The sequence below is a fragment of the Chiroxiphia lanceolata genome, chromosome 2 (genome assembly GCF_009829145.1).
Source record: "Chiroxiphia lanceolata isolate bChiLan1 chromosome 2, bChiLan1.pri, whole genome shotgun sequence".
NCBI lineage: Eukaryota > Metazoa > Chordata > Aves > Passeriformes > Pipridae > Chiroxiphia > Chiroxiphia lanceolata.
In genome coordinates this window covers 13,629,626-13,701,714 of record NC_045638.1, presented here as the reverse complement: position 1 = coordinate 13,701,714, position 72,089 = coordinate 13,629,626, and the positions used below count along the sequence as shown (strand labels likewise).

At 39.2% G+C, this 72,089-nt stretch overlaps 1 protein-coding gene across 4 annotated transcripts; it reads left to right on the top strand.

Moving 5' to 3' along the window:
- The first annotated feature begins 18,955 nt into the window (after positions 1–18,955).
- On the top strand, positions 18,956–70,962 carry PDK3 (pyruvate dehydrogenase kinase 3). Of its 4 annotated transcripts, none has more exons than XM_032681048.1 (12): positions 19,102–19,182; positions 36,146–36,182; positions 37,713–37,854; positions 45,069–45,140; positions 52,606–52,790; positions 54,913–55,002; positions 57,128–57,205; positions 57,960–58,036; positions 59,134–59,235; positions 59,837–59,947; positions 65,165–65,278; positions 66,337–70,962. In XM_032681048.1, exons 3-12 carry the CDS (start codon positions 37,745–37,747, stop codon positions 66,478–66,480), a joined length of 1,083 nt encoding a protein of 360 aa, XP_032536939.1. In that variant the 5' UTR covers positions 19,102–19,182; positions 36,146–36,182; positions 37,713–37,744; the 3' UTR covers positions 66,481–70,962. The 4 variants fall into 4 exon arrangements, with proteins under 4 accessions (XP_032536938.1, XP_032536939.1, XP_032536940.1 ...); XM_032681049.1 differs by lacking the exon at positions 19,102–19,182 and adding an exon at positions 35,268–35,316; XM_032681047.1 differs by lacking the exon at positions 36,146–36,182 and having other exon boundaries at positions 18,956–19,182.
- Positions 70,963–72,089: the final 1,127 nt, after the last annotated feature.

Sequence of the window (72,089 nt, the reverse complement as noted above, 5' to 3'; positions counted from 1 at the left end):
ACCATCAGGGTTATCGAGCCATTTTCTGCTTTTCATACAAACTGCCCTATTTTTAAGTGTTGGCCCAGCAGACAAAATCCCTCAGAAGGGAAATGGTCAGGTGCATGTTTTGTTCAAATCCTCCAACTCCTGAACAACCAATAGTCACATTACAAGGCAGCAAGCAACAGCAGCCAGGTGGCATAAGAAACCATCTCTCAGACAAGCCTTGCTTCTGCCCTATGGTGCCCTCAGCTACAGCTTCTTCAATAAAACTCCATTCACAAATCCCTTGCAAATTAAAATTTTCCTTGTAATGATTACAGTTGGATTTTTAAGTGCTTTTGTAATGTTCAAGAAGACACAATGCTACTTTTGTGCCACCACCCCATCATCATTTTTAGCCTGTCTCTCTCTGTAGGAAAATAACGCTGATAAATGGAGAGAGATTAAAAGGATTTCATTTGGATTTATCATTCTTAATTTTGTAGACTTAAACCCACCCTTTGAAAGGCTTTCTTTGAGGAAGTTATCTGAATCCTTTCATAGTTTAATAGGATTTGTCTAATATTACTGACCTTATCCCATCCTCAAGCTGGATTTTCACCAACAGTCTAAAGAGATTTCCCTGACACTATTGCAAATCCTCTCTGTAAACTCTTGTAGCTGAGAGGAGACTTGCTACCACTGCTTTCCCTCCACATGAGCAAGCAATCTCTGCTGAAACCCTCTCCTAAGGAGAAGTGAGACAAGAGTGACTAAGTGTTTGGTTTTTCATTAAAATCATGTCATTTATTACTTTCAAATTTTCATATCTTCTGACTGCATTCCTCAGCCACCTGAAGCTGGTGAAGAACCCCTGCAATTATGTAACATTAAAAAAAATTGCCATGAGAGATGATTAGTAAAATTTGGCCAACTATCTTCCCCCTGTCTGCCCTGTAGTCCTGGGAAGCTACAAGCTGACTTTTTAGCAATGTGCAACAGCTGTCCCCATCCCTGAGGCACTTGCAGGGTTTTTTCTCTTTTCCAGCTATTGGTAATGGTTGAAAATGGCAAGTATATGCAATGTGGTGTTTCTCCTGGCTCTTGTATCTCCTCCTGTATTTCCTGTATTGCAGGTAGAAGAACACACGGGTCTGTATTCTACGCTGTCCTGTCTTTCAAACAATATGTTTTTTTCAGAGAATCAATACCCATCTTTCTTTTCTAGAGCGCAACAAAGGTCATATTATGACAAATGTGAATTTTTTAGTTGTGAAAATAATTATCAGAAAAACAAAGTATTTCTCATGGAAAATATGTTAAGCATTCCCTGTGGTGCTCTCAATGAGCAAAATGCCTTTTTTTTTTCCCTCATGTGTAAAATCTGCATTGTGTACGTCCCAAAGAAAAGTTTGTTTGGTCCACTATTTGGTGGTTCTACACATCAGTAGGAGCTAAATCAACTTGATTATTTTTTTGCAGCTAACATATTTAGCTTTTTAACTTGCCTGTGCAGAAGGTACCAACAGAGCAAGGGAAGGGGAGCTACCAGAGAAGTGTCAGTGAAGGAGTGCCAGACACCAAGGATTACAGCTGGAATTCCCCAGCAGCCTCAGTGGTTTCAGCACAACATCACTGGGATGGCACAAACACAAACTTCAGCCTCTTTTGCTATGATGGGAAATACAGTTCATATCCATTTAATTTCTTTTTATTCTATGGTTTCTCCAGGGTCTTTAGTATTATACCTTGAGAAGGAACTTCATCCTGCTCATGAAGTCAAAATCACTGTATTTGAGATAATTCTCCACTCTGGTTAAAAAGGAACCAAAAAAAAGGAATATGATAAAATAATTGTGTGTCACACCTCCATACCCCTTCCCTCCCATTTCCACATTTCTTCACAAATGAGGAATTGACTGTGGCACCCACAGGGTAAGGCAGTTACTTCACAGATTACAGATTATCACTGTTGAATGCTCAGCGACTCCCCCTGAGAATAAGTCGACTCTAGAGGCTGAACCCTCTTACCTTCTCCAGTAACCCGATTACCAGCAACTGCAGTAACATACAGATGTTCTGAAGCAGAGAAACGCGAGGAATTCTTACATGAAGGCGCTGTTCGTGCGCGCCCATGAGCAGTCCTCAGTCACTAGATGGCACACTTAAACAACTCACCGCGCTCCTGTCCCTGCTCCGCAGGTGCTGCGGTGTAGCGGAGAGCTTTTCCCACGGGCGACGGGGAATCCTTTGGCGCACAGTCTCGTTCTGTGTGTACTGTATTTTTATTGCAGTTTCCTGCCTTCACTGGTATGTTTACAATTTATTATTAGCACGCAATGCTCGATTTCTTTGCCTTTGGTTATAGTTAATAAATTAATCTTGCCGTCTTTAACTTTGGAGAATGTCTCGTTTCAGTTGCTTTGAGGAATGTCTGCAAACAGTGATACGATCCTGGCGGCCACTCCATCAGCGGTCGCACAGCTGGAACGTTAGGGGATCTGTGATTTATTTGGGGAGAAATAATGCATGGTGCATCCCCTCCCGGGTATTGATCTGAAAGAACAATTTTTACAGAATATTTGTATCCCTTCCATCATTTTACCTACGGTCCCAAAAATATTTAGTAGGGTTTAATTTTCTATCACCAATACTAGTAGCATAAGCATTAAGAATCAACAGTTGTTTACCTTCTAACCATCCCTGTAGAGGCAAAATGTAAATCAAAACAGGTGATGGGCAGAAATTTCAGTTCTTGTTCAGATCCTATTGTATTAGTCCTGCCAGATGGGACTCCATGTCCTTTACTGTACAGTACACCCGTGTGTTGCAATAATCACAAATTCAGTGAGATTACTTTATCACCTTTTGCTCTGACCTTCAGCCCTGACAGTTAATGGCATGTGGAGATGTCTATATATACATGCAGTTCTTGCACCCTGCCCTCCACGTGAAGACATAGTGCTGGGACCTGGGGCTGGTTCTCCAGCTTGTGTTGAAGTCCATTGCCTGCCAGGCACAAAGCAGTCAACTCTTCAGGGATGCATTTTTACAGCTTATCAGTCTGTGTGTGTATACAGTAACACTTTAAATTGGATTAGTGTGTGTGAAGCAAATCTTCTAATCGTGTTTCTAATGATGCCTTGGGTTGCCCAGGGGGTTGATCTCTGAGCACTCCAGTGGGATGTCTACTGTGGGAAGCCTAGGGCTAGTCCAAAATGTGAACAATGGAGATATCAAGTCCTCAAAGCAAACACCTGCACTGTACAGACATAGCCGTATGGTGCAACTATACTGGTCAAATGTAGGTGGAAATACTGTTCCTGATGTTTAATGTGAAATTTCCCCCAGACTTCATGTAGGAGCAGTCCTTGAATTTGTCCATCAGGGATCTCTATATACTGTATGTTGTTTCCTTTAAATTAAGCTTTTCAAGAATTTTGCCACTCATTAGTGAGAATTAATAGTGCCTACTATGGGATATTTTTCTCTCCTCCTTTCTCCTTGCCCTCGTATGAAGTACCAGTCATGACTGTCCCAGGGATTTGTTGTTCTGCAGTGTTGATGTATGTGGTACCAGACACAGGAAAAATTCTATTTCATACAGAGAAGTAACGTATCTCCCTGCCCTACCCCACAGTCTGTGATGCCTATGGGTTGAAGCATTTCAAAGGCACACTGCAATTTCCCATCTAGGAGAATTCAGTCACACAGGGTAGCTGTTCTCAATCTTGCTGTTTTTCACTTTATCATTCTGATTTGAAAGAGGATGTATAAAATCCAAGCTCAATGTCCCTTCTAGTAAGAGTCTATTCCTTCCTTCTTCTGGTAAAAGAAGCACTGTCTGAATTTGATGTCCTGGCTTAGTGTCTCTTTAAATATGGTTAGGGAGAGCCTGCTGATACCACTTACTCCTGGGAAAAAATTCTTCATATTACAGCAACACCTTCTGTTAGACAGCAATATCATCTAGTGATGAATATTATCCTTCTCCATTTTAGTTGGTGGTATCTGGTAACTTCATGCCTTGAAGTCTGACTCTGTAGGAAGAAGAAATGACTGGGACAGAGGGAGAGAGCCAGGACTAGAGCTCACACCTGCAATCTCTTCTCAATGGGTCATTGTTTGTTGGGCACCTGGTACTATGCCAAAAGACCACAAGGGATAAAACCACACAGCAACAACCACAGTTGTTTGTATCAACTAACACATACATGAGACAGGTACAACTAACAGGCTACTCAGCTAAGTATTACTCAAGCGTTAACTATGACATAAGTACTTAAATACAGGCTACTTCAGCTATTGCTGGGCGGGCAGGCAGGCAGCTGTTGGTCAAGAGGGGAGTTTTCACTTCCATGCCTCTTTGGAGAGGGCCATGATCGCTCATCTGGCTCTGGTGCTGTCTGCTGAGTCTCTGCCTTCTTTCTGAGGGTGTTGCAACTTCTGCCCTTCCTCAGTATTTTCCAACTAACCATTACTGCCTCTACAATTCCACTTCTGTCTCTGAACTTACTTTAACATGGTTTACATTCTTTCTTGCATCATCTGGACAACAACTTTCTAAGTAAAACTCAGCCATGGCATTACAGCTGTGCCACCACAAAAACAAGCCTTAGGTCACTGGCAGCTGGTGTTTAGCATTTGAAAATTAGCTACACATTCCCACCAGAACAAAGGTAAAGGTATAGTATTGCTCTTAGTTGTGACACCTAGACTGGTGTCATAGTGATAATTAACACTAGGGGGTTTAAATTATGATTAGGGCAGGTTAGACTACTGGCTCTGGATATTTTGGTACCATCATGAACTTCAGGCTAGACAGCTTGTCATAACACCAGCAACAGAGTCCTTGAACTAACCATTGATTATATCACAGATAATCTATCAGATAAACACACTAGTTTTGATTTCTGAAAAAAATCTTATAGTGATAGAAAATGTCCCACAGGCCCGGACAGATTGTCCTGGGGGTTGCATTAACACATTAAGAGGGACCAAGTCCACCAGAATGCTTTCAGCAAGATTGTTGATTTTGAAATAGGCTGTAAAAGATCCTAGCAACAAATTTTGTGGTGGAGTCTTTTGAGAAGAACAAAGAGAATATTAGAATCCAGCTTTTGAAAGTTCAGATAGACAGAAAGACCAGGCATTTTGAACAGCAGAGCAGAAAAGCCTCCAGGTATCAGATAAATTAAAGAAGCATTTACCTATGAGAAGCCGCACATGCAGAGAATGAAGAATGTGATCTTGGTGGAGCAGGTGGAAAAAAAGTCTTTGATTTGCTGGTTAATCAGAATGTAATGCAGAGAAATCAATATAAGGATAATCTCATTTGCTATTTATTTCTGGCTTGGATATATGCATTTCATCAGTCATCTACTCTGGAGAGGAATGGTATGAATTTCAACACTTCTGCTATTTTTGCCTGCAAAATATTCAAAATTGTTTCTACAGAAGCTATGGGCAGCAGTGGGGGACATTTATTTAAAGAAACTTGGAACAATGGATCACTAGCCATTAAAATAAAAATGGAAATTACATTCTGGATGCAGGAGGCAAATGAGTATTGCGTTTACAATACTCTGGCATTTAGAATGTATGAACCATCGCCGAGCAGTTCCATTTTGGAAATTTTGAAATCTGGTCGTCTTTTGAAAAATGCAGATTCAAGCTTCCCATTTTATGCTAATGTGAAGAGGTGAAGGAGAATAGCAGTTTGTTGAAACAAGTGAATTAACATGTGAATGGGGAGTATTGGACTTCTCCCTCTTGAAACAGCGGCTTTCAAAGTTGAAACTAGGATTTAAATCTCACACTGTGATTTTTCTCTTTTCATATCCCCAGATCATGTTACTTGTAGTGCATTAACAGGCTTTGAGCCTGTACCCCATCGACTAGAGGTGCTGTCATTTTTACTAATAGCCATAATCTACAAATCTAACAATCGATGAAACAAGCTGTTTTCCCTCCCCCTCGCTAATTCTTTTTTTAGATCTCACTTTCAGTTTTCAGGACTGACTGTTATAAAACCTGGGAGACCAGCCTGGACTCCCTCCTTCCTCATCAAGTCCTTTAGTTTTTAGAGGAGCACACTGTCAGCTTCGCCAGTGAGGTTTGCCTTCAGTGCTGACGTACTCCTTGCAAATAAAACAAACTTGCAGCAGTGTACTGCTGAGTAAGCTAGACTGCAGTGACACAGGAAAATTAGTGCCTATAGAAAAAAAGAGACTTGGGGAGGTAGTCTCAGGAATTTTTCCAGCACAAATGTGTCTAAAACCTCACAGCTCAAACAACCTCACCCCATACTGTAACGTGTCAAGCCACCTTCTGCAGAGACAATGATATTTTTTGCTCATGTGAAGTAAAAATGTGGGAATCTCTGCTGTGAATGCAATCCCCCAATAAAAACAAATTTTTGCTTTCCAAGCTCCTTTCCTCCCTCTCTCCACTTCCATTCCCCCGAATTGGCCATGGTAACCTGGCCTGCGTTTCAAATACCTGCTTGTATTTGTGCGATGGTGCGCGCGTTTGCTTTCCTTCATTGCATTTTATTTGCCTTTGATTAATGATTAAAGCAAAACAAAACCATTGTAGCTGTTTTTAAATGCCTCCTTTAACAAAGAATGGAGCTTGCAGTAAGTCTGCTCTGATGGCATGACACCAGAGCTGGACCACTCTGGGCTGTTCTCAAGCCAAGTCCTGCAAATATGACTTGATAGGATTTTCTCTGCCCTACCCAGTCTGCCTTTATCTGCAATTACAATCATATGATTTTTAAAACAACATTGTATTTGACAATGGCATAGAGATTTTTCAGTTTTCTCATATTTGTTTGGGGTAATCACTGTAGTCTTCTTATGAAGTAACACTAGTCTGAGCCCTGTAGCAACTGGATGTTCCCACTGCAATATCAGAGAGCAGTGGCTAAAATCTGCTTCTGTTACACTACCAGCTGGAAAAGTAGCAGGAGGTGCAGTTATATTATGCTGCTTTAAAGGCTATAAAGCTCTTCTTTCTCCTGGCAATGCCAATGTTTGCCTTTCTGACTAAATGACTGACTCTTGGATGCAATAGCTGCTTTGCTCCATAGTGGAAATGTAAGTTGCTCAGTAAGTGTTTACAGTCATAAGATTAGGAAGGTTGTTTGGTTTTGTTTGTTTTTAAAATGGATGTATACTTGTCTTGATTGCCCTACTGGGCATTAAAAGTTTTCAAATCGGTTCAGTGAAAACCCTGATTGGCACAGGACCGGTATTGGTGCTGCCTTATAATGAGATGTAGTGTCTTCTAAAAGGATTTATCATAAGACACCTGCAATCTTCTCAAGGAAAAGCAATTTAGGCAGTGGCTGGTGGAAGAGACCACACCATTTTTCAGTTGAAGTCACCCGACTGTCCTTTGAAAGCAGTAACTGGTGTCACTTTCCTAAATCTGCTTTACAGTTTGCTGATTTCAATAAACTCCCACCTGATGTCTGCATTGGAGAGTCAGAGAGTTACTGCTATAGTTACAGTAGATGAGATCCTATAACATGGCTGAACAAATCTCACGCTGAATGCAGTGGCTCTACTATCCCTCTGGTTCCTTTGCAGCTCTGGAGAGGATCTGTAACTTTTCTTCATTGTTTTGATGAGGAGTGGGGAAGTAGGAGCACTTCTCTACTTCTGCAGATTAACTCCCTAAGCTGGTACAGCCTGAGGTTGGATTTGTGCTCTCAGCAGGGCAAGGAGACACCTGGGAAATGGAGGAGTGGAGGTTGGATATCCTCTCACTGCAGTTGAAGTGCTGGTGGCAAGGTGTGAGCCTGATACAGCCACCAGCTGTACTTTTTGCTTGTTGGACCCGAGGTTCAAAATTAGGTGGCATTGCAAAGTCCAGCCATTGCAGACAGCACACCATGACAACTCAGAACTGGCTTATCTAGAGACAATAACTGCCGGCTGCTCTTTGATTCTTAATCCTGAGCGTTAGCAAGACAGCCGAGCGACTTTTGGCTGGGGCTAGGTTGCATATTCTTCCTCAGAGCTGTCTCAGCTTCCTACCTTCCTTCAAATTGTTTACTAAGAAATGTCTTCAGCTGTTTTTATATATCATGAATACTATTTTTTGGAGCAACTTTTGATTAGTTCAGTGTGGCAAGGTAAATACTGTGCTGTATTGAGCCAAACATTTTAAGTGTACTATGCTCCCCCATACCCCAAGCACACAGGCTTATACAGGTGTGCCTCACATTTGTCTTTGTCTCTATGTGAACCATACATCAAGTTGTAAAGATTGAGTGGAATGTCTATATTTTAACAAAAGAAAAGAGCCTCTGTGATATCAGTATATATGGCTGGTGTACTGGGGTTGTGTGGTAAGGTTTTGGTTTTGGTAGTGGCAGAGGGGGTAGCAGGGTTGGCTTCTGTGAGAAGCTGCTGGAAGCTTCCCCCATGTCCAACAGAGCCAACGGCAGCTGGCTCCAGGATGGACCTGCCGCTGGCCAAGGTGAGCCCATCAGTGACGGTGGTGGTGTTGCTGTGGTAACATATTAAAGAACAAGGGCAAAAAATGGAGTGGAAACAGCAGCAATTTGCAGCCAGAGGAAGGATTGAGAATATGTGAGACAAATAGCCCTGTAGAGACCAAGGTCAGTGAAGGAAGGAGGTGCTCCAGTCACTGGTACAGAGGTTCCTCTGCAAGACCACAGTGAAGACCGTGGTGAGGTAACTGTGCCCCTGCAGCCCATGGAGCTCCATGATGGAGCAGATATCCACCTGCAGCCCCTGGAGGACCCCATGCCAGAGCAGGTGGATGCTCAAAGGGGACTGTGACCCCGTTGGAAGTCAGTGCTGGAGCAAGCTCATGGCAGGACCTGTGGACCTGTGGAGAGAGGAGCCCACGCTGGAGCAGATTTGTTGGCAGGACTTGTGACCCCATGGGGAATTCAGGCTGGAGCAGCCCATTCCTGAAGAACTGCATCCCATGGGACCCATGAAAGGGACCCAAGCTAGAGCATTTTGTGAGGAACTGCAGCCTGTGGGAAAGAGTCATGTTGGAGAAATTCATGGAGGACCATCTCCTGTGGGATAGACCCCAGGCTGGAGCATGGGAAGAGTGTGAGGAGGGAGTGGCGGAAACAACATGGGATGAACTGACCACAGTCCCCATTCCCCATCCTCCTGCACACCGGGGAGGAGGAAGTAGAGAATTCGGGAGTAAAGATGATATTGGGAAGAAGAGAGAGGTGGGAGGAAGACGTTTTTAAGATTTGGTTTTATTTCTCATTACCCTACTCTGTTTTGATTGGTAATAAATTCAGTTAATTTCCCCAAATCTGTTTTGATCATGACAGTAACTGGTGAGTGACCTCTTCCTGTCCTGATCCCGACCCATGAGCCCTTTGTTATATCTTCTCCTGCCCTATCCAGCTGAGGATAGAAGTGATAGAGTGGCTTTGCTGAACACTTGGTGTCCAGCCAAGCTCAACCCACCTCTGGTCTCACCAGTGCTGAGCAGAGGAGAAGGATCACCCCCCTTGACCTGCTGGTGTGCTGGCAGTAACCAAAACAACTGCAATATTTAATTTATTTTTGCAAATAAAATTATTTAGAAGGATGATACGAAAATATTTTGCAGAAGAAAAAACATTTTACATTTAGGTTTTCTGATAACTTTGTGAACTCAAATCTGTAAGATCGGAATTGCAACTATGATACTCATGAATTTGTGAGATCTGATTTGGAAGGGAGATGTAGTCTGAATTAAAAAGGAGAGGAAAATATCTTACAAATGCTGTGCATTGCCAAAAGTTTTGACAGACTCTAGTATCCTGCTGACCATCCCTGCAGCAGATCTAAAACATTTCACACACCCAGTAGTCACATAATGAGTTTGTGTCATTTACAACATGTCTAAGAGAAGGAAAGGGGCTCAGTTGCACAGAAAGGCATTTATTTGGGAGGAAAATATTTAAGATTCTTATGGCATTAATTTCTCAGCTTTTACTGAATAGCAATAAAAATATTTTTCATGTTAAAATTCAAAGTGCAATAAAATACAGTCTGATTTTAACAGGTGAAAAATCATACAATAGGTCTAAGTGTGATAAACGAGATGGTAAATACCATTCTCTTGTAACCAGTGAGTCAGAAGACAAACACAAGACACCTGAAAATGCAGCCTTACACCTACCTAGTATTGTTATCCTTCCCTCCACCATGCCTGGCTCAGAAAGATTATTTTCATGTTAACAAAATTGGATTCCAGTTTCACTTAGATACACTAAAAAACAATAGTGTGGAGTGATGCCCCCATCCATCCTCCTTGCAGTCCTGTAAAAGTATCAAGCCATGAAAAAGTTCAGAGAGCAACTCCCTTGAGCATTGCTTTATCTCAGCACTGCTCATCTCCTGGCTGCCTGGACATTCTGTGTAGAGAAATCCGGATCATATTTGACACTTTAGCTTATCTGGAAACATGAGATTCAACAGTTGTGCTCCTCCAAGGGTAACAGCTGTAGTCTTTTGAGGTATGGGGTACAGATATGTAGGCCTGATTATGATGTAGCTTCAGCCATAAGTACACCTAGTGGACCCTTTTTTCCTTTCCTCTCCCTTAGAAAAGTCATCTTGTATTTGATTCCTATTCATTATGTGTGTAACATCAAACTTCCAGAAGTCAATACTGGTCAGGTGGTTAAGAGCTGGTGCGTGTCTGCTGAAGACAACTGAAAATGGCTTCTAAAGGCAAGCATTCAGCAACCTTAATAATAAAAATTATCTGTGCTCTTCATTCTGCTTTTCAGCGTGTCCATCACACACCACTCCCAGCTTCAGCTGAGAAGAAAGGCCTTAAATTACATTAATGTGGAAATGTTACTCCTTTGAGTGTGACAACCTCATGTTTAATGTTCAGCTGCTTAATGAAGAGTAAAGATGACTTTGGATCATCAGTAACTCCCTTCTTATCCGTGTCCACATCCACATCCATATCTAATCTTTCAAAGCTAATCCATCCTCCAACAAATGTGTAGCCTGAGTGAGGTTGCAATGTGGAGAAAGTCCACAAGCAAACACCAGAGCAAAAGTTTTCTTCCCACCCATGGAGCTTTCGTGCTATGTTTCCCACAGATCATCAGAATAATTTGCAAAACAAACTGCATATTATGTTTTGTAGGTAGAACAGTTGAAAAAGTATTTGTTTGTTTATCTTGCTAAATTACAGTATTTTCTAGTCATCATCATTGAGGAGGCTCTGTACAGAGACCTAGGATATTTTGCCAGTGGTGCTCCTGGAGAAGCCACCAGCTGTTGGAAGCAGGTCTTCAAGCCTGAATTGAGCCCCACCACATTTACCAGGATCAGGTGCATGGATATGCCAAATAAACATAATGCATTTACTTCTCTCTTGAACTGTGTATGTAAAGACAAATTAAAATGGATCCTTGTTTGGCATTGGCCTTGAGCCCCACTAAAGGCACAGATGTGAGCTACCACACTTGCACCCTGATGTGACTCCCCACTGTTAAGAGGAACTGAAAACCAGTGTCATGATGCAAGAATGTCTTTACAATACCTACCAGGAAAGCTGATCTCTAACCAAAAACTAGTGCTACTATAACCCTGACAAAGTTTTGTTGTTTTATAGAGGAGACACAATCTTTCCTTAATTGTTCTTTTCTTTCTCCTTGCAGAACTTCATCTGCTAGAAGTTATGCTTAGGGCTAATTTGCTATGTCAGTGCACATAGACGTAACCACTGTGTTTGCCTATTTTCTCATCTAGACCAGTCTGCAAGCTACAGTGTGCAAACTATTACAGAAAATCAAGCAAAAATATGTATTGCTGTTTACTCTACAGGGAAGAGAAACTCCAGAATCTAGCAAAAAGCAGTATCAGCAAAAGGCATATATTTGAAGGACAGGATGTCACAAAATTCTAAATATAATGTTTAACTTGTGCTACGTAAACCAGTTAAGTTTCTTCACTGCGCACTTTCAAATCAGTACTAAATAAAAGGAATATGAAAATAGGGATAATAAAAGCTCATTGGGAATTAATGCAGTGAAGTCTTTTTAACAGAAAAATTGGAGAAACTACAAACATCCATTTAAATTTTCCATGGGTTCAAATCAAGACTAAAAAACCCACCAATTCATGTGTAAATCTATAGAGTGAAAAAGCCCAATGAACAGTAAGAAACACAGGTTAATAAAACATATCAGGTCAGACAAACCTGATACCCAAACCCACTGTAATTGCATGTGTGTTAAATAAAAGCATTCTAGTGCATGAAATGTTTATTGATTTCAGAAGAGCACTTGATATGATACTGAATTATAAAACTTCTAGCATTTGGTGCACGAGATACAAGGAAATATCATAATGGGGTGAAAAGGAGACTGATCGATGCAGAGGAACAAAGTGATGTATCACTGTTCTCTAAGGGCAGAGCTGCTGTTGGAACAGAGGCTCTTCTCAGCCCATTTTCTACTACCAAGATCTGGGAGAGGAGGCAAGCAGAAAATGCACTTGTGCTTCCCTATTATGGTTTAGGCTTTTGTTTGTTTGTTTGTTTGTTTGTTTGTTTGAGAGCAAAATTACAAAATGTATATTTGGACTCAGAATTTTTTTTAATAATTTGTTTGTCTCTTGGCACACAGCTACCTCTGGAAAGTGCAGCTCAGGAGCAGGAATTACTCTCTGAAAGATTTTTAACATTCAGAAAGCTCCACAGTGATACACGACAGCTCTTCTTTCCTTTTGTCTCCAGGGCTGGACTTTTATGCTGTTTTATTTAAGGAATCCCATGAAATAGGTGGATTCTCAAAGAAGAATGTTTTGATGTTTCTATAAACACTATGTTGTTTCCTGGAATCTTTAGTTCTCACCTCATGGGTTGCAGTGAAACCAAAAAACCCCCATTTCAGGACAGTCTATACAGCAGAGCCATGGAGGCTGGGGCATGAAAGCTGTGGGAAACATGCTTCTCCAGCCTCCCAGCCTGCTAGATGGGGTGACAAGTACCAACATAGATGGGAACAAATTCCTGTGAGATTATGGTGTTTTTTGGACAAAATCGACAGTTTCTTCTTGAAGATATGAGTGCATGGAAAACAAATCTTCTATGCAAAATGAACAAAACGTGCATTTCTCTCCCGCTGAGAATTTTCAGAGCCAAGATGACTCAAACCTGCCCCCCTAAATGGCAGATTTCATTCCATTTATCTGAGGATACAAGAACTTCTTGTATTTCCTGCTGCATGGTAAATTTAATGTAGCGAGATCTCACTCCTCTTCAGCTTTGTCCTCATACAGCCCCTGCAGGCTTCAATTTCTGCAAACAAAAAGGTGGTGATATCCCCCAAAGATAAAGGTATGCCAGGCTGTGGTTACAGCAACTCAGTTTGAAATAAAGTTTTGAATTTTTCTCCTAGGAGACTCCCTAGCAAGGGAAGAAAACAAACAAACAAACAACAAACAAACAAACAAAAAAGAGAGATAATTTCTTGAAGGGACACTCCCTCCTACTAATGCTGAACTAGTACTGTTCCCCTCCTCAAAGTAGGTTGTCAATCCCATTTTAAAGGATCTAGTACAAAACCCAAAGATGTATTTCCTATGTACCAGTGACTCTTCCTCATCTGGTGTTCTTTCAAGCTCTTTCTGGAAAAGAAGATTAAATGTAAATCCTTGGCATAAGTGTACTGACTGCTAATTAGATTCAGTTTTGCACATTAAATGCGAGTTAGGACCTGGCTGTGAGGGGGTTTTTTGTATATTTTAATGGTAAAAGGAGCACCAAGACATTCTTATGGGAAGGGGTTGTTCTGCTGTGGTTCTGTGCCACTCAATCATAGCTCTACCTCACTGGTTCCAATGGTCCCCTTATGGCACAGGCAGAACAAAATACCACAGTAGTAAAGATACTCCTAAACTCCTTTTCTCTGCATTTCCTTTGTTGTCTCAGTGGCAAGGATCTTCTCTGCCATGTGCCTTAACAATTCCTAAAGAAAACCACATATTTGTTTTCTTTATAGATGAAATGTTTTTAGGCTATTAAAGAATAATGTAGTTCTGTCCATTAATAGTGGACACACGGTGTCATCACCTGCATGGTGGCACCAGCTCCACTTACTCTTAAGCAAATTCCTGATGATAGCTCTGTAATTGAGGGAGTTGTGGAGTGTATACTCTAAAAAACCCTAACACATCTGAGCCAGCTAATTATAAACACTTTGGCAAGCCACAGCATTTTTATTTAAAAAGAGAGACAAGACTTTCTTTAACTTTCCAGCTCTTAGATAGGCTGAACATATTTTTTGATAGTCCCAGATGGTTCCTTCAGAAAGACTGGTGAACTTTGCTGGTCAGCTAACTAGGATGAGGAACACTAACTGCAACGAGTATCATCTTTTGCTGGCAAAAAAAACGGGTAAAAAGACTTTAATTTCTTGGGTAATAGACAAGAATAGCTGAAAATGTAGACTATCATTGAAATAAAATGTAATACTACATGTGCATTACCAAATGCAATAACTATCAACCTTCTGACCATTATGGGTAACAGTCCTTCCAAACTTACTCATCTGAGTGCACAAATAGTAGAAACCAATAAATTATTAAAAATAAAACCAGATCCTTTTTGAAGTTTAGGAAAGCTTCAGTTAGAAACCTTATCCCTTTCTCATTCCAGTGTGGCTTTGTTCCACTACCTGTATCTATCCTTGAAAGAATATAATGGCAGGTGGGAAAATACAGTGGTGTTATTGAGAAAAATTAATACTATGAAGAGGAGGAGTTTGTATGAAACATTGCACTACCCTCTACTAGTTTTGCCTGTTCTGTGCTGATTTTTCTGTCATCTTGTAAAAGGCACTTCAGGACTATAATTTTCTGTGTGAATTTTCCCCAAATAACTGTTATTGGTTACTGTTATTGTTAGTCTTTGAATTGTATTATGCTCATTCTCAACGAGTGCTTCTGAACTTTAAGAAATAGGGGTTACATGAACTTCAATACAGGATTTTTTTTGTCGTTGTTAAAAAAAATTACTATGAATTCCACAATGTCAGTGTGTCTAGAAAACACTAATAACCGTGTTTTCTTGGTTTACAGTTTAACATTCCTTTTCCCTTCCTCTGACATCTGTACAAAGAAGTTCATTATGCTGAATCCCCTGCAGCTAGTTTATAGACCTACCATGTATTCTGCGGTCAAATAAAACAAGCTTTGTTAAGGAGATTATGGCTCCGGTGTTCTAACGATCTGAAATTTTTGCTGTGAATAAATGTTAATTAGATGAAGCAGTACACGCAAAAGCTTTGATCCCTGAAAACAGAAGTGCATGTAAAATAAAGGTCTGGAAAGAACAAGATCTAAAAATGTAACAAAAATGCGCCTTTTAAAATCTGCAGATCAAGTTCTGCTACAAATTTCTATAGGAGTGAATCTCTAATTGTAAATGTTAAGAAAACTCAAACTTAGGGAGAACTTTCTTTTCCAGTAAGTAAATTTTCTGGTTACTAGTCATAGAAGTGTTCCTTATTTATCCTTCTGGTTCCACTGAATTAACATGGAAAGACCAGTGCTGTACATGGAGCAGCAGAGGCTCTTCCATGTAGACTCTGTCATTAGGGTACACAGCCCCGCCCTCCCATCACAGCTAAAACACAGCACTAGGGGAGGCCAGTTTTTAAGTACTGGCACTGAATTCAGTGGTGGGAAACACCAAAGAGCTTTTGCTTTTGCAAATGTGTTCTACATCAGATACACTGTTTTAGGGAATCAGTCTACAGCAAAATCTGATATTACTGCTTTTCCTTCTCAGAGTTTCTGTGGTTTGTGAGTCAGAAGCATTGGTTTTGCATCAACCCCAATAGAGAAAACCAAGAAAAACAACAAAGGCAAGACTGGCTACTCAGATTTAATTATCTGTCTCCTTTGTCACAGGGATGACCCAACAAAAACTGATTCTGTGATGTGTCAGGGGCTCTCTAGGAGCAATCCAAGGGCAGTGGGGCTGGATGGTGCTCTCTGGGCCAGGACACCACAGTCATCTTGTCATCTTGTCCTCAGTGCAGGGTTCTGGCTAGTGTCTATAACCCTAATTCCCTTACAGGTGCTGAGGTTTCCAGTTGCCTGCATCCTCAACATTTTTTAACTGAACAGGGACTAAGATGTTCTGACTATTGAATGGCCATGAATTTACCTGGAAAGTATGAAAATAATACCCCTGACAAAAGGGAGATGCTAAGCACCCAAGAATTTCAGCAGTGTTAGCTGTGTTATCAATGTTAAAATTAACTTTTCCTAAGGGCCTGATATTTTCTTTGCTGTACACCTGTGGAGGCTTTTTATCATATAAACAAATATTCAGAGAGGCTTTCAGAGAATGAGCTGCAAGAAGCTTTTCTGTACCCACAGACATGCTGAAATACATAAAGAAGACAGGTATAAGGTATGAGAAATTCAAGTGGTCCAAAAAGCCTGCTCTTAGCAAAACTCAGCTTATAATTTAAGTCTGTTGATCCCAGAGACATTTTCTGTCACACACGGTTTATGCCACTAACTTCTCTTTATTTAGGCAGATTGTTTAAGAACTAGCTTTACATATATACTTGTTGCTGTCTTGCATTGGTAAAACCATAGATTTACCTACGGGCATTTTATATTCTCTCAAGCAAGTCTTGTGGTCTTCTTACGCAGAAGGTCTTGCAGAACTGTTGGGTGAGTCTGGGATTCAAATTTGTCTTCAAAGAGTGTGTTTAAACAGTTTTCAGAGAATTCATTCTATTGGTTATGTCATCAGTTTCTCCAGTGTTGAGAGAAGCTGTCTATTTGATGACAGGAGCACACTTCTGTTTTCCAGTGACTTTTTGTGTGTCTTCATTATGGTGTTAGCCTGTATCATCATAGATAAAAACAATTCCAATTTTCACATGAGTTGGTTAATATAGGTTTAAGATATTCCCCAAAAAAGATGCTGTGACACTGTTTATATTGCAAAAAGGGTTTTGTGTCTAGAAAGACAATTCAATAGTTAACTGTTATCTTCCTAGTTTTTGAGGTTGAAATCATACCAGGATTACTTAAAAATGTGAAAGATACATAAAATCAAGCGGCTTAAACTTTTACAATGCAGCATCCTTTGAAGTCCCTAATTTCATCTTAACCTGGGAAACATTTTGTCTTTGACAAAAAAAGATATTATTTTCTACCAGATAATCCCACAACTCATTTCAGAGTTATGCTATATGTAAATCATAATCAAATCCTGATGAATACATAAAAAAGTTTTAAAACACTTTTCCTCATCTGCCAAAGAAGCTTCCGAATGACAGGAGATGTTTCATTTTGTCAGCTTTGATTACATGCCATGCCTCTTCAAGCCAGTCATTCCTATAACCTGCAATTGAAGAGACTTTAAAATGTTTCCCAGTTATTTTGTACATTAGGTCAGGATTTCTCAGTCTCAAATTTTATAAAGACAATAACGATAGGAAGGATGGAGAGAGACTTTCAGTAACTGGTTTCTTTTGTGAGCCAGTTATTAAATTAGATTAATATTATCTTGTACCTGCTGAAGTTTACATTGAAATCACTGGAGAAAAAAATAAGGATTTGGTGACCAGTTATTTGTCTTAAATATACTTAAACTACATAATAGCAAAAAAGAGTGACTGCATTCCGTGGTACACTTTGGATGTCAAATATTTGGCTTCACTTTTGATTCTAGCCATCAAGATTAATTGTATTCAGATGCTTTCTCAGATAAAAATGGACTTTTCAGGAAATGTTAAGTATTATGAAGAGTTGAGACTTGACAGACATTGGACCTGAACTGTCCTTATAGGACAATGAGAGGATATAGTCTCAAGCCACGCCAGCGAGGGTTAGGTTGGACATTAGGAGGAATTTCTTCACAGAAAGGGTGATTAGGCATTGGAACGGACTGCCCAGGTGTTGCAAAATGTGCCACATACATAAATAGAGAAAGGATGTTCTTTGATGTTTGATCTTTGTATACTTTCAAGTCTAATCAACAAGAAGGGAGATTTAATCCATGAAACAGATAGCAGCTAACAAGCTCTACGTGATGTCCAGGTGTCAGAAAAGCAAATTACTTATTGGTAGAATTGCCTTGTTAAGGTTTAGGGCTTGACATGCTTCAGTGATCTCAGACCTATGGGGATGTTAACAAAGCTTGGGGAGAAGGATGCCCACTGATAGCAAAGAATGCAGAATTTGTTGGCCACAAGGCCATCTGGCAGAACTCACAACATAAGGAAGAAACTAACAAAGCCAACTCAGCATTTGTGCTAAAATCAACTCCAAAACGTAATTCTGGCAGGGGGAGATCACGACCAACAACTCACTGACCACCCATCCAAGAAACCCACCGACCCAAAGGAAGAGAAAGACTGGGCACGTGGACTAATGAACACGAGAAGCAAGAGAATCGTTAACCCACAGAAGACAGAATACTAATTAATGAGAGAACTATGTAACTTGTAGCCAATGAACACTGACTCCTTTGTTTGGCAAACTGTATAAACAGTAAGAAGTTTGGATAGCTGGCGTGGTTGATTTGTAGAATAGCACCCGGGCTTGCACAACTCTGAAATAAACAATCCCCGATTCCCCTGAGTGTGTGTAATTGTCGGCTTGTTGCACACCGGGTAATGAATCCGATTTTTGCGGACTGCCCAGGGAGATGGTGGGGTCACCGTCCCTGGAGGTGTTTAAGGAACGACCGGACGTAGCATTCAGTGCCATACTACTGTTTGGTCGTCGTGTTGGACTCGATAACCTCAACGGTCTTTTCCAGCCTGACTGATTCCATGATTCCGCGATTTTATGGACCGGCTGAGCCGCATCACCCTCTCCCACACGACGCCCGCTCCCGCTCCCCTCAGCCGCCCGCCCGGCCCCGCCCCTCCCTGCTCGCCGACGCGCGCGTGCGCGGCGCGGCCGCGGCGCTCGCCCCTCCCGCCGGGCCGGGCCGGGCCGGGCCGGGCCGGAGCGCGACGGGCGGCGCCGGAGCGGCCGCGCCCCGGGCAGGAGCCGCTCCCCGGGCAGGAGCCACCGCCGCCGCTGGGAGCGGAGCCGGGCGGGCCGCGCCGCGCCATGCGGCTGTGCGGGGCGCTGCTGAAGAGCCCCATCCCCAAGCAAATCGAGTACTACTCGCGCTTCTCCCCCTCGCCCCTCTCCATCAAGCAGTTCCTCGACTTCGGTGAGCGCCGGGGCCGCGGCGTTGAGGGGGGATGTGGGGGGTCACCGCGGCTCTGCCGGCGAGTAGGCCCCGGCTCCTCGGCCACAGCCCCTCGATCCCCGGCTCCTCGCCCCGCAGCGTGAGCGCGGCCGGGCCCGGCGGGGCGGCCCCGCAGGCCGGGGGGCCCCGCGCTGAGTCCGGGCCGTGCGCGAGGTCGGTGGAGAGCGAGCAGCCGCTGCTCGTCTCACTCAGGTGCCAGGAGAGGCAGGCGTGGTGCTCCTTCCCTGCGTAATTCCCGGGCACGGGTACCTTGGGGATGGGGGGTCATACTAAGGGTTTCTGACCTGATGTTTTTGTGAGCTTACCCTCTCCTTCACTCGCTAAATTACTGGTCTTGAGCGTGGAAATTTTAATCTAGAGATCGACTTACTTAAACCTCGGGCGTGAACTCTGGCAGTACTTGTGTGGGAGACCTGTTTGTGCAAAAATCAGAAGTGCTTCAGGAAACGTTGCTGATGAAAAAATAGCATTTTTCTTTTCAGAATAAATAATAATGACATTGTTCGTATAACAATAATTTCAGAATAAATAGCATCTTTCTTTGTAGAAGCACTGAAACTAAACCCAGGAGTGGCTTGTGCTGCTGTTAAAAAACGTGCTTCCATCTAGATAGCAATAAACCTGTATCTGTTATCAGAGGTTGTTTGGCTCCTGCTCTCTGACACAAGAGTTATTGAGATTTTATTATCATATGAATATTGCTGATAGAGTAAATGTAAACGCCAAGTTTAGCACCATGAAGCGTAACAGAGCGTTCCTTCGTTCTACAATTACACTAAAGGTGCAAAAGGACAAAAATGGGCCAGTGGTGTTCAGCCAGAAAGTGATTAAAAGTGGAAACAATTGCACAACGATGGCAATAGTATTAGCGAAAGAATGCTGTAAGTACAGAAAGCCAGTGCTGGGCTCGATAGAACATCTCAGTGAAACAGGTTTTTGTACCATTTAAAAAGAAAACAACAAAAAAACCAGATCACACCATGGCTCCATTTAAAGGAGAACCTTGCTTTCTTTCTCTGGTCTCCGCTCACCTGAATTTGTTCTCACTTCCCCACCCCTTCCTGTGCTGATGGGCTTCTCCAGCTCTGGCATTTGTGCTTCTTATACTGTGTCTTTCTGTACTGTCAAGAGCAATGGCCTAAAACTTATCTTTATTTTAGCCCTGACAATAAACAAATAGTGTCACCGTTGCCTGTTTGAAAGTTGGGTTTGTAAATTGTTGCCAGGGAAGTACTGATGATTGTGAGGCTTTTCAGTTGTGACTAGAGAGGTATGAAGATTTCAGAATTTTCTTTATGCCTTGGATGTTGTGACAAAACTTTGCTTTTTGCTAAGGATTTCTACAGGTCTCTGTTGCCCCTGCATTACTGTTTGCCTTTAGACTTCTCTTCTGTGGCAGCCTTTCAATAATGTTATGTTTGTTCTAACATTGTAGTATCTATATTACTTTGTGGTTTGAAAAATGTCTCGCAATTCTCCAGGAAAAAAGTAGTTTTATGTTACAATTTTAAGCCTGGTTTATGTTAGTGGAAATAAACAGAGTGAGAATGGCATGTTACAGCCTGGCCAGCCTTATTTTTTGGATGTGCTCCAATCTGTTGTCACTGGTGTGTCATTGGAATCGTGTGTGCAGCCTATATATTTAAGTGTATTCATATTTTAAGACTGATGAGAAGGTATCTAGTCGTTGACATTTAAAACCTCTGAAGGAAAAAAAAATATCTATGGTTTAGTCTTGGAAGGTCACTAGGAGTTTCTAAAATTAGTAGTTTTGTTATATCAACATTGCTAAACCTATCAGCTTGATCTTAATAAGCCTTATGGGCCACTTAACATCTGCACTTATGTCCTATTTAGTGCCTGTATTTACTTGGGAAAACTCAAGTAGCAAGTTTACAGCAGTTTAAGCAGATAGATTAAAAACAATGTAGTTACTTAACTTATGTGATCCTAGGTGTTTATGGCTTTGGGTAGTTTCAAGTTCTGTTGGAGACTTCAGAGGCCTAGAGGAAAAATTGACATAAAAACGTAAGGTGATGGTGCAAGAGTTTTACCACTTGAGGCGTGGAAGGCCTGGAGAACATGCACTGTGTCAGGGAGCTATGTTACTTTAATCTGAATTAGCCAGAAAAGAATTTGCTGGTGGCACAGGACACAGGTATTCAAGAGAGCAAATACACCAAGCATAAGGAGCACGATACTCAAGGTGCAGTTCACTTGTGCTTATCTCACCTGCATGTGTAATGGGAAGAAGACACTCTGTTTTGTGGTCAGCTTATAGAGGCTACCTAATGTCTCACTTAAAAAGAAATGGTATTTTTAGTTGAGCTACACGAATGTAGCTTGTTTTACAAAAAGGTGACTGAATTTTCAACAAATACTGAAGAAGAGTAAGCCCAAAGGAAATGTGTGAATAACCCTCTCATGGCAGTCTGATTTTTGTCTGATGTACATTTCTTGTATGGGATTTGCACTTACTGTGATGTGGATTTATTTGAAGAAAGTTTTTTTACTTAAATTCTGATGCTAATGAAACTGCAATGTGTTCTTTATGTCTTTTTTTTATTATAGGTTATATTGGTTTATACTAAGTCAGTGGTGTAAAAATTTATCTTCTTGTAAAAATCCGATGAGCAGGGGAGGAGAAACTTTATATTTCTTGTGAGCTGAAGAGTCTTCAAAGACAGTTGGTGGCAATGTATAGTAAGGTACAGCTTGGGCTTTTGTTTGTTACTAGATAACCTTGTGGGTTGTGTGGAACACACCTGTGTGCATAGTGAGACTGTAGAGTCTCTTCCTTTAAATTAACTTTCTCAGAGAGCTTAATTCAGCTAATTAAACCTCTATAAAAGCCAGTTTGGCTGTTTGAGGTAACTCACTAGTCCCAGAAACCCGTGAAACAAACCAGAAAGCAATAGTTAAACAGCACCTCTCACTTGGTTTTCGTAGCTGAGCCCTGTCTGTGTCACGTCCTTTGTTGAGTTTGCAGCTGTCTTTGTAGCTGCCGCAACTGTGTCAGAGGTTACTGTGTCATGGGCTCGGGACCTCTGTGTCAGAAAGTCTGAGCGCTCAGATTATGCAGCTTTTTTCTGTTTTCGCTGTGTGTACATTTTCTGTTTGCACACTCCTGAATACTGTTCAGGCAGTTTCTTTTGTTATGAAGTGTATTTCCCAAGATTGTTGTGCAATCTCGTTCCTTTGCGAAGGAATGACCTTCTGTAAGTGTGTTTCAATATAAACAAGTTTTGACCTTGTATAATATTAGCATGTCACTCCAGGTTTATTCAGGCCTCTGTATCTAGTCTGGCAAAAACACAAAACCAACTGGATTCAGCTATGTACTTCCAAACTGGGTAGTTCTTCTGGAAGTTTTGATAGATTTCCAAGTACAAGCATTTCTTAATGACCCAGACTGATATAATTACTCAAATATCTTTTCTGAAATGAACTTTTGAGTATAGATGTCATCTAATGTTCAGGTACATGGGTCTTTGTACATTTTGGGAGCTAGACTGTTTGAGAAAAGCAATGCCCGTACTGGAGATCCGTCTTGATAGAGCATCTCAATTTAGGTTTGCTTCAGTGTGTAGAGTGGGCCTTAGAGGGTGACAGGTTAATCCAAAACACACAATAATCTTAATCAGCAACCACATGGATACCCAGTGGGTCATGTATGCCTGGGGAAAATATTAACCCATCACACAGGTTTGTTTGAGAAAAGTAGAGTTTCTTTTCTGTGAGTGTCCTAGCATTTAAAAAAGGCACACGGAGCCCTGCCTCATGGTGCCTGCACTGCAGCCTGTGTTGGTGAGGGCCGGGGGTGAGCCGGCCCCTTAGAGCTGCACTGGTGCCGAACCCTGCCCCAGCTGACAGGCTGCACAGCTGCTTGGCTGCCTCGGTACCTCAGTGAAGTTACTGACAAATGTTTTGGGAAGTGAATGGTTGTACTGCAAAGGTTATATATAATTAAGCACAAATAAAGACATGAGTGAACTATAAATTGTGCAATCCTTTGATCATGCATGAAAGAGTCATTTGAAGTTGTGCTTGTGCTGTGCTGTTGTGAACGTGTGCCAATATACTGTACTCAAGTAATTCTCTCATTGCTGCTGCTCAGCTGACCAGGTGCCTGAGACTTTTGTGAGTCTGAGATTTGTTTCATCAGAAACACCTACCATGTGCTTTTGGAGCTTGTTTACTACTAAATCTGTCTGGGCCAGTTGTACTTAGCCTTTTTTTATGTTTCAAAACAAATATTTTGGATGAATTTTGTACTTACAGGGTTAAACTTTGCTTTTTGTTAGCTCTTTGAACATTTGATGTACTAGTGTTCAGGTACCACATAGTTACTGATGAATTTGGATAAAAAAGTCACGCATATGCTGAAAATAGAAGTGAATCATAGTGAACTCTTGTTGTGGAATGTGGCTTAGGAGATCCTGATTTTGTAGGTTACAGTCAAAATATTTGTGGCAACTACTGCAATTTGTGGCAACTGTGGCATTGAAAAATATCATGAAGGTTGTAATTTGGTAATTTTACTGTACTGTGAACAGCTGAGCATGCAGCAGATAATCAGTGACTGCGTGTGCCCTGGGGCGTATCTGGAGGAAAAGATGATCAGTGGATCCTCCCCATTTTTAAATACAGTTTTTGGTATGAAATTGTTTAGTTTATGTAGTAAAAGGGTACCTGTTATAACTTAGCTGTCTTGACGAAACCTGTAGGCCTCTTCCAAAACTAATATAGAGTAAATCATTTGTTGGCATCACTGTGGATTGTTGACAGTTGTAGGTGATCGGGTTTCTGCAGGAGTGTTTACGCTTCCTGCTGCCGTGTTGGCAGAGGCAGCAGCGCTGAGCTGAAATGTGCTATTGGAAGGGTAGCTGGCAGATACAATTTGAACAAGATGTGGCGGTAGGAAAGTGGAGTTCAAAACCAGCCTTCTGTCTCCAAATATAATTATTAATCTTCTTATGGAAGATGACTGGAAAATTTTTCTACACTAAAAGATATTGGAAGATTTTTATTGAGTGGTTTGTTTTTTTTTTTTTAACAGAACATTGCAATTGTCTTAGATACCGTTTCTCCACCAAAGTTTAGGGCTAAAAGATACTATTGAAGAATTACCTGCCATTTATTGCTTGCAGCTGTCTTTTCTACTTCTGTTTGTGTACTGACCTTAAAACCTTACGCTTGATTTAAATGCATCTTAAAAAAAAAATTTTTCTCTTAACACATATGTTAACCATTGGTATGGTAACCACTGAACTGGATCACAAAGATGAATGCTAGTCAGACATTACTGTCTTCTATTTTCATCTGACTGGCTTCGGCTTCCATCTAGCACTTTCATTACAGCTTTTGTTGGTAAATTGTGATCTTTTGATGCCTGGAATTTTTTCACTATTTTTTCACAATTTGTACATTGTGATGGAGTTTGGTTTTTTTTTTTTATATTGTAAAGCTAAATACATTAAATTAACTATTTCAAGCCTTGTGAAAATACTATGGAATTATCTTTTGTGGCTTTTCCAGAATTTTCAGTGTTGTTCTTCAAATATGCCTGTTACAGCTTTAAATAGAATCCCTTTAGGAGTTTTGCCAGACATTGGAATAGAATCATTTTACTGCTGTTTAGCTTTTACCTTGAAAGGCTACTCGTTGGTCACAATGGCTGCTGGATGTGCTGGATTGTCTGGCTGCTTTTGTTCTTCAATTATTTTGGGGTTATCACTTTTCCATATTCGGTCCTTCATTCCCTAGATCTGGGCATGGATAAAGTTTTCATTTCGTAACATTAAAGAGGGTTTTCTTTGAATGGGCTGTAGCACAGCAAGTAAGCTGGAAACCTTTTTGATGCAACTCTTGTTATTTATAACCTGTTCCTATTTACAGCTGCCAGATGCTGGCAGGCAGCGATGTTCCAATACTATATATAATATTGAGGGGTTTTATAAAGCCTAATATTGATTGTTTTGAAGGTCTGGAAGAGTCGTTGTGGTTAGATAACTTTGTTTAGCAGTCACTGTTAACTGTGGTATGACAGAGATACTTTTGTGTGGGAGTACTATGTAATATTAGAACGGGGTGCATTTCATTTACTGAATTATCTGTATCAGTCACTTTTGCAGGCTGTTTATTCAATAAAGGAACACTTAATTTCTGTGAGTGGTTGAGACTTTGTATATTCTGAATTAAGTTTTTTAGTATAGTTATGGTACAAATTCCATAAATTGTTATTGTAGATGATCAAACTGGATCACCAAGGTAATTTTTTTATCCTCTAAAAGGTTAAGCATTGAAAACTCTTCCTTCAGTAGGTGGTTTGGCTGGCCTGTCTTGTAAGCGTAGGCTTGTAGTCTGCAAGTGAGCATCCTCCAGCTGGTGGAATTGCTTGTGCTTTGTTTCCCAAAACAGGAGAAAATTTCTCAATCTATATTCTGTTTGTCTTTGGACTGACCAGAGGAGCTGGTGCAGTCCTCTGCCTTGAGGCACTGGGAAGGGGAGATGATGTTACCCTGGACACCCCACACACATCTCTGCATGCTCGTGTTTGGGTTTTTTCCCTGAAGCTGATAAGGCATTGAAGCAGTTCGATGTCTTTGGTGCAAGAAAGAGAACAAGAAGCTATGAAGCAGTAAACAATGCCAGTGGTTCTGTTTGCTTCTTTTTAGCAAGTAGCACAAGTAATCCAGAAATTGAGAGAAATTGGGAGCTTGGGAAACTTCTTTCTGGAACGACAAAAAGAGAGGATTTGTAGTTCTTGAAGATCTAAAAATGTTTGGGACACCTTTTTCTTCCAACAACTGGTAGAAATTGCTGAAATGCCTCCTTTAGATTAATTAGAATGTGCTTGAAAATCTTAAACTTAAATTCACGTTCATTTTCATCAAAATTTAATTGATAGCATTTCTTCCCTTCCAGAATGGATGAAATGACAGCTAGTGATTGTAAAGTAACATAACTTCTACAAGCTAAGAAAATAGGTAGATAAGGTCTCTCCTAAGATATAAGGAGTACAAGGTGATCTATCAGTTTTGGAAGGAGGAATTCTGATGCAGACAAAAGATAAGAGAGCAGTAGAACAGTGTTAGGAATTCCAGAAATACAGTTGATTAAAAAAAAAAAATATGAAAGGTGGAAGCAAGGACATCTATCTCGGGTTGCAGTACAAATAACAGCTAAGGTGAAAGGTCATGGGATAAAAAAGCAGATAAAAAGATGTTGAGATTATTTATATTAATTGGGGAGAATGCTCAAGTGTAGCATTTACTTGGTTTAAGTAAGTACATAATGATAAAGACTGTTGAATTCATCTTTGCTTTGGTCTTCAGAAAAAGATGAATTGTATCCAGGAACATAAAGGAAATCACAGTTCTCCCCTGACCCAAATTTTAGATAAGCTGAAATATATCTAGATCCTCTTGGCTTAGTGGGTTCCAGTAGAAGTCAGTCAGTTCTGTGTTTCGTGGGTAGCTTTTTTCTGCAAATGTGAGTGGCCTGGTACAGCACAGCTGCTGCTTATGGACTTCATGGAGATAATGGATGGTGATGGCTCCAGGGTTCTGGAGTGGGAAAATACACTACTTGTCTTTCAGAGAAATGGAAGAGGAGGACATTAGAGTTAAGTCAGGTTACCTGAAGTAGCTGAAAAAAATGATGGAGCTAATAATGAAGTTATACATAGATAAACACCAAGAGAAAAAGAGGTGGTAAAGAGACAATAAATTGTGTTGGGCTGCCCTAATTTCCCAGTTAATTTGATATTTGCTAAGGCAGTAGCAATAGGTGCTGCACCTGGTTTTTTGTGAAGTTTTGGCACAGTCCCATGTGAAATTCTTAATGAAAAAAAAACCCAAAACAACACACAAAACAACAGAATAACTGCAAGGTAAGATTGCTATATAGTAGATATTCAGTGTTCTGGTTCTTGACCCTTCCAGTTGAGCACCCATCTAGGTGCTTGCTCTTCTCCTCCCATCCCCCATTGGCATGGGGAGAGAACGGAAAGGGTAAATATGAGAAAACTCATGGCTTGAGAATAAGACAGTTTTAAAGTGAAGAAAAGAGGAAGAGGAACAAGTGATGCAAAAGCAGTCAGTCGCCACCCCCCACAAGCAGAGTGATGTCTCAGTGTAATGGCTCTCTTGGGAGACAGAGAGAGAAAAAGCACAGCACCCTCTGGGTCTCTGTGGGGAAAGCTGACTCCAGCCTGCCCTACACAGTACAAATATTTATGAAGAACGCTTCATATATACCCTATGTTTTACTAGCAGTCATTGATCTTCACAGGAGTGTTTTGTGTAGAGTGAGTGTTGTGTCTCCACTCCCCCAGAGCCTAAAAAAATATATCCTTCATAGAATTAGACATAGATAGATTTAGCAATTGTTTTATCTATTTTCATAGTTACTATAGTAGAACGGCTTTTCTTGTTGCCAGTTGTCCTTTGTTTTTTAAAATTGCTGAAGTATTTTACAGGCTGCTACTTATCCTTTTAAAAATGTGTTTGGTTTTTTTGTGTTTTTCTGGAGTCAGTTAAATGTAATTTTTCTTCTTGGGTTGAAAGGATAGATTAGAGCACTGAACTGTGATTCTGAGATATAGTTCTTTTTCTGATGCTTTATGTGTTATAAGTGAGTATTTTATTGGCCCTTTTTTCCTCTAATCCCTTCTATGTAAAGTTAAAAAATAACCTTTTGCTAAAAAGTAATTTGCATTTTAACTGCTACTTATTTGTTTTAGTCCTTATTTACGTTTTTCTGAAAGATTTTTGTAACTGGATAAATACCTTCAAACTAGCAATGACATAGAGGAATCCTCTAATCTTTTTTTGTTATGTGATTTGTTAATCATCAAAAGCATTTGGCAACAAGATGTTTAACAGTCTAATACATTTCACCTCACTGAGACTGAAGGGAAACTGGAGCATGTGATATTGGTAGTATTTTTATGTAATTGGTTTTAGCTGGGTGAGTCTTTGCTCATAAACATTAATTTTATTTATGCTGTAGATTTGGAATAGCTTTTCCATTGGCAGGTTGACAGGAACTAAAAGATAAAGCAGGGATTTATATTTTTCTGGAACAGTTAGTGGGAATTATGGAAGTTTTTCATGAAGGTTAGGAAGGAAGTTATCAAAGCTGTGAGTTAAAAGAGTGTTAAAAATTTGGAATATCTAGTTATAACCTTCAATGTGAAAATAGATTTTTACCTCTTATGGGAGGAAAAGGTGATTATGAGTTCCAAGAAGCAAAACTAAGTCTTTTCTGGTCAGTTTATTGTAACAGAATCTGATCAGAGCAACAAAAGAGGAATAAAGTTTCTTTGGCTTGGTATTTTAAGTGTCATCTACATTTAAAAAAAGAATTTAAAATTTGTTTTAAAGTTTTGAGTCTCAGCAGAACAAAACATGACATTTGTTTTGCCCAGGGTCTCCTGTTTGAAAGCCATGGAACCCCTTTGCAGTGAAGGCCAGGGCTGACGTGCAGCTCCTTCTGGCTCGCAGGCTGACTGTTCCCTGCTCTGGACTCAGGACTGTCAGTGGAAGAGGAGTTGATACAGTTTGAAGAGGGTTGTTTTCTTTTTTTCGGTTAGTTGGTTGTTTTAGAAGCTCCTTGTGCCTGGTTAGGGAGGGAGTCTTTGGGTTCCAGAGATAGCTCTAAGATCAAGAACCTGATCTGGGCCATCTCTGTCTGTCATTTGCTGTGAGGATTGCCTGCAATTCGGTGAGACAAAGCTTTGCTGCTAAAATGATTCATCTGACTTTCAGCCTACTCCCAAATCACTCAAAGGAAAGACAGCGTAGGGCCTGTGTGTCTAAAAATAATACAGCCTGTGGGTAATCGGTTGAGTGCCTCTGCATTAAACTTTATAGATACTTTGATTACTGTGTTGTGTCTTGACAAATGCATTAAAATACTCAGAAATTTATTTCATTAGATCTGAGTGATAAGCAGCTAAACACTAGTTTTAGATTAGGGAAGCTTATTTTAAAAGCTCATGCTTTCATTTGGATTGTTCTGTATAATAATATGTTGTGCTGGTTTCCAGCTTTGACCAGTGGTTATGTGATAATCTGTTCCTCTTGAGAGAGACAGACATATGTCTTCCCTCGAGTCCTTTCTATGACAGGAAGGCTGTGGCTTTAAGAGTTAAAATTAATGATTAGAGTTTGACTAAGACTTTGATAGATCTGCAGTGTGTTGTGCATCTGTTAATTCCTTCTGTTTATCTGTTCCAGTTCAGCAGTAAGTTAAGCTGCTTTCTGGCACAGTCGGTTTCATTTAGAGGACAGGTTACTTGAAAGAGTCTTACTGGAGTTCACAAGTTATATATCCTAACTTATTACATTATTATTATTGCATTCTTTATTATTAAATTAGTGTACAGCTAATGTAATAATAAATGTAAGGTCTCAGTCCATGTTTAGCTGTCCAGCTGTGCTAAGGACAAGTTGCTGACATTTTGTTCTTAACCTGCATTTACATGAAAACATGAACCGACTTTCTCTTGATGTCACTGGTGTTCTTTAATATGGGCAGAGTAATTAATAGACATAAGGTATAAACTGGCTCACTCTTACAGAGATCTTGGAGATAAGTATTTTTTTCTGTTACAAATTCAAGAGCGATTATTCTTATTTTTAAACTTCTTAAGTTCAAAAGTCTAGACCTCGATTATGAGTGGGATTTGATCTACTCATTTAGACAACAGAATATAGGCTAACGCATTTTCTTGAGTGAGTGGTATATTGAGATTTTCCTTTGGAGTAGAAAGTAAGTGTTGAAGTTTCCCTGGCAGTCAAAGAGTCCTTGAATCTGTTGTTATTTGAATCACATAAATATGAAATGGTTTCTTAAGCTCTACTATTTCAGTACTCCAGCTCTGGATTTATCCATATGCTGTTTCAAATGACTGTTGGAAAGTTTAACTGCAAAGCTAACTAGTATGTGAGCTTGCCAGTTTGGACTGTACTTAGCAATGAAATGACACAGTGGAAATGTGGAAATCAATGGTTGCACAGTGTTAACAGCTGGGTTCTCATCTCTGAACATAAATCATGTAAATTGAGAAGACTTGAGCACCTCGCAGTGTGCCTTCTCCATAGCCTGCAAAGGCCCAACTAGTCATGGGAACTGGGCTGAAGAAGGGAAGGAAAATGTGGGAAAGTTTACTTGCAGACTTCAGTTCCTCTGGCTTTACCTGATTTTCTGGCAGCAGTTGTTTAACAGACCTTAATTGTTCAGATTTCATAAAAGTGATAAGTTTATTATAGTTCAGTAAAATCTAAAAAAAAAAAAATTTTGTCCTTAATTCTTCAAGTTTCATTTTTTGAAACTTCAGAGTTTCTCCAGTTTCCTTACTGATGTAGAATCAGTCTCTTAATATGCCAGTCATATGTGCAGAATGAAACCATGCCCTTAAAACAGGGCATTTGCATGAAACAATTGCAAGGGTTTATGGAAGTAGCCTTAGAGAGCTGTGATGGAACTTTGGCTGAAGCTTAGTTCTGAGATGTCCAAAAACAGGCTTAGTACCTGAGGGTAGTGTGGGACAGATCCTTGAATTTGTCCCTCTTCAGGCTCCCTGTGTCAGAACAGCTGTGTGGGCTGTGGTTGCTGTTCTGTAGAACAACGTGGTAGGTCCAGTTTTAAAATACAGATTTCTTAGATACAGCCTGTGGTAGAGAGGAAGGGTCGGCAGGATTCACCATCTCCAGTGATGTGTGTGTGTTCTTTTTCCCTCTGCTTCATCGTCTTTGTTGGGTTTTACAAAGCCGTCTTTTACCAAACAAACAAACCAACCAACCCTGTATGCTCTTTATGGGATTGGTATTTTTAGTGGTTGGTGAGATAAATACCTACAGAGTATGCTAAAAATGCCATTGTTTCTGTTGGGCAATAGGAATACTTTTGGAGTTGGGGTTGTTTTGCAAGGTTTTGTTTTGTAGCCACATTTATTGGGACTGTGCGAGCATAGCTTGTTTGTCTTTTAATAAATAGGCCATGCTCCTGAAATGGTGTGTAATCGCTGGAATTCAACAGTCTTTCATAAGTTCTGTTTTCCTAGCTTCAGCAGTAAGTTATTTATTTTAGCCTTTGCTCAGTCTGCTCTGATGCATAGATCTTTATGTGTATGCTTTTGAGGATTTCTGCATGTCACTGCTTCACTTGTTTTTGTTTTGTTTGCCTGTACAGGAGCTATAAAGTGTCCCAGAAGCTCAAGAGAGTAGGTATGGTCCATCACTCCTGCCTTCTTGTCTGTCTTCCTTTTGCCCTATCTAAAAGCAGTAGTAGTAGTTTCACAATGAAAGGCTTCTGATCTTGTTTTTATGGATTCTAAATGGAGTCTCTTGTCTCTGATGCACAACAGGTGGGACTTTGCTGCTTTTGAGTCTCGAAGTAATACAGTATCTAATGTCTCTGGCATTCCATACATGTTAATGGTGAGAACTAGACCTTGGAGTGCAGTGGAAAGACTAAAAGGAGCACTTAGTTTCTTCTTTTCCTGTCTCCTATGACAGATAAGTGTTAATATTCAGAAACTACTGATGCTTTTATGATGTGACCTTGGCAGCTCAGTAACTGCTGGGGATGTGACAGCCACATTAGGTTTTCGAAGTAGGTGACTTTGATCATCACTTGTGAAGGGCTGTTGCTGTAGTCTGTTCTCAAATGGGTATTCATGACTGTGGGAATCTGGCAGCTGAACCGAGAGCTTTGGAACCAGAGTTCATGGTCTCATACTGAGTTTCTGCGCTCTTCTGCAGCAAAATGGAGGTTTGTGTACAGCCTTCCATATGGAACTAATCCTTTTGTAATCTCAGTCTTGGACAGCACAGTATTGCTCTGGCCATTTGTAGAATTTGCCATAATTGAATCAGGTCGGCTGTATGTGTGTGAATGGCCTCTACACTGTTTGTGCCTCTTGTTGCAGGACCCAGAACAAAAGTTTTCTCTGAGTCCAACTTTCCAAGAGTTGCCTAATTTGTTTTTCGTTTCTTAGCACTGTGGGGTGAAATGTGAAAGAGAAAAATAGAGGAGATGAGTAAATGTTCAGAGAAGAGTTGAACTTCAGAGAGGAGAAAATAAAGTAGTAGGGAAAACTGTCTGACAGTAGAACTGTTTCCTGAGTTCCTTTGGATGGAAGGTCCACCAGTGATAATATTGATATATAACCCCGAAACATTCCGCTTCTTATCTTTTCCCCTCTGATGGTGTTACATTTAGAAGACCTAGTGCATTCAAACTTGCTTTTGTGACCCACATTACCTTAAAGGTTGTGAGTTGTGTTTTATTCATATATTTTTCTTAATTTTTTTCCCCCTCTGATACCTGTCTAACTGAATAATTGGCATGATTTATTTTTTGGTGGAAAGGTCTAACACTTTTTCATATCTAAGAAAATTAATTTAATATTTAATATTAAATATCACCTTGTGTATGAATTTTTTAATGACATTTGAACGTATTACTCTTATTGTAGTAAGTTTAACTACATTTTTCAGCTTAAACATGAGCAAGGGCAGTCAAATCATTCTTCAGATGTATCATACTTCACTGCATAAGCAAATCCATCATCATTTAGAGATATTCACTCTCTTGTAGGTGGTGACTGTTCCAAATGTAGCAGTGTTTGTACAGGTACCATTCCCACTGTATTATTATAAACCCTGGCTTGTTTCTGTCACGTGTAAGGCTGTTAGGTGGAAAGTTGTCCATAGAATATTCTTCACTGACCTTAGTTTGATGTAAAGTCCAGGAAATCACTGTTTGACTAATGTATCTTCTCATTTTCACTGAGTTTAAGGCTGTATCTGTTGTCAGTCCATTACACTGACTTGTTCTTAAACAAAAGAGTCTCAAGATTGGTCTCACAATCTGGTACTAGTTTTGACCTGACAATTTAGAAATCCCAAGAGTAGGTCATGAATGTGCTTTTCTATATGACTTTTGTATAGGGTGACTGATTAGCCCAGACAGGTAAGATGGTTCAGAAGGTTGAAGACAGTAGAAGGTTTATTAAACAGTCCTTTTTTTAAAGTCTTTTTAAAGACCTACTGTGGTGACACTTGACATTTCTTTCAGTTTTTGCACTAGGTATGCGTGCAATAGTAATAATTTGAAGATTACTTTCTTCACAAATATCTTGCTCTCTATTGCCATTTTTCTGTCAAAGTAGCTATTATTGTATAACCTAATTTATGCCATCTATGCTGTGTTTTTGCTAACTGTGACTTTCATCAGAGTTCCTACTTCTTGCTCACTTCTCTCCCTGTGCAAAATTGCACTGCCACCTTCTTGCAGGTGATTGATAAGACATTAGGTGATCTTTCTTCCTCTTTGGGTCATGAGACAATTAGGACCACAAAGAATATTAGGCAGTGTCCAGTGTAATCTCCATTTTGGAGACTGAATCAACTGGCTTAATGTAATTTTAGTCAGATATTTACCTTCGCTAGTAAAAGAGTTGGCTAAAAATAAGAGCAGGTTGCTGTCTTTCACAATGTTTACCATCAAGGAGCTTCTGCAACTTATTCTGACTTGAATATTCTGCAGTTTGAGTCTAATAGTTGGTTGGCTCTTGTTGGACAAGGTTGCTGCTGCCTTCTCTGTAGGGAATGGTAAGGCTTTGAAGAGTGTTACTGTATCCTTGATATATTTATTCTTAGGTCAGTCCAATCAGAATGATTCATTCCTGTGTCCCAGACTGTTTTACTGTTGTTGTTGTCTGGATTTCTGCTTGGTCCATCTACATTCTGGAAGATACTTGGAAATTGATGTAATATACCAGTAAAGTTGGATGTTTTGGGTGTTTTTCTTTTATCCTCAGGTCAAATTCTGGATTTAAGTTGCACATGGCATAGATACGATCTGGGAGTTTTTAAATCAGCTTGGAATTATAACCTCTTCTCATTGAAGATAATCTAGCCTCTTGACCCTGAACTAAAACCTAATCTCTTAGAAAACATAGTTCCTTTATAAGGTTATTTTCTACAGTGAAGAGTAGTACGGGGCTGCTTTGCTCCCTGCAGTAGAGCAGGTCTGTAACAAAGGGGTCATATTCCATATGGTTTGTTCTTTGTCTTGCCCTGATGTGATGCTCTTCATTGAAGGAAACTTGTTTCAATGCCTGACTTAAGAAATTGGTCTGCAAAATTTTTCCACTTAAAGCCACAAAACTGAATTATCGTTCAATCAAAATCAAGCATTGCTGTTTTACAGACATTGGGAAACACATGTGTTGATAGTATGTGTAAAATTGTGAAACCAGTATATCATGTGATGTCTTGCTTTCCTTTTTTCTTGGCTTTCTTGGTAAGAAGTGTTTCACTTTGAGTCTTCAAATATTTTCATTTTCAGTTTTTTGAAAGCATGCTTTTAAAGAGTTTGGAAAGAAAGCTAAATACAGCCCTTGATGCCTGGTACAATGTAGTTTGCACTAGGGTATAAGATGAATTTGATTTCATACCAAGGTGAGCGGGTCATTGTTTTATATATTGTAGTATTGAGTAACTTCTTGAGGGCTGCAGCATAAATCAAGGAGAGATAATTCACAAATTTAACTTACACTTTAACCCCGAGAGAGTGACTTCAAATTCCCTTGAATTGAAACTGTTAGATTTAAACTGGCTTTAGCCTGTGGTGTTTAAGACAAAAGCCTGGTTCTGGCAATGCTTATTGACTCAGCTGGAGTCATAACAAAATCAAGAAAGAATGCTGTATATTTTGAAAAAGGTGGAACTAATAGCACAGATAAAGCCAACTTCTGAAAAAAATTTGTCTGACTGTAGGCTAAACCTACTAAAGTCTCATTGCAGCTTATTAGAATGCTATTTCTGGAAATATCTTTAAAACTTAGATGAACTTTATCATACATACAACTATCATATAATTTATCAGGCCTGTGTATGATAAATTATATTAAGAAAATACTTAACTTCTAGACTTAGGAGGTTTCTTTACTTAGCAGGATGTTACTCGTTTTCGTGGAAGTGGTTGTACAGTTGTTGCTGTGAGGAACAGCAGCTGTTAGGACACAGTTTGCTTTTGCTTTGGAAGTTGGAGGATCTCTAATTACTGCTGATCCTGGTGAGTAGCCATTCTCTCTTCCCAGGCAAGTGCTGTCTGGCAGGCAGGTAGCTGACCTTATGTTAGTAGCTGAAGCAACCCTGCCTGCAGCTGAGCAGATGATGCATTGACCACGTGCTCCAAACCAAAAAGATGAACTGAAGTTACGCTAAAGGAAACTTGCAAGTTAGGAAGGGTTTGACCAGAGCTTCCTTTCCTTTCCCTGCACTGAGCGTGCAAAGGGACCCCAAAGGGCTCTGTACCTAAAATGTAGCAGTACAACAGGGCAAGGCAACTCCTTAAAAAGAGACAGTTTAAATCTGCTGGAGTGAGACAGATTGAATAGAGATGTGCCCTGGCTTGGGGAAGGAGAGGAAGTGGGTCCCTTCTACCAGTCCTGCTTTGCAGTAGCAGCTTTTGTTGTCTCCTTGCACAAACCTGGGGACTGTGTCTGTGACGGGCCCCCACGACCTTTCACAGACCTGCAGCAGCTGAGAGTCCTTTACTGTCTGGGCTGTCTTTCATTCCTTTTGCTTTTTATTGCCCAGAAAATAACAGAACTTGCTCTCAGTCACTGTTGGGAAGAAGCAGTTGTTGTCTTTGTTCCGAGGGGTTTTCCAGCTCAGAGGATATAGGGTGAGCTAGTCAGTCTTTCCTGCTGTCCAGCCACAGTCTTGAAAGACCTACTGTATGCTTATACAGTGACTTGTGGACAGACAAGCGTCTGTCCTCTATTAGTATCTCTATTAGTATTAATATCTCACTTACTTGAAGGATTGAACTCTGAAATCATTACTGTACTTTACAGAAAACAACGTAATGTCTTGTTTCCTTTGTCTAATTTTGACAGCATGTGCGTGTCTGTAATTGGAGATGTGAGAAAGAGAGTAAGTAAAATAAGTCCAGATGTTTGCTGGAAGAACTATAATAGAATTGCTGACACTAACAGAATTTAATGATCCACTGATTGAAGATACCTAAATGAGCAAGAAAAAAAATGAAACCATAATCCTTCCTGCATATTCCTCAAGCTTGTGTTAGGGTTTGGGAACTAATCTGTCAATGCACATTACCTATGATAAGAAAGTGAAAACTGTGATTATAATGGCACTGCCTTAAAAAGTATCACTTTGATTGTGCTGGTTGCATTGTACTTGAGTATTTCAAATTGCGAATCTCAGTGATTATGTGCCTGGCAGTGCTTTTAACACTTTCTGGTTTGCTTGAACATAATTTATGGCTCTTCCATTCACTCACAAATTGTGCAGGCAGTTGAACTGGTTATCATCACAAAAGGCATTTGCTGTCTTTTTAGATGAAAGCAGAATACTGACTGTTCATTACAAGTAAAACATGGATTTTTATTTATTTTATTTTTTTTATTTTTATTTACTTGGACTCTTTGGAAATTAGGTATGATGGAGACTTCCTCCACTTGTGAAATGCTGCAAAATACGAAAAACTGTCAAGTCAGGTCTGGTCCCCCATGTGAACTACTGGGGCAAGTGTCTTAACATCTCTCGCTTTTAAATATTTGTAGTTAAAATTTTATATGTATCTTTAGTAACTAATTTAGCTTAAGATTGCTCTTAGTCATGTCTTTTGGTTTGTGTAGGGTGGCTTCAGAGAATTATCACTATTTTAACTAGGTCTCCAGGGAAGTATTGTTACTTTGCTGGATCCATTTATTTACTTTCTGACTGTTTTGGATTTTTATGCATATATATATATATACACACATTATTTTCAAAATACTGTACTGGATAAAAATCTGTTTAAAAAGTGAGAGTCAAAGATAATCTCAGCTGCTGCTTTTCCGAATGGGAATGTGGTGATGAGTACTGCACATTCCTTTCAGGTTGCTGGTGAGAATTTTGTAGGCTAGACCTAGGAGGGCTGTGACCTTTGCTGCTCCCTCCAGGTGCTGCTCAAATGTTTAAGTACTTAGTAAGTTTGAAGAACTTGTGACAGATGTGAAATGTCATTGAACTGTTGTCATGCTGCTTTGTCTTTTGTTTTCACTCCTTACCCGCAGTTATGTGTGCAGTATTCACTTTTTAAAAGCTCACTGTAGTATAAAAGTTGTACTGATAAAAGTTAGTATTTTGGGGTCTTATTTCCAGCTAATATCAAATATTTGATATTTGATGAATTTTATCTCTAGGATGAGAGATTTTTGTTTATAGGAGAGAAGATGAGATGATGTGAAATGAGGAAAAATGTCAGACAAAAATGGTTACCCTCTAGGAAGGTAAAAGTTTAATATACGTCTTGGGAGTGAGAGGGAAGTGAAGGTGAGCACTGAAATAGTTTTAAAACTGTATTTAGTTTCACAAGTTTTTTTTAAATCTTCTAGCACTGGGAAGTCTGAACTTTGATCTGCTGCAATGGGCATCTGTTTTTCCTTCCTCTGACAGGTCGTGACAATGCCTGTGAGAAGACGTCATACATGTTTCTGCGGAAGGAACTCCCTGTGCGACTGGCAAACACCATGAGAGAAGTCAATTTGTTGCCTGATAACTTACTTAACAGGCCTTCAGTTGGGCTAGTACAGAGCTGGTAAGTTTAGGAAAAGTGCATTGAAAAATGATTGTAAAACTAACATTGTGTGTTGCTCTGCTTGCAACAAGATTGAATTGTTCTGAATCTGTTTTCTGCCTTGAATTGTTGATAGTGTATGTGTCTTGTCAAATGAAGTTTCATTTTCTTCTGTCTAATGTTAAGTAAATACTCTAATATGGATCTTAGGTAATAATTTGTAAGTTAGTCTTGTAAGTCAATAAAAGCATACTCTTGTCTCCCAGGTAATCAGAATGAATCAATAACTTGAAGAGCAAGGTTTTTAAACATTCCTTACTGTATTGCACTCATGACTTGAAATAGCTCCTTCTTTCTCCTTATTCTTCCTTTGTCAAAAATGGTGAGAGAAAATTTAAACCTCCTGTTCTTCTCATTTCTAAATCTTTAGAAACATAACCTGCTATTCAGTGGAAGTTATGGAATGGGTCAGAAATCTGATGTCATCCAGTCAACAACATTCTCTGTTGTAGTAACTAGTGTAGATCCAAAGTGATTCAAAGTCCTGTCATCTTTTCCACAGTAATTAATTTCTAGCCTACTTACATGTTCAGTGAGGATTGGAGACTCCTGCCTTGTATGTACTAAGCTCTAAAAAACTGTTGTTCATGGGGCATTTATTGTCTCTTTATCTACAAATACTTGATCCAAAATATCTCCGCAGTATACAACAGACTTCCCTTTGTGAATAGCAGCTTATTCTACTACAGCAGCAGCTAATGTAGCTTGTGTTAAATTCAGTCATAACCCTTGAGCCAAGAGCTTCCGTGCTGGCTGTACATTGACTACTGGGTTGGGTTTCTTATTTATCAGACTTCAGACTTAGAAAATATAAATTAGGATATGTGGTATTGTGTTTGTCTGTGAAAGGTAATACTATCTGTCTGGATGACCACTTTGGAAATAGAGATTAAGTGCTTCAAATAAGTGTAAATGCTCTGGAGCCACACAATAATAATCATTTTGTGGTTAAGTGGCAGCTTGCAAGGTTCGAAGCCTTTTATCATCTTCCTGATGTCTTTGGCAGTTGTTATGCCAAATAGGAAAGAATGGATAATATGTAGGCCTTCTGGGTTTTTCTAATCTGGATGACTTGTGAAGCTGTCTTTAGTGAAATGTTGACAGATCAGTGAATGAAGAAGAGGAAATAATTTTTCTGTAGTGACTCTACTGCATAATTCTTCTAGTCCAAATATCTGTGCTGTGGCATAAGCTTCTGCCCTGCTAATGCAGACCAAACAACATTTGGATCACTTCTGGCAAAGGAACTGAATGGGTTTTTGGAGTGGATGCCCCCTTCAGAATTTTTGTTTGAGATTTGAGGACTCGTGTTGATTTCTATGGCCACAATACAGTACTGATTAAAAAAGGAGGAAAAACCCAGTATCAAGTGTTCTATGATAATGTGATTTGCAGAATCACAGCTGTAGACCAATAGTTAATTTAATGGGCTAAAATATCCGACCCAGAGATGAAAGTTTGAAATAAAAATGTTTTCCATAATGATCTTCTAATTTGGATCCACAGTTAACTAACAGTTTTTGTGAAAAGGAGTATCTTCACTGAGATGAGGAAGAATATTTTTGATCTGATGTCAGAATTATCAAAAACAGTTGTAGCATCTTTTTTCCTGATGTAGACTTTAAAGATCATAGTTCTTATTTTTCTATTCAGAGGTTTTTACTTGCTTTATTAAACATTTACCTGTAGTTTGTAAGTCCAGGTGATGAACCTTGGTCAAAATTAATCCTTTAAGTTTTATTTTGGTCTTTATAGAAGCTAAAGAGTTTTACAAACTTCAGTGTGAGTGACCTTGAGTATTATGCAGCTATGCTGATGGCAGGTTTTGAAATGTATTTATAGATTCTTAACCTAAAGCTTAGACATACCGAGAGGGAGAGAGAGAGAGAGATTCCTGAATTTTATGCAGCAGAGTAAGTAAATATAAATTTAGCTGTTCAGCTGTTTTGTGAACTTTTAAAATTAAAAAACCTTGTCTTAATGCGCTTCAAAAACACTGCAAGAAAGTTTTTTTTTTTTTTCAGGTCAGGTTTCATGATCCTTTGGTTTTGCTATGCCATAGGTTGAGGAAGCTTGGCAGTTTATTAATATGCAAACAAAAATATGATGTACATTTGCCACAAGTGAGCAAGAACATTTAATGCATTCACTTTAACATGTTTATTTGCTAATTTTCAGTAATTTATGTAGTCACAAGCATATTTATGATTTTTTTCTGCTACCACTTCACACCAGAAATCTTTTTTATGTGCTTTTGGTGAGACTCCAAATAAACTGGAGCTTTAAAATTTGAGTTCCCAGTCTATTCCTTAATGTCAGCATGCCAGAAAATGATACCAGAAAGTCCTAATCTTTAAAGTGGGTTTTATTGGACTTTTAAATTAAATAGGCTCTGTAAATAGATGGAACTTAGTTTCAGTGGAATCAGAAAGCAAGTTAACCCTGCCTACAGTACAGCATGGATCCTTTCCTATCAATCCTCTCTCCATCCAGGCATCAAACATTCTGGATTGTGTGAATTTCCTTGGCCTTTATGGTTCCCTTGGGAAGCCACCTCATTTTGTCAGTTCTGAGAATATGCTCCCTGCTTCAGGCAATCCCTGTTCCCTCGGTTCTCTAATCCATCCATCTCCATGGCCGTGCTGGAGGCACTTTGCTTCCTGTGCCGTGCTCCTTGACTGCGCTTCCCTGCCTGACAGAATTTACAGCTGATTGCCCGATTGCTCCCAGGAAAGGTGCACTGTTCAGTTTTTTTCTCCTTCCTTTCTGGGTTCCTCAGCCTGATGTGTGCAGCACTGAGGAGTGGCGAGTCCGCTGTCCTTCCTCTGTGCTGGTCAGTCGTGTTTTCAGGAATGGAGCTGGCATTACCCCGAGAGTGAACTGTGAACAAACCAAAAATAACGGGTTTGTGTTTCAGTCTGTGCGAAGGTAAAACATGAGCTCTGTCTCAGTTTGAGTTTATAACTCTGTTTATGTGTATCTTTTGTGTGGATAGCAAGGGAAGGAATAAACTGAATCCAGATAAAAACACAGTTAATATGTCCTGGCTGTGAACTGTGATGGTTCCAAAATAGCAGGCAGGTCAGCAATCAGCACCTTGTCAGTTCTTCAGAATTAATGAGCAACTTCCTAGTTCCAAAGAAGTGGGCCTTTTTTAGGCACTCTAGCTGAAGTGCACTGCAGGTAGGATATTGAACACTTGGCACAATTGTGTAATAAAGGATATGGTCACTAATGTGATGTGACGAGGGGAAATAGTTACAATAAAACCTTAAAATGGATAAGGTCAGAGCTTGTAGAATATCTAAAGTAAATGTGAGGTTTGTGCAATGTGTTACTCAGTCATATGTAAAATTCCCATTTTATTTAACCCTGGCCAAATTTCTCTATTTTTCTTTAGCACTTTTCCTTAGAAGATGCTATACATTTCTATTTATCTCTTGGGAAAGAGCCATTAGAGAAATAAGTACAATTTGGGGATTAATAATTGTTTCTTTCTCTGTTTTCTACATTGAGACTATATTAACAAGATTGTGTTACCATGGAGATTTGTTTTATCTTTTTAGTGCTTTGGTATTAGAGTGATTCTACAGGAATATCTTAGTGAAATACACATCAAGGAAAAAAGCAAAAGTATCTTGTATGACTTAAAAAAGAAAAGAAAATCCAAAGTTAACATTATGGGCATTTACAGTGCTTTCATATATGAAGTGTGCCATTCTAAAATTACTGCAGTTGGCAGACTAACAAGAATTCAATCTACCTGGCAGTAATTAAGAAAAGAACAAGGCTAAAGGGTGCTTGAAACCAAAGAGCTTGTCCGATGAATTGCAGTGAATTCTGATAAAAAATTAAACACCAGAAAGACAACAGATTTGAAGGGCATTGGCTTTGATTTTTTCTTTTGATGACTCACTAAAGACAGCAAAATATAACTGACGTTCCCTTTTTTTCATATGTGCTGGGATTTTTTTTGGTAGATGTGTGTCTTGTATAGTTGTATTGATTTACTAATGATACAGCAAGTCATGCATTATTCCAGTACTTTTCTCCTTTTTTCTTTCTGGCTGGTAATTTTATGTGAATTATGGTTAAACATCACAAGGTCTTGATTTTCATTGCTTGATAAATGAGGGTGGTAACTATAGGATTTATTCCTATCTGCACCCACAATTCAAATCAAAAGCAAATGCAAGGAAATAGATGGATTTTATGAAAGGGGAATTACCTTTTCCACACACTGTTACAGGAATTAACTGTGTTGCTGACTGCTCACCTTTTGGCAGAGTGTAATGGTGGTGGTGGTTAGGACAATGCTGTGAATTACTTAATCCTAACCAGAGTCATGAATTTCCTTTTAAACATATTTTTGCTTCATTTCTTTAATTTTGAGGTGTTTGGGAGGGAGTGTGGGGGGGGGCTGAATTTGATGTACAAACTGGAGATCACACCTGTATAAAAGAAGAAGATGTACTGCATTTGCAGTTCTAAGTTTTTATTGAGAGACTTGAGATAATGCACAGGGTATTACAGTATCCCAGACTGGGTGACATATAATGGTAGGCATTGGGCAGTGGGTTGGATTTGTTTGACATAAGGTTACCTTTTCCTAGCTTTGTTTAGTCAAGGGCTTGGAAGAAATTTGAGTAACTTAGATTTGAAGTGAACCTCTTCTCTGAGCTAGTCCCTCTGACTGGCTGGATGCAGTGCTTTTACTAGTGAACTTCTAAGGTAGTATTCATTGACTTTAGAATCAGAAAGAGACATCTAAATGTTGTTAACCCTAAAGGAAAAACATTGCTTGTTTTCATACATTCTCCATCATCACAGAGGTTAAAGAGTAGTTACTTCAGCACATTTATAAATTTCCTTAGAACATTTAGTTAGTGTAATTTTCTTTTGTTTCAGAATTCCTCACTGGTGCTATGTTGAGCCTGCAGCGTAATGACCCCAGAAGGTATTTGGCTGCTGGTTGCACTGAAGGCTGGTGACCATGTTTGGCAGCTTTTTTGTGCTTGAGACCTGCTTTAGTCTTTTTCTGACTGAAACTGTTCTCTGCACAATTACGTCCTGCATTAGATGAGAGAAACACTTGGCTTGCCCCTGCCCGACATCCTAGTAATGCTGATCCTTCAGCACAGGAATAATGATGGCTAATTATTCCAGAGGCTGCAGTCTAATTAGGATCAAAGTCCCAGTAAGCGAACAGAGAGTATGAATCTCAATGCAACTTGTAGCAGTAATGATAGGCAACCAGTCCAACCCACACAGCACAAAAATCGGGTGTGAGCTACCTTGAGTACCAGCAGCATTCATTGCTGTTTTATCCATGGTGTCAGCACAGGGCTGCTGATGTTGGAGATTTCTGGTAGGAGGTCTGTAGTAACCTGCTGTGTTGCTTCTCAAATGTGTTGGTGTCCTTCAGAAACAGGACTTTGATAATATTATCAAAGTTCGGGGTTGAAGAACATTTACCTCTTTGGAGTGAGGATGATCATAATTTGTCCATGGTTGCAGGTCGAGCAGCTGAGTTCAGAGAGTGTGATGGTGGTTGTAAACTGGTGCCATCTCTTAGCAGCATAAAGGAACACATTATAAAATAAGCAGTACTAGAGGTATCACCTAGTTGCCTAACTTGTAAGTGGCAAACATTTGGGGGATTTCTGTAATCATTTGTGATGACTGAAGGAGTGCACAAACGCACTGAGGGACAGGAATTGGTGTTGCTCTGCTGACTGTTGTTGAAAATGTCAGTCTCCCTACGGAATGTCACTCTCCCTGAGGAATGTCAAAGTGACCTGTGGTTGCAACTTGAAATGGGAGTGGAGTAAGCAGCAGGTGGTTCTGGAGAGAGTCACGTAAACAACAATGCTGACTCTGCTGTAGCTTGAAGATGTAGGGTGAAGTTCAATAGCCTCATTAAGCTGGTCTTAACACAGAACTGGTACCAAAAGAGCTTATGCATAGGCCATTCTGTTGAGCCGATCTGATCTACTGAGTTGCTACTGCTGAAAGGGGAAAGCATTGATCAATGCTTTGCTTGGTCACTTGTTTTGCTTTTTCCCTCTGTAGGCTCTTGTGCTGTACCTTTAGCTGTTTAGACCTTCCAGTGAGTTGTTTTCATGTGTGACAGAGGTGTGTTTGGTTTTTTTAAACAGTCTGTTTCAGCATTGGAGGGAGTTACAGCTGTTGACAGGCACATATGATTAGTGTTGATATTGTAGTGTAAGGAGCAAAGGGAGGGCAAAAGGAGTGGAATGACAGCTCCTTCTGGTGACTTTAAACCCTACCTTTTGTGTGTGTTGTTGATACCTTTTGTGAGTTACTTCAAGAAACAGCTCCAATTCTGTAGTCTTTAAAGCTGTATCTGTACTGCTAAATGAACGTACCCCAGGGGGGATAGGAGATACCTGGTCCTGAGGCCCAGTGATGTGAGGTGGCAGCATCTTGGGCTGCTCTTGGGCTGGTGTCCTGCAGAGCAGGCTGGCCGTGTTCACGCTGAGTGGTTCTTTGCCTTAAATCTTCTTTGGGTCCTCTGTGGTATCTCTGTGGCTTTAAGCCTCAGTTAATCTCCTGTGAGCCGACTGTCTGGACTGGAGGGAGCTGTGTTGTGTAAGGTGTTTCTGTGAAAGTGAGGGTTGTGTCACATGGCCTGCGATACAGTGTGAGGACATGTGGGAGCATGTGGATGGGTGTGCTCTCCTGGAGAACTGTGGTAGGACCAGCTTGGTGCACTCCTGTTAGTGTGGCTTTTGGGGAGTGCTCCCTTGAGTTTTATTTTGGAAGGAAAAGTGGATTGCTCTCATGGGAGCGTGGGAAGAAACTTAACATCTGTAAAGAGTGCATGAGCAGGAAAATCAGGGACAAACTAGGTGTCTGAAATTACAGACCTATCAGTGGAGAGGTTTTGCTCCTGTTAACTTCAACTGGATTTATATAGCAGTTTTCCTGAATTGCGGACTGTAAGGTCATAAGTAATACTTTTTAACTCAATATAATATATTGTAGTTGCTTTCTTTCCCTTTGTTGCAGCATCCCACTTAATTTTAGCCTTTGCAGAGAACTTTGTATTATGCTTCTGTTGTTTTAGGTGACACTGTAGTCTTAAAATTAAAGAAATTCCAAAAGTATTTTAGGTTTAAGTATTTTAACTTTCTCATTTTTGTTTATTTCAGGTACATGCAGAGTTTCCTTGAGCTTCTAGAGTATGAAAATAAAAGTCCTGAGGATCCTCATGTCCTGGATGAGTGAGTAATTTGTTTTCTTATGACAATCCATTTAAAATAATCTATCTGAAATAGCAGGTGGTTTTGTACTGTGGGATAACAATTACCTTATTTGTAAGGTAGACTTTGTATGGCAAAAGCCAGAATTGTAATCTGGAGTAGAATGTAGTGCTTTTGAACAGTATGTTTTGCATTCATGCAGTCTGGTAGGTTAAAAAATGGCAAAAATGCTCTCTCCAGGGCTGTGTTGAGAAGACAACAGGGATGTCAGACTATACTTGTGTATCAAATACTTACGACTAAAATGTCGTTTTAGTATACATTAAGCTTAGTACTCTGTTATGTATAATGTAAATTAGCACATTAATAGTTTTATTTTTTTCAGTTTGAAGTCGTTCAATGTGTCATTGTTTTTATCTAAAAGCTTTTTTAATGGACTTCAATTAGTGATGTTCACCTATCTCATTGAATAACATTACTGGGGAAGAAAGGAAAGCTTAGCTAATTCTCTTTATCAACAAAATTATATTAAAATTGCCATTATTATGTTTCCTTGAAATGTCTAAGCATAAACGAGAAAAGAACCCACATGTGAGTTCCTTCAGCAGGTGCAACGTGTGCATCAGAGACTTGAGAACAAAACAACCAAAACATACACAGATGCCCAACACTAAGGTCTGTGGTTACCCTGTACCATGGGGCAGCCAGCTTTGTTTCAGGATATTACTTCTTGCAGGTTTTTTGTTCCATTAATTAGCTTTCTTAGGGTAGCTTGTCGTTTAAACTTGAATTTCTTTTTTAAGTTCTGAAATTTTGCCTGATCAAGCAGTGCTTTATAGAGAGTGTTTCATAAAACACTCTCTTGCTCTGTTTGTGCAAGATGTGACCTGTGCTGTGCAGAAATGGTGTTTTGCCTTTAGTTAGCTTCAGATATGTTGACTGCCACGTTACATTAGGCTAAATAAGGGCTTTGGTAGATAGTGCATTTCAGATGTTATGCTCTTTTGGTTGTGGGCCTGTTATCTGAGATCTTTATCCTTTATTTTTTTTGTGTGAAGCAATACATTCAGGAGCTCCTCAAGCACATGAGTACAAAGCTACCTGCATGGCAGAACTGCAGAAGGAACCAAAAGGATTATAGACTGACTGATGAATTGTAGTGCTGGTGAAAAAGGGAAAGTAACTATTTTCTCAGTGAGAGTCCAAAGCTGGAATCCTGTCTTCAGTTCTGGGTGTTACCTATGAAGAATTTAAAACAGTCCTGGACAGTACTGGTATGAAAGGAGCAAGAAATAGAGACTTGGGTAGTTCCACCTCTGAATAATGTTGAAGCTGTTTGTTTAGGCTGGCAGACAAAAGAGATTGAAGTGGAGACACTGGAAGTCTGTGTGCCAAAAAAAGTGACTGTAATAAAGGATCATTGGTTGCTCTAACTGAAGAGCTGGAGAACTGAAAAATGGCTTATTTTTGTTGAAGTTGAGATTAGGCACAGGGCAAAAAGTAAAATCTGTAATATTAATGAGAACAGACTGAAGGCTGTAGAGCATCCCATTTTAAAAACTTCGATGAATAAATTGGATAGCTTTCAGTGATGTTCTAGTCATGCTTAATCTGTAGAGGATAAATAGATAAACTTTTTACTGCCTCTAGCTGTGACGTTTTGTGATTCTGTATTTATACCCTGTTGGCTGATGATACAAGAATTTCTATTTGTGACTGGTTTATCAGCAAGCTTTCCTTTGAGTGGGATTAAGGTACCAGAATTTAGGTGTCCATTGCACTTTGAGGTGGCATAAGCTGTCCTAGGCATGTTATGTTGCTTCTGGAACCATGTTAGGTGTTCTGCAGTTAGGTAGCTGAATTTCAGCTTTTTTTGGACTTCAGCAGTTCAACACATATATTGCTTATCAAGGTTAATGAGTAGTTCTTGTGGAGATCTATTTTTAGAGTCTGTTCACAATTATCACATGAATTATCTGATTCTGCCATATGGATATGGCATTCTTGATATTGTTTCATGGCAACTGGAAATATTGTTTGCAATGCTCTATATTAGCATGAAAGAACAAATATTTCATAATGAACCAAATATTTACACATTCAGTATAAATGCTTCTTAAAAGCTTTGAAATCTTGCAATTCTCTGTAATTAAGTACATAAAATAAGGATGCTAGGAATTTATTGCTACCTATTGGGGTGAAGTCCAGCTAGGGACTTAGACAGTAAGAGTCGTCTCTTATACTGAATTTGGCCTGTGAAAAGAGATGAAAAATGCAGATTTATTCTTTTTGACAGTATTGGATAGGTTACCTAAGATTAGAAAGTTAGATTTTACGTTCCTGCTCTTGATATGTCATCTCTTCCAAACTTTCTAAAGGCTATACCATTTAACTGGATATTGAGCTGTAGTTAGCAGTTTTGAAATATTCTTTGCAAACTGTGTCTTTCAGAAATACTCTTAACTATGTCCATATTTATCTTGTAATAATCCACAGATAAATATAACAGATTTCTCAAGTCTTGTGTCAGTATTTCATGTTGCTGCTATCTAGCCCTGTCCTACTTTTGTGTTATAGTCAGAAGAGTATCAGTATGGTCAGAAAGTATCAGGAACAGTAGCAGTTAATGAGCTTCTTTTCAGTGGGGAAAGAACTCATCCCTGAGTTCATTTAGTTTACAGAAAGGTTTGCTGTTCTTTTGTAATGGCATGTATCATTTAATATAAAATTTGAACCATTATCTGGGACTTCATGGCGGTGTGTTTAGGGATGCATACATAGAAATAGTTCAACCAGAATGGTTTGCTCAAAGAAAAACCTGGAAGTTTGTGAGGTATGCCCAGTCCTTTGAAACAAAGCCCTTATTGTCTGGGCACTATCTGCAGTGTATCTCTCAGTACTTTGCATGTAGTAGCCTATAAAGAGGGGCTGGAGCAGGCTTCATCTCCTGGTTCCTCTCAGCTGTGCTGTTCCTACATGGAGCACGCTGTAGGAGAGCACATTTTACATATTAATATTATGTATTGTTATGTTATGTATGTAATGTATGTAATGGAACATTATAGCTCATATTACAGAAAACCCAGCCTTGGATCCTTTGGTCATTCAGTGCCCATCCTTGTTAGGGTCCTGTGTGCTATCGAGTGACTTTGGCATTTCATGATGGACCCCATCTCTTCTTCCTTTAGCTTTATCAGTGTCACAAGATGTGAGTCTTGCCTGGGTGGAAGTAATTCTGTACCTGTACCACCCCAGCAGCTTTTGTTTGGAGCTGAAGGTGGTGTCAAGCACTCAAAGCATGAAGACTAGCAGAGCAGCTGATTTTGGAAATTAGAGAGTGCCTTGGTGGTCTTTTTGTCAGCTCAGGTGGACTTCAGTTTCTGTTATAGCTGATCAGGGTAACAGTAGCACAGGAGAGAAGGGGAGCTAAAATGATCTTTCTAAGAGGTTGGATATCCACAGATAGCCACAGTGTTGGCAGTAGTTCCTCAATTAATGCTTCTTAAAATGGTGCAATGCCTTCATCAGTTCAACATAAAACTGTCCCCCGATTTTTGTGTTACATCTCTGTTTGTCTGGGGAGTCTGCTCTGGTATTCTCAGAATTTGGGCTCTTTTTCTGAGGAAGCCATTTTATCTGTTAGTATTACAGTATTGTAGATGTTATTTGTGTAGTGGCACAGCTATCTGGGAAGCTATACAGTGAAGTGAACTGGGAAATTAATGGAGTGGAAAAATAGCCCCCTTTTAGCCCTATGGGCCCTAAACTGTTCCAGTGTGTGGCCAACAGAGACAGACAGGAGTGCCCACGCAGTGGAGAGGGGGAGCAGGCACAGGAGTAAGCACAGAGACTAAACTGGAGTTGATGTTTTTCAGAGTGGCCCAATTTAGCTCTGCTCTTAGTGAGTGACTTGGAGGGCAGATGCATGTTCAAGAATGTTATCTTTTTATGAATGTTGGACAAAACGCTTTGAAGGGATTTTTTGTCCCGGCATTTCTGTGATGAAGAGGTTCAGAGGTGTTTCAGTTTCTGTTACATTCTATTGGTCAGCAGAGCTTATGGAGACTTACTGCAACATCGCCACATTACTGTCACTGTCAGCATTATGGGCATATGCCAAATGGTAGCTTACTTTTGCATTTCTGATAGCACAAATATCTTTTGTCAAGCTGTAGAGGGGTCAGGTGGAAGTTTTTCCACAGTTCTGTCAAACAGTGTGATAGCAGGAGTGCAGAGATAAGGTGTCCACTCTTGGTGAAGGGTGGTGTAAGCTGGCAGAAGTGTTGGAAATTTCCCAAGTTGTCAATATGCATCTGTATAAACACACAGGTGGAGGTTGCTTTACAAAAATCGAAGAGTTGGTAAAACATGCAGTTCACCTGTGTTTTCAAGGAGCATTTACTCCAGCTTTTACACCCCTGAGTTTCTTTGCTGCTTTTCTATTTGTGACCCTGTCATGGGAGGGTGTGTGGGGGAGTGTCCCGGGGCTGAGAGCCGCTGAGTCAATAAGCTGCCTAAGTCTAGAGATAACACACAGAGAGGAAACTTAGTAAACAAATAACTTGCCTTTCTACAGCCCTGCAGTTGAAATAGGGATTCTGTAAGCAATTTGAACTAAGTAAATATTGAAGTATATTGATTTAGAAGTTTTGTTACTTTTAAGTAAATGCTGCTTCAGTTAGTTTTGTGCTTGGAGTAGATAGACTGCCTACTACAGAAGTCTTTCAGAGTGTGAACTTTTACCTCTCTTTCTGGTAATACTCAGCTACCAGCTAGCACTGCTTTAAAAAAGAGCAGCCAATCAAAAAAAAAAAATTGCATGTCTCTTCCATTTAAAAGGGTTTTTACTCATCACTTTCTTGTTTTTCATCTGTCAGATAATACTATCCATAAGAGACATAGCAAAAATTCCCCTTGTCTTTATATTGACTTTCTTATGCTTCATGTCTTGCACTGTGATGATAGATCAAAATAGAATAATATGTATAGTCATTAGGAAGTTAAATAATAACTTCTGTTGTGACATCATTAATTGTCTTTGCAGAAGTCTCTAGACTTCATTTATTTAATAGCTGTGGTAATGCCTTAAATATTTTTCTGTTAATACAGAAGCCACTGAAGCTCACTTGACTAAAATAGCTTCATATTAATAATTTCTTATTTGTCAAACCAACTGCATTATTTATTAATTTGGTTTTTGAAAATAAAATGCAGATAATTGTGAAAAAAAAAAAAAGTAATGGGTAAATAAATTTTTTGGAACTAATCTGGAGTATTCCCAGCTAATCCCATGAGCATTTTAAAAATTCCTTGATATGGTTTCCCAGAATTTGAATACAGTAAAAGCTTTGTGTTTTTCGGGGATGTGGTGGTTAGAGGGATTGTAAGGAATGAGTGCTGAGATTAAGGAGACGTGTTTTGGTTTCTACCCTGCCACTTTGAAATGTGCCTGTGTGCTTCTTGTGTTTGGTCCTTTAAAAGCATCTGCTTGATGGAAACACAGGAGTGAGCTGACTTATCTTTGAAGATGGAACGGGAGGTTTGTCATGTCACTGCAATAATGAGGCATTCTTTGTTATTTATGCTGACTAAGCTTCAGCTATGATTTTGCTGGTCTGTAGCAGATAAACCTCCCAGTCCTTTGTCATGCTCTGTGCATTCAGGCACTGTGGTAGTGGGATGTCAGTGAACAATTTGCCCCCGTGGCATCATAAATATATTGTGGATAGTGGAGGTATTTAAAAACAAGTAGCAGAGCAAACAGTAGAGAGTGGTGTCGGTTCTTTCAGACCTGACTGTAAGTGTTGCTTTCAGCTCTGCTCTTGGCTACTGTCTTGTTGCTCGGAAACAGAAAAGCAGCACGAGTACAGCCAGGCACCAGTCTCTAACGTCAGCTCTCAGTGGTAACAGATCACACAGAATCAAGACTTAATAAACATAAAATGCATGAAAAGCAATAAAATATTTTAAGCTGCCCAGTCAGCAAGATTGTTAAGTAAGAGAACAGTCGTTCTATATCATGATAGTATTTAGATTGGGGAATTAGGCAGTTAAAGCTTCTCCTTTTCTGTGCAACAGAATAATGTTGAAAAACTACTGAACTGTTTGTTGACACATAGATGAAAACTGGTGGTTATGCTAAGGAGAATGGAAAAAAAACTATTAAAAATGAAGCTATATTCCTTTCCAGCTGGCAGTGTAGAGTGGGAGAAATAATTTTCAAAGTGTATGACTTGTTAAGAATGGTATGGTGTACTGTCAAGTGGTTGCCTTGGCTAAGTGGTGCTGAAAAGGAAGAAAGTGTCTGGTTTAAATGTGGTGACTAGTGGTTAGTTTTTTTTTTACTTTTGGTGGCTTTGTTCTTTCCCCTGCTCATTTCCAGGGGAGTTGGACTAGATGACCTTTCAATGATTTCTATTGTTCTTTCCTTAGCTGGTGTATATTCTTCTACTGCTGATAAAAATAATGACTAGATTTCTTTTCAGTGGTCATTATAAATCTACCAAGGATGTTTTGCTGCTGATGTTTTTTGAAAAAGGAGCACTGGAATTGCAGATACAGGCATAGCCAAATGAGCCTCCCAGCTGTGCTTTCTTTGGAAAGCTGCATTTCACCTTGTGGACTTTTTTAAACAGCCTCATGTAATCATTGTGGTGTTAATGTAATTTAATATTGGAGAATGTAGGAGAGTTGAGTGGTGCTGATTTTCCATGTGTTGGCTTTAGAAAGCTATTAATAATGGATATTTCAAGTATATATGACTCTGCATGTGGGGAAAAAAAAGGATGAGCACTTTGAAGATCAGAGGTGTTTAGCTGCCCTGGCAGGAGAAACAAAAATCCTCCAAGCTGTTTCAAAGTAAGTGCTTGTTAAAAGCAATGGAAGTGTTATCCTGAAAGTTGCCGAGCTACCAGAGAAGAGAAGAGCCGGTCAGAGCTCGGTTGTATTCACGCTGCCATCCAGCGGCGTGAGAGGAAACTGAGCAGGAGTCACACAGTTACCTGTCCTGAGATTCCAACTTAGCAAAAGATTTGCCAGGTGAAGGAATTGCATTCCAAGTTCACTGCACGGTTGAGGTGTTAGGAATTAAAAACGAATTTATCTTAGGAATTGTGAAGGGCAGTCGGGTTGTTTTTACTGAGTTTCCTTTCCAATCTCCCAGCTCCTGTTAAAAGTTGCAGGGAATGACAGTTACCATAGTGAGCATGATTGCAGTAAAAGAAAATATTTTGTTGGCCATGAATGGTGAAGAAAGATTTAATTTAAAGGAATGTTTGTGGGAGGAGTAACTTAATTTGAGATGCTTTACAGGTGCTGTGAGAAGTTGCCCAAATACTCCTATTTAAATAGACTTGTTTAGTTACTGCTGTATTTTTGTCTTCTCTCTCTAATAATTTTTTGGTTGACTGGTTGTGTTGTGGTTGAGTTTCAGGAAAAAAAAGATTGAGTTTAATTAACAATCTGTTTCTAATTTTCTTTCCTCTAGCTTTTTAGATGTTTTAATTAAAGTCAGGAACAGACACAATGATGTGGTTCCAACCATGGCACAAGGGGTGATTGAATACAAGGAAAAATATGGCTTTGATCCATTTGTTAGCAGTAACATCCAGTATTTTCTAGATAGATTCTACACCAACCGCATCTCTTTCCGCATGCTTATTAACCAACACAGTAAGTAATGGCTTTTCTCTTCTTTGAAAACTTATTAGTTATTGCTTATGAACCTGAAGCTGTAGCTTTGTTTTGCTTTTGTTTTCTTACTCGTGACTAATTCTTAATATTCTGTGCAAATTTTGGTAAAATATGTACTGGCAAGTGGTAGATTTGGTATTTTGCAGTGATGAGAAACGAACCCAAAACACCAGTTTATTTTCTTTTAGAATTGTCAGTCTTTGTCAGCATGGCTGTCACTTTTTAGTCTTGTTGGCAGAGATGGCTTGTGTAGTGATACGTGAACTACTTTGAGATAGTAGTAGAGTAGCTGTATCTTTCTGCTAACAAATCTTTCAACGTAGTTTGTAGAGCTGATATTTATTTTCTAGTGAAATGCAAAGATGCCATAAATTTTGAATGGGTTATGCAATATATGTATTTTTATTGTTTTTTTTTTTCATCAAGTTATCTAGACTTTTCTTGCCTTCTAAAGGGGTTGAGTATTTCTAACTTTAACTTTTAAATTATATCCCTTGTCTTCCCTTCCTATTTCCTATTTATGGATAAGTGCTGGAATTAGTCATCCTTTGTCATTAGGTTCTGTTTCATTTGTTTTTACTAATAAACTTTCTGTTTTATATTCGTATTACAGAGTGAAAGAAATTACTTGCACAGCTCTTATTAACCAGTATGTGCAACCATGCAGAAAGTGATCTGTATAAAGTTAAGGACAGTCTTGTGATCTCTTTTAGTGTGTCTTGTGCCTTTTAGCTCTAGAGCTTCATTCTCTGCTCAGTATTCTGCTTTTAGGAACTCTTAGCAATTGTTATACGCTACAGATAATGTGGCCACTGGAGTATTTAGTATAAGGAGTTTTACTACAAGTTGTGTGTGTTTCCAGTAACCTTTTATGTGACTAGCAAATGCCTTGCTGTGTTGTGTACAGATAATTTGAATGTGGTGAAGTGTACAAAATGAGATAAATGTGCAGCTTTTTCTTTACTTGTACCTGAGCAGACAAACGATAGATGTAAAACCAAGTTAAAAGGCTCTCGTAGAAGAGTTCCAGCAATAGAGTAAAACCATTGTCCTAATAGAATTCTTGAGCTGAGCACTAGCATAATTTGCACTAATTCTAAAATATTAAACTTGCTTCATTGAACTGAACTAGGTTTTCCTATGGACCCTCTTATTTAATTGGTTGAAGCCTAAAACTGCTTGTAGATGCTTAAAGTTTAGTTAGCTTTGTATAATGTCTCTGTGTTAGCAATGTTAGTAATCTGTCCAGGATGGCAAATATTAATCTTGAAGTACTGAAAGAAAAGACAGTTAGAAAGCAGAATGCAAACCAAGTTTTTATGCAGTTTGCATTTCTGTTCCCTGTGTTACTGGCAAGCTGTTCCTTACAGTGTGTTCTGCCAGGTGCAGTGGCTGGTGTATGAGCTCACCATGACCAGGACAGGAAAAGCTTTCAAATCTAGTCTCTTGCTCACCTCATACTGCACCTGCTTCATATCAGAACTCACTAACTTGCTGAAATAGCAATTTCAGTCCTGAAATAAAGTGTAAAACCTTCCTACTTCTTTAAGAGTTAAACTCTCAGTGAAGGGTCTGGTGAGGGCCAGACCCTTGTGCAAAGAGGGAGTGGGATCATGTTGCTGAGAGCCAGGGAAAAAGTTGTGTGAGTGAGGGAGACCTGTGCCAGCTGTGAAATTGCAGTTTAGGTGAGTGTAAAAGGCTTTTAATGATGTCTTAGTTCCTCAGTCCTTTCTATTGTAGTATTTTCATTGTTGTGAGTGCTTCTCTTCTGACATAACGGTATGAATGAAGCATTTTACATTTTAATTTTATCTAATTTTTGATAGTCTGCTTCGAAATGTAGGTTTTCACCTTGACTCACCCATATCGCTAATTCTATTCTAGCTAGTCTTAGCTATAAAAACTAATTAAAAAAAAAAAGGGGGCAGGGAAGAGGAAGAATTAGGCAAGTATTTGTCTAACAAGGATTCTGACAATTTGCTACAGTATCTTTTTACAAAATGATGCACTATCCAGTAAGTCTCAGATACCATCAGATTTAAACTTTTGGGGCTGCCTCAAGTTTAATAGACAATTTATTGCCATTTCTTTTTTCTTTTAGCACTACTTTTTGGTGGAGATATTAATCCTGCTCATCCCAAACATATTGGAAGTATTGATCCTAATTGTGATGTGGCAGAGGTGGTTAAAGGTAAGATGAAGTTAGCATTTTTGTTGACTGAACCCCACTCCCCAACTTAGAATATTCAGAAATATGTTATTGAGGTACAAGAGACTGAAGGTGATTTAAATTCACTTAATAAAATAAAAGAAGAAATGGAAGTTCTGAAGTTGCTCACAGTAAAGCCATGGGCTTATTGAGACTTTCTGATGTCTTCATGATTGAGAATAGAGGAATTTATGTTAAGAGAACTAAGAAAACAATTTGATTTTTAATAGCTTTAATCTGTCCTCTCAAATATCAGATGAAATGTGTGTTTTGTTAAACTTCAGATGTTTTCCTGAAATACTTAGAAGCAGGTTCTCATGTAGTGCTTTTATATCTGATGCTGGTACTGCAGAAAACTGGGAGTAATTTCCAATTTGTTTAGTTAGGTCTTCCAGTAAAATGTCCTTGGGTGTACAGATATTCCAGTGAAACTCCCCATTACTCTGTGCATTGGATCATACCACAGCCTGTTCTCTCTTACACAGAAGGCATGAATGTGATGGTTTTACCTGAGTGATCTGGCACAGTCACACTGGAAATCCTGTTTGCTTAATGTTGTGACTGTTCATATGCTTTCAGTAGGCATGAGGCATTGCTGGCTGCTTCAAGAACTTGTTCATGGAAGCTTCACGCTCTGGGTGTATCTATTTACAAATACAGGTTTTGCTGTAGGGAAGAATTCCACTCTCTATCCTTGGCTGCTGGTTGTGTAGCTGCAAAGGGGGGAAGAATGTATTTCTCCCCTTCACTTTCTCTCCAGCTTTTGGTGAAGTAAGAGGGAAACCTTTCTTATGCCAGACTTTGATGCGCATGATAGCTCACTTTGTAATCCTTTTTATAGCTCTTACAGCTTTTTCTACCTCTTTTGGGCTCCTAAGGTGGCCTTTTTCAGCAGCTTTCTTTCCTTTTGATTGACCTTACTACACTTCAGCCTCAGCATCGTATATGTTAGTCATGTTGATTGTTTAGCTTTTCCTTCTAATAGCAATAATTGTATCAATTTTGATCATCAAATTCCTAGTTGCTGCCTTGGACAGAGGAGTGCACAGTGTCAGAAAAAACTATGTCCAATTTTCAAGCAAGTAGCTAAAATAGATCTTAGACAACAGTAACAAAACCAGAGGTCCCCCTCTGAAGGGCTGCACAGCCCTCTGGGGTATCGGCCACTCCTCCCAGCTTTGTGTCATCAGCAACTTGCTGAGGAGGCATCTGACCCTTCATCCAAGTTGCTGATGGATAAAGTTAAACAATATTGGGCCCAGTATTACAGAATCAGAGAATTGTCAAGGTTGGAAGAGACATTTAAGATCATCCAGTCCAGACATCAGCCCAGCACCACTGTATCCTGTAAATTACTAAACCATCACCCAGCGCCAGACCCACATGTCTCTTAAACACCACCCTGGGCAACCTATTACAATGTCTGACCTCTCTAACAGTGACAATTTTTTTTCTAGTACCTAATTTGAATCTGCCCTGCCTCAGCTTAAGGTCATTGCCTTTTGTCCTCTCACTGCAGGCCTTGGGGGACAGTAGTGGCAAAAGATGACTTAAACTTTCTTGCTATATTTCAGCAGTCTGATTTGGATTATGAGGAGGTATCTTCTAGGGGACTCTTTTTGGTTCAGTAGGAAACAATGAAGAATCTTAAAAATTCCAGCTTTCCTCCTAGATGACCTTGAAAACTGAGTATTGTAATCAGTATTGTGTTTGGAAAAACTGAATTTATGGTTGCAATGTCATCATTTTTTTATTTGAGATGGAAAGAACAAGCATTAAATTGTGATCAGGAAATAACAAATAAGTAGATATTATGGTCAGCCTAAGATTATACCCTTCTGGTTTTCAAGCCCTGAGCAAAGATGAAAAATAGCTTGTCTCCAGTACTGTGTTTTTGTTTGTAGAGCTTTAAATGGATTTTGCCCTTTCTTGACTAATGGGCTACAAACTCACAGACAAAAAGGGATTAAATTGGATACCAGCTTCATGCTTGTAAACTAGTTCCCAAAATGAGTGTTCTGCTTGTAGTCTTTCACAGAGAAGACAAACACTGCTGGTCGTCTCTAGAAGATTTTGATAAATTAGTGTTTGTTCTGTTATTTTGTAGATGCTTATGAAACAGCTAAGATGTTATGTGAGCAGTACTACACGGTGGCACCTGATCTGGAAGTTGAAGAATTCAATGGTAATTATGAAACTAATTTAAGAGAACTCCTTGCTATTATCTGTCATTTCTAGTTTTGTTAATTAACTGTAAGTTAGAATTTGAACTCTGCAGTCCTACATGCAGCTACTTTTCTTCTAATTTGTCTACGTGGGCACCTGGATTATAATTTATCATCATGGTGTGTACTTCTTTATGCTGAATTCACTATCACTTTAAAGAAAATAAAATGGTCAAGAATCTTCATAACTGTAAAGGAAACCTGCCTGCCTTCTAGCTGATCTTCTAATGGAACTGAATCTTATTTCATTCTGAAGTATGCTTATAAACTGATGAATTCCACTGGCATTCTCTGCCCCAGTGCTGAGCTCTTTCATGTAAGATGGTAAAATTATAAATTTTTTAGGTCGTCTGTGCTTTAAATCCTATCATAAACTTCTCACATGAAAATATGCTTCAAGTTGATTGTAAAGATGAAAATTGAATGATACGAAACTTGATGAGACAGGCCTAGTCAGTTTATTGACTGCTTTTTGTTCATAATTTCTATTGACAAAAGGTAGCTCATTGTTTTAAGTAAAAAAAAAAAAATTAATTTTCTTGAGTGATCCTCTCCCAAATTTTGGACAGCTGCCAAACATAAGACTAAGATGTTTCCAAACTTCAGCAAAAGAATTGCATGTTATTCCTGTAAAGAGCAATGCTACAAAATACTATTTGGGGAAAAAATAAATAATTTCACATTTTTATTTCTTTTTCTTTTTTTTTTTTTTAGCTAAAGCTCCAAACAAGCCTATTCAAGTAGTCTATGTACCTTCTCATTTGTTTCATATGTTATTTGAATTATTCAAGGTAAGTTGTGCTTGTTAATATTTGGAAGGGTTTTGCGAACTTATTACCGTTGAAATTGAGATTCCTTTCAGTTACAACTCTTAAATGTTATTTCAGTTTTGCTTTCTTAACCTTATTCTTAAGTTTCAAACACTCTTCACTTGTTAAAAAGCCAGACTTACAACCCTCTCTTATACCCTGGTGTACTGAAAAAAAAATCTGTTTTCCCATTTCTCCTTTTGTGCCTTTGCAGCTGATTAACTTAAAACACTCACGATAATCTGTTTTTGCAGTGATGAAATATTCATAACCTTGCAATTTTCATGAGCTTTCTTCTATATTGCATATTTGAGGACTGATTAGGATTAGTGTCCTTATTGTGAAAACAGCCCATGTGTATTTGAATAGTGTAAATGATGTGCTCTGCGTTGGTTTTGTTTGTGTTTTATGAATAATTGGAACAGCAGTGAAAATGAAACTTGTGAGAGCTTTCTATGGTTTGAAAGAAGATAGGAGGTCTCTAGGTGGTGCAATTGAGCACTAGAAACTGAGGGGAAAACAGGCATTTGGTCAGAGAGAAACCTTTTCTAAATATTGGTTTTTTTGGGGTTGATTTCAGACATTTGTCAAGTTCATTTAAATATTCCCCTATTTTGTCATTTGTAACATTAGTTCTAGGGCAGAACAGATGAGAATTTGTACACTACGTGTAAGTATGTTTGGGTCCAAGTCATGAAACAGGATGAAACCACTAAGTTAAAGCTGTAAGGAATCTGTCAGGGACTGGCAGTGGGAACTCTGTTAAAATATATGATGAAGTATCCCTTGGATATAATTCCTTGATTTCACGCAGAAAAAAAGTCTTGTTTTCTGTTCTTTGACTGTATCAAATAGATAAAAGTTATGTAGAGTAAGTTGTTATGTAAAAATTTAACTGGACAATTCACTGACTTGACAGCACTTCTTGAATTTGTGTTAAATACAACTTTTTCTGTCTTGTATGCAATTGTAGGACAAATTATCTGGATTCAACAGAATAAATGCAAGTTTTAAGTTGTCACAAAAAGTATATATGGTGAAGTTAGAATCAAAGAGACTGTTTTTTCTCTTATCTTCAGAATTCAATGAGAGCTACAGTTGAATGGCATGAAGGTAAGAAAGAAGCTTATCCATCGATCAAAACCTTAGTCACTTTGGGGAAAGAAGATCTATCTATTAAGGTAAACATCTAAAAATAATATGCCACCTAGAAACCTTCCATGTTTAGAGTAGTATGACTTGTAATTTGAAAAGGTAGATTAGTTACTGTACCACTTGCTTCTTATTTGTTAGAATAGAATATTTTCAGTGGGGGAGGACCTACAAGGAACATCTAGTCCAACAGCCTGACCTCTTCAGGGCTGACCAAAAGTTAAAGCACATTGTTAAGGGCATTGTCCAAACGCCTCTTGGTCACTGACAGGCTTGGGGCATTGACCACCTGTCCAGGAAGCCTCTTCCAGGGTTTGACCACTCTGTCGGTAAAGTAATGCTTCTTAATGTCCAGTCTAAACCTCCCCTGATCCTGCAACTTTGAACTGTTCCCACCTGTCCCGTCAGTGGATCCCAGGGAGATGAGATCAGCACCTCCCCCTCCACTTCATCTCCTCAGGAATCTGTAGAGAACAACGAGGTCACCCTCAGCCTCCTCAAACCAAACAGCCCTAAAGTCCCTAGATGCTCCTCTAATGTTTCTAAAGTAATTTAGATAATGCTGCTTGAGTTTTTGTGGGTTTTTTTCCAGAACATAATGTTTAAAACTCTTAAATTTTCATTCCTTAGATAAGTGACAAAGGTGGAGGTGTTCCTCTAAGAAAAATAGACAGATTGTTTAACTACATGTACTCAACAGCACCCAGGCCTAGTTTGGAGCCCTCGAGAGCTGTGCCTTTGGTAAGCAATTGCAGTATGTGTTTAAATGTCCCTTTGCTCTACTCTGGTTTTACATTTCCCTTCACTGCAATCCACTGGATCACGTTTTCCATCGAAGAACTTGTTTATCATTAACAAGGCTATGCAGGTAAAATAGGAGAAAATGGGTTCTGTTACCACTTAGTCTGTGGAATAGAAAATTACTTTTCTTTGTCTTGATATTGGATTCTTGGAAACAAGCATGTCTGCATAAACACAGTATTTTCTCGAGTTAATGGGAAGGATCTTTAGTGCTTTATTACTGAGAAGGTGGATAACCTAATGAGCTCCTCTTTGTTGTGTAAATTACTGTTTATCTAAATTACCTTAACCTATTGAAAAGGTGAGCACACTGTCAGAATTAGCACTGGAGAGACACCTCCTGGCAATGCACAAGCTTATATTGAAGCTAGAAAATCATTTTTATCTAAGTTATGGACTGTAAAAACACATTTTAAGACAATATTTCCGAACCTGCATGTGATATGAACACTTCACATATATTCCTGTTCAGTTGGAAATATCTCGTGTGATACTCCCTTCTGAGATGTATCAGGGCCAGATTTCACACACAAAAAATCTCCCCATAGTTTCTTCCAGGCAGGGAATCATTTCAGTGTTGAATGTGTAGATTCTTTCAGCAAGTATGATTTTTTTAAAATTGTTATTAAAATAAAATACTATTTCTAAATTGCTTTATTAAATTACATAATGGCTCGTAATAAAAATTATATAGCTACTGTTCAATTTGACTGGCTTTCAGTAAGTGGATTAATACACATAATGTATTCTTGCCTCTTCTTGTCTTTGTCCTCTGTTGCCTCTGGTGCAATCCTTTATCTTTAAGCACATTGAGAAGTTGATTCTTGGAGGAATTTCTTTTCCCTGCTTAGGAGGATTCTCATCTAGCGTGTTCTTAAGTGTTCTTCTTCTTTTTCCTGCTGATACTTCTGTACTTGAAGTGCCTTCAGGCAGATAATAAACTGTGGCACAGAGTGTAGAACCATAGAATCATTAAGGTTGGAAAAGACCTCCCAAGATCCAGTCCAACCTTGGACCAAACACCACCATGTGAATTAAACCATAGCAATCAGTGCCATGTCCAGTTGTTTTCTGAACACTTCCAGGGATGGTGACTCCACCACTTCCCTGGGCAGCCTGTTCCAATGCTTGACAACCCTTTCCATGAAGAAATTCTTCCTGATATCCAGCCTGAACCTCCCTGGCACAACTTGAGGCTGTTTCTTCTTGTTCTGTCTCTGTGGCTATTTTGGATATAGAATTATTAACAATAAACTGAGGGTAAAATCAGTTCAGAGGGACTGAAAGGTAATAAATTGCATTTTAAATTATGAGCAGAAAGTCTTTGTGGTACTGTCATGGTCCACAGTTTGTACCATTGTGGTACATAAATATATTGCATTGTTTTCACCAGCATTTGCCACTGTCATAGGTGTGAAACCCAGTTCTATATCTGCATTGACTTGGCACTAATCCTTCACAGCTCCTGCCTCTACAACACATCTCAGTAATATGTTTCAGACTTTGGCTTTTTCATAGATAATCTTCTTGAATGTGATGAGTGATAGGGAACAGGCCTTAATTCAAATATAAGCTTTTTTCTTTGTCACAAATGATAGAATCTCTCTTGATGCATAATCTGCCTTTGTTCTGTCTCACTTCTGATCAGCAATTTACTGTATCAGCCTACAAGGATTTCCTGAAACTTGTTCTCATGATAAACTTATACCTTGATTACCAGTTGTATTCGCTATTAAATTGTCTCTTCCTTTGTAGCTCTGATTGTAAAATGTGTTCATCTTAGGATTGACACTATTCTTTCTTTCTTTCTTTTTTTTTTTTCAATGCATCTTTTAGCAATGCATTCCTGTGTTTATTTCCTCGTCTCCACAACTGCTTACTTTGAATCTGTGGCATTTATACTTGGTATTCTTCTGCTGTATCCCGTTTTCAGGGCTTGTTTTCCTTTTGCCCTGTGAGTCTGACCAGTGCCTGTACATGAATGTTGAGAAGAGATGTTAAGCTCTGTTATTTATGTGTGTGCAGAAAGAAAAAGGTCACAAACTGTGAGCCTGTGGCATGTCTTTCCACTAAGAGGAACAAGGGCTTAGCAGTGAAGTTTGACACCTTATGTATTATGGCCCAGATCCAGTTATAGAAACAACTATGCTATACTTTGTATGTCTGTATAGAAATAAAAATCCTTCGGCAGTAGGTTCCATATAAATCCTCTTTGAAGTCCATACAGAAGGAGTTTCTTTAGTGTTTAGTGCCAAAGATCAAACCACTAAAGAATTACAATGCTCCAGAAGGTAGGTAGGTCTGTGCTTGTGTCATTCTTTACTTAGATTATATTCTAAACTGCAGTGCAGTGTAAAGAGACATATTTTTCTGTTCTAACACTCCTTCCCTTGTTATAGGATGCCCATGAAACATTCATGGACTTGGGCAGTGGAAGAGAGGTATCTTTCTGTTGATTGGGGAAAATTCTCTCTCACTGTCCTTGCAAATGTTGTTTAAAAACTGCTGAGAAACCTTGTTACCATGGCAGCATTCAGATCCTGGCAGCTGTGAGGTTCCTGTGTGCTGCTCGACACATATTGTCCAGTCTCCAGAAAAGATGAAAGTCAGCTCTTGGCATTTTTTTTTATTTTTTTTTTTTTAGTTTGTTCTTAGACAGTCAAGTAACTTTAATTTTTTAGAAGTTAAGAAAGAAATACATCGAGTTTCAAGACCAGGTGTTTGAAAGTGATGCATATGTCTCTAATGGGAGTCTTTGAGAAATTTAAAACATAATGTTGTTTGAAAAAGTGCAACTAAGCAACCTGTTAGAAACACATGGTCATGCTTAATGATAGTAGGTTTTCTAAGAGAATTTACAGGTTATCTCTTTCACAGCATTCGTTTATAGTGGCAGAAACATGTCCTCAGTTAGTTTAAACCTGTCAATGCTAGTAACACAGAAACGTAATAATCTCCTCTTTGTATAATGCATACTGTAATATTTAAAGAGAAATTTGCTCTAAGAAGATTTTCTTTCTCAAGGCAGATGTGCCATCAGCGACTATTCTGTCCTCTAGGTCAAGCACAGACATACGTAGTAATCACTTCTTGTTAATTGTCTTTTGCAAAACAGACCTTTTGCAAGGTCTTGATTTAACAAGGGACTCATCTGGGATCTCTTGTCTTCATATTTCTTTTAAGTTATGCAGTTTAGAAAATACCCTAAAGGCAATGTACAGAAGAGACTGACAGGAAATTTTTGAAAGAGGGCTGTGTGAATTGATGATTATATGGGCTAGCAGAGAGTGTAAAGGAACAGGAGACAAACAGAACTTGGGCGTGGGTTTTAAGGAGGAGTAATTCTGGAGTGAGGAACATATAATGTGTTTTCAGTGTTGTTTGATACTGCCTTTTACTTGAGCTGGTCCTGGGGTATGTATTGTTCACCATTTGCCTTTTGGTTGCTGTGCTTTATAATTTCTGTAATGCATTTATTGTCCAGTCTCCAGAAAAGATGAAAGTCAGCTCTTGGCATTTTTTTTTTGTTTTTTCTTAGACAGTCGAGTAACTTTAATTTTTTAGAGGTTAAGAAAGAAATACATCTAGTTTCGAGACCAGGTGTTTGAAAGTGTCTCTAATGGGAGTCTTTGAGAAATTTAAAACATAATGTTGTTTGAAAAAGTGCAGCTAAGCAACTGTTTTAATTCTGGAAATGGACACGAATAACTATGACAAGCAGTGTGAAAGGGGTACCTTTGGCATTTGTGTTTGTAGTTTTGCTCAGAACTGAGTGAGCAACTCTAAAGCAATTTAATACTAAATTTAGACTTCTATAAAATCAAGGCAAAGAGGCCAAAAGACATTGTAGAGATACTAGATTACAACAAGAGAATTTGTGATGGATACTGTAGTAAAAGTTGTTTAATGTTCACCTTTCCCTCAAGGGATTTCCTATAAAGTGATAGCACATATTAGCTGGCCATAATGCTTGCAAGTCCTTCTTCTTAGGCTTCTCTTTTTATAGCATTTTGGGACTTTGTTTTTAAGATCTGGCACATTATTCTTATTGATCTGTCAGGTTGCTTTTGTAGAAATATTATAGTGGAATGAATTTATTGGTTTTCTGAAAACTTCAGGTGTCTAATTCTTCTCGTAGTCCACCATTATGAAGAAGTTGTATTACTCTATTGTCTTGTATATCCTTCTTTTCAAATTGTGTATCTGGAATATTTCTTTTATTGCTGTGGATAGTCCTGAAAAAATGGGGGGGGGGGGGGTTTCGGGTAAATAACCAACCACTGTGATTCTGGGCACATACCCAGTCATCTGAAGGAGTTGATGTGTAGAGTAAGATCTTACTCCCTGGCTGCAGTGAGACAGGCTTGGGGCATTTTTTATAACTTTTCTGACAAGAGAGAGTTAGAAAAGGTGCCAAGCGTTGACCGTGTTGCAACTTTGGTTATGAGTATTAGTTTTGTAAATTTAAAAATCTAAAATTTGTGCCTGTCAGCTCTGTGATGCTTTGAAAATATTATGGATTGTACTGGGTCTCATCCTCAGTAGATCATTCAATGCTGTGGAGTCCTCATCGTCTGTTCAACAGTGAGGGTTGTTTCCCTTGTGTTGCTCTGTACAGTCCTCTGCAGGACTCTTCTGATCTCTGTGGCATCAGCAATCACTTAGTGTGACCTGGATGAAGTGAACAGAGTCGTCTCCGGCTTTCTTGTGTAGTCTCCTAACTGTGGAGACATTTTAGAATAATAATCCCTGAAAAAGCATTCTGTCAAAAATCTGATTTTTACCAAAGAAGGAATAGAGTATTATAGCAATGGTGATCATAGCGAGGAAGCTGTAGGGCATATCAGTTTGTTTTCATGGCTGGAGCATAGATGGTGTTCTGTGATGGAGAAAATGCAGAATGGACAAGAGAATTCTAACAAAGGACTTGGATATTTTTCCTTTTTCTGTACTTCAGTAATGGGTAGGGAAAAAGGAGATTCCTCAAAAGGCTGAATACTGACTTATACTGTAGGCTGAGTAATAAAGTAAAGCTTGAAAAATAATTTGATACAATCTAATATTGAGTTATCCTCTGTTTTATAAATTAATACACTGATCTGTTGCATTTTTTTTAACTTTTCATCATGTTTTTGTCTTGTTTTCTTGCTTTTGTAGGCTGGGTTTGGCTATGGATTGCCAATTTCTCGTCTGTACGCGAGGTACTTTCAAGGTGACCTTAAACTCTACTCAATGGAAGGCGTTGGCTCAGATGCTGTAATTTATTTGAAGGTATGAATCTGACCCTTTTATAAACTACTAATGCAGATTGTTTATATTTATAGCAGGCTCTTTTCACTCCTCGGCTGGTTTTCAAATTTGTTTTTTGCTATCTTTGACACTTTTATCTAAATCAGTTACAGAGAATCCTAAACCCCAAGGTTATATATATTTACCTGGCACTAATACCAGCTAGTTTGCTTTTGATTTTTTTTTTCCTCAGTCCCCTGTGTCAGATTGCATTTTGTTAATCCATCAGAAGTGGTGAATTTTCTGAGAACTGTGCAATGAGAGATAATTCTGGTTAATACTTTTTGATTCTAAGTTTTGGCCACAAGAGAAGACTGAGGAGACTGTTGACCAACATCTAAATAGTACATAGGTTTTCTTCTGTGCAGTTCTTTGTGCAATAGACTGTATTGTTCCTGTTGTCATTTTTTAGGAGAGACCAGGCTACTCAGGAGTTAATGGTTGAAACTGAGTCCTTGAATGTCATCAGAGAATTAGAAGAATATAGCATATATCTTATGTGAGGTTGTTGAAGCACTGGCACTGTGCCTTGCTCTGTGTAGCAAGTGAGTTGTGTAGTCCTGTGTTAACTTCTGCTTCTGATGGGTTTAATCCTCTGCATGTGTGTGTGGAGGAAAAAGGTGTGGCCTTTCTCAGAGGAAAAAGGACTGAACTGGATCAACCCTCACAGGTCACTGTGCTGACAGAGCCCCAGTTCGTTGGGGAAGTGAAATGTTTCAGCAGAGTCTGCTCCCTGTCACTGACAAATCTCCCTAAAATGGTTTTGACCAAAAATCATTTTCTTGCTCTCTCTGTAGACCACTTCCTGGAAGAAGGGAAATATTTTTAAATGGTATTATTGTCTTTTAACTTCGACTAGTACTTTGACTATGACTAGAGCTATTAGTCACAGCTATTTTCAAAATAGTGTTGTGACATGTAACGCTGGGATAATTGTGACACTTGTTCGATGCAGAAGTTGTAGCTGTAGAGCTCCCCAGAGTATCACCTTGCTCTCGTGTCTCTAATGATATCTAACCATTGCTTTTGTTTTTCCATAGGCCCTTTCAAGTGAATCATTTGAAAGACTTCCCGTTTTTAATAAGTCAGCATGGCGACACTACAAGACCACACCTGAAGCAGATGACTGGAGCAATCCTAGCAGTGAACCAAGGGATGCTTCTAAATATAAAGCTAATCGATAATTTGCCACCTTTTGTCTCTGTTGGAGATGGCCTCTGCATTCAGTATAAAGTCTCTGCTTTGTTCCAAAATCCTTCAAACCACAGTAGCTAATTACTTCCAAACAAAGACCTAATCAGGGCACTGAAAAATACTAAGAACAAAGTGATGATTGGGACTTAAAGGAAGGTACTGAGCACGTTTGGTGTGTGAATCCTGTCTCCTTCACCAGAATATGCTTGGTTGCTTCAGTCATGCATTGACAAAAGGGATTGCACTTAGGAATACAGCGTTGTAACAAAAAGATACTATTTGAAGTGGCCAGTTCTTATTCCGATATAAGGACTGGCAAGATGTGCAGAATCCCTTAAAATGGTGAATAGTATCTTGCACAGCAATACGGTATAAGAGAAGATTTCTGACATAGTTAAACCTATGCTTTGAAAATCCACTGTTTGCGGCGTTTTCTATTGCACAGTGTCACCTGTAAGAGAGAATCCCTTTGAGCTCTTCAGATCTTGTATCTAAAGAGCTTATAAATGCATAGTTCTAAAAAGGGTTGTGCAGCTTTAAACTGATGCTTTCCCCAAATTCCCAAATCCATTTGTCAAGTGCATACAAAAGTTATGTTGCTGTAAGACATTAGGATTTCCACTTCTTGGTATGCACCTTACTGATTTTCTTGACACACAAACACGGAAATTAATTTCTATACATTTTTCCTTGTTTTTAGGAGAGCTCCTAATCAGTTAAATCATCTCTCTCTACAAGAAATTCTGTCAGTACAGGGGCAGGGGTTAATTCAATTTCCTATTTGCCTGTTATTTTAGGGGAACTGGGGAGGGGAGAGAAATTCTGAAAGGCCAGACAGCCAGTCATACAAACAAATTTGCCTTAAGAGTGTTGGTTGCTTGAAACCTGATTAGTTTAAAACCTGTAAATAGTTTGCAAAGTTATTTATACGTTCAGTGTCTGACTACAGTCTGGTAATCTGAATTTGTAGTGTATATAAAGATGTTGTACACCAGCTTTTGGAAAGTGTCATTGATCTAAATACGTGAAACTGGAAATACCATAGAAATGGGAGGGACAAAGTGTGGCTGGTACCTGATCTAAGGAAAAAAAAAATCAAAGAGGAAAAAATTTCAAGTATTTTCCCCTTAAATTTATTATAAGGGTTATTGCTGACTATTAGGAAACTGTTCTTCACAAAGTCTTTGCCAAATGCTGTTTCTGATACTATGGCCTTTCAAAAACACCTGTGAATTTTAGAAGTTCTGCTGATACTCTAGCCATGGCAATAAAGTAGGTGAGGATTTAAGCAGCTCTGATGCACACTCCATTTCTCTTAGGTGTTTTGATATTTTTTTGAAAGATATTAGAGATTTTAGCATGGAAAAATTAAACTTGTTTACTAAAATTGTGGGGGAACTGTCCCTTTTGTCCTCCCAATATTTATTTTTATAAAGAACTGATTTATCAGGTAAACAGGGAAATGCTGAGAAATTCCTAGGTATTTTAAAAAAAAAAAAAAGAAAAAAAACTTAGTTTGACTTAACGACAGTGCTTTGCACTTCACTGCAGGATTATAAAGTGCTTTGAGCAATAAACTCCATAGACCCCCATTTCTGAAGAGCTGGAAGTCCTTGCCTTGCAAACCCCAAGTCTTACCTGTTGCAGTCAGTTCCAGAATTTGTGTGTGGGCAGTTGGTGATTCCCAGGGCTTGAGGTCCCGTGGGTGTCCCAGCACTGTGTGGATCGGGCACATGGGAGCACCAGGTCCTTGTCTGTCTGGGCTGCTGCCATCCATGTGGAGCTGGGGGGATCCAGGGCAACTGCTGAGAGCTCTGTGCCTGCTCAGCTGGGCAGTGCTGCCCTCAGAGCCTCCTCTCCCTGCAGGCAGAGGAGGAAACGTGCTGATGGAGCCATCCTGTTCCCAGACCAGACTCGTTTGACCCTGGCCTGGGAATCTTGACAGGGCACAGTGAGTGTGTGACACGTGTGGCCTCCAGAGCAATAATTTCCCAGGGCTGCAGGCACTGCTGCAGAGAAGGCAAATTGGTATTCAAGTGATACAGCTCCACTGCTGGGGTGAAATCAGGGTAATAGTTTGACTGAAACACAAGTTGGAAGTCACACCTACTAAAATTTAGTCACTTAACTTCTGCCCTCAGTTGTAACTTCTTACTGGTTTTTAAATTATTTCAAGTTGTGTATGTTTTCTAGTAACCACAGAGGAGAGCTTGCTTAAAGACAGAAATTGGTGATGGAACTAATACTTTTCCACTTGCGCATGTTCAGTTTTTCCTGGAACATTGCCTAAGACATTCCAAGGAATAGGATAGTTTGTGTAAGAAACTTGAGTTGCAGCTTTCGTTAGAAATTGTATTTTGAAGTAGTAAATCCTGACCTGGACCTTTATGGCTGTTTCCTTACACATGAAGAGGAGAGGGAACAGAAAGAAAAGGAAGGATGCAGGCATATTGAACTTGTTTGTAAACCATGGGAGCCATGGAGTGCAAACCATGGAAACTCTGAATGAAAGCTGAAGATACCTGGAGGATGTTGTGGTATGTTAGTGATGTCACTTCTTGATCCACAAAAATAACTGGCTGGCTGTCAGGACTGAAGTGCTCTAGTATTTGAAAACTGAAGTCCCCTGAAATGGCACCCGTTGCCAAGAACCCTGAGCACGTACAAACACCTCAAAGCAGGAAGGGAAAGCACAAGGAATGTGTTTTCTTTCCATTTCCCAAGGTCTGTTTGTGGGCATTATGGTGAACATGAACGAGAAACAACTTTTCTCCTCTCCAACCTTGTCTAGGCAGCCTGTGCTTTAGTGGAGATCTCAGGAGTGCCAAAAATTGTTCTTCACTCGTCCTCATGCCGTGTTCCTACATAGGGGTATGAAAACTGTCTTAGGAAAGGGCAGTAGCAGACCTTTGATTAGGAGGGTTTTTCAATGGCTGTGCCTGAAAAATGAGTATGTGTGTGGGTTTAATACAGCTGGTTTAACTACACTGATCTTTTTTCAGTTACTTCTACCTTTGATTGGAATCTCTTCTGTTTTAATATCTTGAGGCTGTTAATTCTGAACTTTCCAGTGACATAAAAGTATATTTCCTTTTCATGAATTCCAGAGGTATGAGCTGCTGATGTTATTGCAACCTGCTTGTCTTGAGTCACAGGACACAGAAGTAGAAAAAAACGTTTTCAATGAAAATGCTCCTTATCTGTTGTGTTTAGTGATTAACAGAAACAAACTGAACAAGAGATGTTTGCTCCTCATTTATTTCTGAGAATTTACAAACAACTTCTGTATGTCACAGTGTAAAAAACAGTTTAACTTTTTTGTCCATTGTGCATTTTTCTGTTGTATGTATCTTAAATGTAATTTTATTAATCCCCTGCCTAGTTTAATATTAATAGATATGGAAGTCTCTCCAAATTATGTATGTATTTGTGATCCCTGCTTTTCTAGGCTTTGTTTTGAGGCAACAAGGGGGCTATCAGAGTCAGCACTTGATAAGAAATATTCAGAAGATACTGAAATGGTTCTTTTACAACTGAAGTGCACAATCTTTGCCTGTGTACTTGACTGTGATGACCTAGGACAGCACAGAGGAAGTCTTTGTCCTGCTGTAGTTTGTGCTACCTCTTGGGCAGCATTTAGATCAGGTCCATTGGCACGTACTTAGAGAATATGGATATTAATTGTAGTGTTCTTGAAAAACTCAGGCTACTTTTTGGCTATATAAAGCTACACTAGCTGCTGCAACTGGGTAGCATTCTTTTCTTTGTCTTCAGTGGCGTTTGCTTTGAAACAGGTGTTCATTTTCTCCAATAAGTGAGCAAGAGTAATCTTACAGTGTAGTGCAATCTCCTGTTCACCTTCCCCGAAATGTAATATTTAGGGTGAAATCCTGATCTCATTGATATGGAAGATGTTTCTTCCCCCTCACCTTTAATAGGCACTTCTAAACCCTTATGCGTGAGGTGCTGCAAAAGTGGTCTCGATTCATGAAAATAATTTTGTAGAAAACAGCCTAAATGTTTATTGTTAGTATTTATCTTGAGGATAACCATGTCTGATTGTGCAGTGTTCCCTTTCCTCGCGTGTTTCCTCAGTTGCCAAGTGGATGCCATGGTTTCTAGTAGCTCTTCTTTGCTTCTTCCTGACATACTTACCTGTCTATGAATTAACATATATAAACGTGTTTTTGCAGAGGTTAAGAGAATATGATGGCACATGACAGAACTGTGTAATACTGAGTTCAGAGGTGAGTTTGTTCACAAATGAGGAACGTAGCTATAAATTGTGTAGTGACTTCAGGGCTGAATGTTGCAAATACTTGCACAAGTAAACCATGTATGAGAGGAATCCTGTTTAAATGAATCTGTTCTCAGGATCAGGACTCAGGCTGTTGGCATTAATTTAAACAATGAAGATTTCTGTAACTGAAGTGGCTTTCTAATTAAAAATAAAGGAGAAAATTTAAAGTTCATGTGCTTTAATTGCAGTATTATGTTGCCTTAAAAGTCCTAAATAATTGGCATAAGAGAACTTGTTTGCTTCTTAAATCTGGAGGGGTTTTCATGTAGTATCAGTACAATTGATGAGTTTGTGATAATTCTGACATTGCCTAACTCATTGCTTTATTAAAATTTTTCCTTTGAATTGAATACTGCCAGGAGGTGCCAGACACAGTCCTTTGAAATTCATGCCCTCACCCCATCAGGCAGAGGCAGTGGTATTCCCAAACTCTCCATGCTCTTGGCAGCAGGGACTGTGCCCGTGCAAGGGACCTGCTGGGCTGGCTCACTCTTGCCACCACTGATAAGCTGTTCAAGTGCTAAACCTGCACTGAGGTTTTGATGAGCTTCTGAGGTGGGTGGAAATCAAGTCAGTTTGTTCCCAAGGTCAGTTATGGGAAGAGTTTGTACTGGTGAACTGGCCTGTGTTGCAGCTGCATCCAGGAGGGAAAGTGGTTTCATGATGCCTTTCCTCTGCGGTGGCATCACTTACATCAACTAAACCTGTAATGGAGGAGTGAGATGGTAGCTTTTCATTAGATTACTTGGAGATGTTTTAAATTTATTTTTTGGATCTCCTGTAACTTGTTGGAATTGTTTCTAGTCCAATGCCTGTGTATTTGACTTGTGTATACTCTTATTTTCCTTTTTTCTTTCCATGGTTGACAAAAATACATAAAAACTATTTGATGAAACTTTTAAGTTTCACAACATGGAGCTTAGTTTGAGATTTGGCAGCCCAAGGTCAACTTCTCACATGCCTACAGAGGGGCACCTCAGAGAGCTGCACTGGGGAGCTCAGAGTAATTTTAGCATATGAAGCATATGAGCACCTTTTGGATTGGGGTTCTTTTTTCTGCTCTATAAATCTCCCTAAAGCTAAAGCTTCTTGGATTATTGCTGACAGCTGAAATATCTGTTATAAACTTAACACCCAAGGCTTCTACCTTGAAATTTCTTCAACTTTCCATACAGCTTTATATGCATTCATAATTTATTCAAGAAAATGAAAAAAAAAAAATCCCAAAGTTTCTTACCAAGCAATTACAGAGCAGGAAAATGCCTGGGGACCCAGCTTGCTTGGCTCATTAGCTTTTTT

Bases quoted from the DNA above. Each gene is read 5' to 3' on its own strand.
- PDK3 (XM_032681047.1), top strand. From the start codon at position 19,077: ATGCGGCTGTGCGGGGCGCTGCTGAAGAGCCCCATCCCCAAGCAAATC. The intron at 37,855-45,068 runs GTAAGTTTAGGA...TGTTTATTTCAG, and splicing joins GTTGGGCTAGTACAGAGCTG to GTACATGCAGAGTTTCCTTG. The intron at 65,279-66,336 runs GTATGAATCTGA...GTTTTTCCATAG, and splicing joins ATGCTGTAATTTATTTGAAG to GCCCTTTCAAGTGAATCATT.